The sequence below is a fragment of the Anomaloglossus baeobatrachus genome, chromosome 4, assembly GCF_048569485.1.
Source record: "Anomaloglossus baeobatrachus isolate aAnoBae1 chromosome 4, aAnoBae1.hap1, whole genome shotgun sequence".
Lineage (NCBI taxonomy): Eukaryota > Metazoa > Chordata > Amphibia > Anura > Aromobatidae > Anomaloglossus > Anomaloglossus baeobatrachus.
In genome coordinates, this window is record NC_134356.1 from 445,248,465 (window position 1) to 445,320,553 (window position 72,089).

The following is a 72,089-nucleotide window of genomic DNA, read 5'->3' on the forward strand; positions in this document are numbered from 1 at the left end:
AACAATAATGAAAACATAGGTCCACGTGTCTCCGTGCCGCCGGTACGTGAAAAAACTGCCAAACACGTACTGGCGGCACGGATGTGTGTCGCAGGCCTTAAGCTGTAAAGTGTTCCTCTGTTCTGATCTCAACTGCCAGACTTTACAGCCTGCCAGTAATAATAGAGATCTGAAATCTGCAATACATTAATTTCCATGCAGAATCCAAAATGGGTGACATTTGTTACTTTTCTGCTCCTCCTGCAGATTTTTTGTATGTGATTATTTGCATCCTATTCATCTGATAAGGCAGCATGCTTTACTGTGTGGGTTGTATTTTCCCAAGAATTCCATACCTCTCGAGAGTAACATTGTATGTGTCATGTGAATTTGTGCTCTAAATGTAATTTTTTTTTAACTTATGTTCCTTTTGCCTCACATAGATCTCCTGCTGTGGAGAAAGCTCTAATTATCTCAGTACGGGGTCCTGACATATCTTTGGGCGCAGTTCCTTCTTTATTCACTGCTGTGCGGCACAGATGGACCAGATTGAGAAGTTGTTTATGAGCAAAATAGACTGCCATGAGTCTGACCTCACGTTATATGGAATTATTTCTCTCAAATAGGTTGGTCTTTATTATTGAGAGACATCATAAGCAACTTCTGCCATATTAGGAGAAGTTTGCTAACATTTCTATACAGCGAGTCGCAACAACTTTGGAATTAAATCAATTACACTATGCTAAATGAATGTATCATGCATATTATATTTATAATTAAATCCAGACACATGCATATTTATTTTTATCATATATTTTTAATTTTCCTTTTGTGGATATTTTTTTTTATTTTACTTTCTGTACAATATTGTAGGGACAGCCATCTTGCCTGTGTTCTTGTACAGCATTCAGAGATCTGCTTTATAGCAGCCACATGGACCATAAAGCCTGTAGTATCCAGATGACTCATTGACTTTTATGGAAGAGTTTACTAGGCATGTTTTGTTGGCTGTATAGAGGCCATTGTGGAGGGAGAATAAAGAGGTGAGCTTTCACTATCCAAAATTATGCACAGTGTAATCCCATACCTCCCACCCGTCCCAGATCTGGGAAGCTGTCCTGATATCAACTGTCTGTATCCTTCTGTCTACTTACAAAAATTAACATGTATTAATTGTTAAATATCATTAAAAAAACCCCCAAAACAATGATGTATAACTTTACCCACACAAATATGCAGCTAAAGATGCGCTATAGAGATAGTGAAGACATGGCACATCTGCATAACATCACATCATGGACATCCCAGGTTATGAATATGTAGTGCCCCTGCGGTCATGCTACTAAAATCTGCAACCTGGTTCCTGGAGTCCGAGCTCTGGCTAAACCCTCATACACCTAAAACACTCACACGACCCTGAACCACAAGAGAGTTGGCTGTCCCATGGTGTAAAGCCTGTCCAGGAAGTGGAGGTTGCCTAGGAGGTGTAAATCCAACCCTCTTGTAGCTAGGTCCCTAGGGGGAAGGGGAGGGGTTGGTGAGTGAATTGGAGGAGAAAACTGAGGCAAGTACAGACAGAGACAGAGGAAAAAGAAGGAGGAGGATGCTCGGTTGGGTGTCAGGCTTGGGTGCAAGGCCTGAGGATCTAACACACGGTTCCCCGGGGAGAAGAAGCTGGCTGTGGGGTCTGCAAGGGACTCTGACAGAGCTGTGCAAGAGAAGTGCACAGAGGGTGCCATAGCCAGGCTACACAGACAGAGCCGGGGCAAACGGAACCAGGAATCTGTCCCAGCACCTGGAGAGTGTAACCTGTGAGTAAAAATCAGCAGTAAAGACTCCCTGTTTCACTCGGACTTTGCCTGTTTGGATTCCTTTCAGCCTGCACCTCATTCAGCACCACGGTAACCAGCAGTGTGTGTCCCTGTTTCCTGCATTCTGTACCTCATCCAACACCAAGAGGTCTCATAGCCTGTTCCTGCACTGTCCCCCTCATCCAGCACCTAGAGGACACTGGGGTTTACCCTACCTGCTGAGGGGGTTAACACACTTGCTGCTGATTCCATCAGCCCCAATCCAATCATAAGCATCAGCGACAGCACCTATTTCTTTGCCGCACTACCGCAGGTAGTGTTACAAACATTAATTTCATTATCCCTTGTAAATAGCCCCTGACATTTCATTAAGCATCCCCAGGGCACGGGATTTGGCAATGGCCACCAGAGTGACATTCCCTTTTGTTACTGCCTGGGACCGAGTACCCCCTTCCCTGGGCGACACAAATACAGATCACTAGATAAACCCTGGTAGTCCCTAGGTGTGGTACTACCTGGCCTGCAAAGTTAGCACTCTAAAGCTCAGCGTCTTCTGATCCTATCTCACCCTAGCAGAACTGAGAGTATGATTATTAAACAGGAAACACTGAAATATCACATGGTCATAAGTATTCAGACCCTTTTCTCAGTATTGAGTAGACGCACCCTTTTGAGCTAGTACAGCCATGAGTCTTCTTGGGAATGATGCAACAAGTTTTTAACACCTGGATTTGGTGATCCTCTGCCATTCTTTCATGCAAGATCCTCTTCAGTTCCGTCAGGTTGGATGGTGAGATATTTTCCGGTCTCTCCAGCGATGCTCAATTGGGTTTAGGTCAAGGCTCTGGCTGGGTGTTTTTAAGCCAGTCTTTTGTTATTTTAGCTGTGTGTTTAGGGTCATTGTCTTGTTGGGAGGTGAACCTACTGCCATGTCTGAGGTCCAGAGCACTCTGGAAGAGGCTTTCTTCCAGGATCTCTGTACTTGGCCGCATTCATCTTTCCTTCAATTGCAACCAGTCATCCTGTCCCTGCAGCTGAAAAACACCCCCATAGCATGATGCTGCCACCACCATGTTTCACTGTTGGCATTCCATTGGGCTGGTGATGAGCAGTGCTTGGTTTTCTCCACACATACCACTTAGAATTATCACCAACAAGTTCTCTCTTCATCTCATCAGACCAGAGAATATTTCTCATAGTCTGGGAGTCTTTCATGTGTTTTTTGCAAACTCTATGCAGGCTTTCATATGTCTTGTACTGAGGAAACTTCATAATACTAAATAGGATAACTCAAGTGAGCACTAATATATATTCTGAGTGCAAGCCAAAAAAATACATAGTACATAAGGATAAGGCTGCACATCATAGTTAGATAATAGTATAATGCTATAAGCATACCGAAAAACATTGAAGCATACAATGAAAAATGCCACTTGCTAACTTGAAAGTGTGAATAATGAAATGCATACCTGCCATGAATATTAGGAAAAAGGAGATATTTAGCAATCGCATTGATCAATGTAACTGAGCCCCAAAACCTCGTCAAGGTATATCTCTATATTGGGGTCCCTAGCTCTATGACTTTAACTGTGTGTCATCTCATTGCAATTAAAAACTGCTATGTGTGGAGAGGGGTAACCAAGGACTTTCTTACATAGGAAATGGGAAAACATGGCCGAAAGGGGCGGAGCTGTGTTCACATTCAGAAAAAAAACTTCATAATACTAAATAGGATAACTGAAGTGAGCACTAATATATATTCTGAGTGCAAGCCAAAAAAATACATAGTACATAAGGATAAGGCTGCACATCAAAGTTAGATAAGATTTAGATTGCTAAATATCTCCTTTTTCCTAATATTCATGGCAGGTATGCATTTCATTATTCACTCTTTCAAGTTAGCAAGTGGCATTTTTCATTGTATGCTTCAATGTTTTTCGGTATGCTTATAGTATTATACTATTATCTAACTTTGATGTGCAGCCTTATCTCTGTGACCGGCCTGCCTGGTTCAGGGCGTCCTTGCTGGCCGGTCAATGATGAGGGCAATCTGACCTGTTGTCCGGAGTTCCAGGCTCCGGGAGGCCCGTGGTCAGATTGCCCTCATCACACGCTGTGTGCCGAGAAGGGAGCGATCCTGCAGCTCCGCACAGTGTAGACAGCGGAATGCAGGAATCTGTCCTCTGTTCCCTGCCCGACACACGCGCGACCTTATGTCGTCAGTACGGCGCGCGTGTGTGTCATTTGAAAAGTTCCCGCCTGGCAGGAGAAGAAGCTGCAGCAGCCGGGGCCGGTATGGAGAGAAGCAGCGGTGGGGGTCCATAGAAGAGAAGAAGCATGTCAGCGGGGGCCCGCACGGAGGTGCCTGAGGAGGGAGAGGTGAGTGGTGACTAGTAACCAGAGGGGACAATGGGAGGAGGGGGGGTAACTGGTGACTAATATTTGGGTGTAGTGATGTAGTATATGGGAATGTAGTTTTACAGGTGTAGTATATAGGCGTCTAGTGATGTATATGGGGATGTAGTGATGTAGTATATGGGGATTGTTTGTGTATATATGTATATAGTGCGTGTGTGTGTGTATATGTGTGTATATGTGTGTGTGTATATATATATATATATATATATATATATATATGTACACAGTATATGTGTGAATTTGTGTGTGTATGTATTTATGTATGTGTGTATGTATATATATACTGTGTGTGTGTATTTATACTATATGCAGATTTGTCGACATAGATGGGGGGGGCCAGATACAATTTCTTGCACAGGGGCCCCAAGCTATCAGTGTCCGCCCCTGCTGCTGAGAGCAGAAACTTGATTGTGGTGCTCCTGGCATGGAGCTCAAACATAACTAGAGCGGGTCTGGTACCTAGAATCAGCGCAGAGAAAAGCCCGTAACTGCTAGTGGTACTGGTGTTACATCGAGTACCACACTCTACCTCCCCGCCCCCTGCAGCTGCGTGCCGCCATTACAGGGCCTGATTGCGTTTCTCCGGTACCTGTTTGCATACATGTGACAGGTACCGGAGAAAACACGAGTCTGTGAAATAAAAAGATTTGCCATATTTACCTGCTTTCTTCGGCTCTGCTGCCTCCCGCTCCTGACCCCCGCTCATTCATCGATTGTTCACCGCACTCAGGACCTGGAAGCCGGAGCATCGCGGTGACAGCGCCGGGCACAGCACCGTTGAGGACATCACCACAGGGACAGGTGAGTATTCTGCAAGCACAGTGACCTCCAGGAGGTCATTGGACACCCACGTTACAGCTTCACGGGTTCATCAGAGTTCATTGGGAACTGTGACGAGTTCCCAAGATGCTCCGGCTTCCAGATTCTCAGCACACACACACACACACACACACCTGTATACTCACCCAGCGATGCGGTCCCCAGCACTGTCCCTGCTTCCAGCTACTCACTGCAGTGAATATTCAGGGAGTATAATTACCGGCGATAAGGAGCGGGAGGCAGCAGAGCCAGAGACAGCAGCGCTGGAGAGAGGTAAATATAGAAAATCTTTTTATTAAAAAGACCCGTGTTTTCTCTGGTACTTGTCACAGTGATGTCACACAGATAACATCAGTGTGCGATCCGTGTGACACTCGTGCTGCCGCAGAAAAAACGGACATGTCTGCGTGTGTGCGTGCAGGGCCACGAGGGGTCACACAGTCCGTAACTGTTTGTTTATGAAGGGATAGTATATATACTATATACAGTATTGGGTAAACTGAGTTAATTATATTAGTCCGGCCCTCTAAAACCATCCCAATTTCTCATGCGGCCCCATGGGAAAATTAATTGCCCACCCCTGGTCTATACTATCTGTCTGTGTATACTGTCTGTCTCTGTTTACTGTCTGTCTGTCTGGGTATAATGTCTGTCTGTAAACAACAAGAAAAGGGGGAGCCAGCACTGCTTGAGAGTGGCATGCAAACAATTAGGGGTACTTTGCACGCTGCGACATCGCAAGCCGATGCTGCAATGCCGAGCGCGATAGTCCCCGCCCCCGTCGCAGCTGCGATATCCTTGTGATAGCTGCCGTAGCGAACATTATCGCTACGGCAGCTTCACATGGACTCACCTGTCCTGGGACGTCGCTCTGGCCGGCGACCCGCCTCCTTATTAAGGTGGCGGGTCGTATGGCGTCACTGCGACGTCACACGGCAAACGGCCAATAGGAGCGGAGGGGCGGAGATGAGCGGGATGTAAACATCCCGCCCACCTTCTCCCTTCCGCATATCCTACGGGAGCCGCGGTGACGCCGGTAGGAGATGTTCCTTGCTCCTGCGGCTTCACACACAGCTATGTGTACTGTTGCTGGAGCGAGGAACAACATCGACCCATCGCGTCAGCATAATTATGGATTACGCTGACGCTACACCGATGATACGATTACGACGCTTTTGCGCTCGTTAATCGTATCATCTAGGCTTTACACACTACGATGTCGCCTGCGATGCCGGTTGTGCGTCACTTTCAATTTGACCCCACCGACATCGCACCTGCGATGTCGTAGTGTGCAAAGTACCCCTTAAAGTGTAAATTCACAAATTATTCCAACTGTACTATAATGCAAAATGAGATTTTTAGCAAATAAGTGATCAATTTTTGAGCCACCCCTGCCACGTCACGGCAAATCTCAATATTCAATATTTCCATTGTGGCATGCAGCTTCCTAAATTCATTAAGAGCAGAACCATATTAAAGCAACACATATACCTGTAACATCATTTTGCATTATAGTACAGTTGGAATAATTTGTGAATTTTCACTTGTTTGCATGCCATTCTCAAGCAGTGCTGGCTCCCCCCCCTTTCTGTTGTTTACTGGTCCGGTGGCTGACTCCCACCATGCCGCGCACGCCTGGTTTGGTTTGAAAATTCCTTCTGTTTCTATCAAAATTATATATTGGTGGCTGTTCACATTCATTGACCTCCCCCTTGTCCACAGGCTTTGTTAATTAAGCACCTTATACTTGGACCTTTTCCGCCTTTATTCATGGACCCTGGTCTGGCACTGTGAGGGCCAGTTCTGACATTGTCCCGGCGTGTGTGGCATTCACTGCACATGCTGGGACCTGGATTGCCCTCATTCACAGTTGCCTTTCCTTGAAAACATGGAAGCGGTTTCTGAAATGTTACATGTATATGTGTTGCTTCAATATGGTTCTTCTTTTAATGAATTTAGGAGGCTGCATGGCACAATATAAATATTAAATATAGAGTAGGACCACCTTATTGAGATTTGCCGTGACGTGGCAGGGGTGGCTCAAAAAATGTATCAATTATTTGCTTAAAATCTCATTTTGCATTATAGTACAGTTGGAATAATATGTGAATTTTCACTTTTAATTGTTTTCATGCCATTCTCAAGCAGTGCTGGCTCCCCCCTTTTTGTTGTCTGTCTGTTTTTGTATACTGTCTGTCTGTGTATACTGTCTGTGCATATTGTCTGTCTGTCTGACAGTCTGTGTATACTGTCAGTATGCACAGACAGATAGTATAGACAGACAGTATACACAGACAGTCAGACAGACAGTATACACAGACAGTCAGACAGACAGATAGTATGCATAGACAGATAGTATAGACAGACAATCTGTGTATACTGTCTGTCTGTGTATACTGTCTGTCTGTACATCCTATCTATCCATCCATCCTGTCTGTACATCTATCTATACATCCATCCTATCTATCTATACAAAATTCCATATACCTCATTATAAAAATTACCCCTTGTACAATCATTTATTTTATTTTTTTACTGTGTGCGGCATGGTGGGGGGCTATATACCAGGATTAGTGGGCTATATAGCATGATGGGAGCTATATACCAAGATGAGGGGGCTATATACCAGGATGGGGGGCTATATACCACAATGGAGGGCTATATACCAGGATGGAGGCTATATACCAGAATGAGAGACTATATACCAGGATGGAGTGCTACATACCAGGATGGGGGCTATATACCAGGATGGAGCAATGATGGGGCCATATATACCAAGATGGGCCATGATGGGGCCATATATACCAGGATGAGCAATGATGGGGACATATATACCAGGACGAGCAATGATGGGGACATATATACCATGGTGGGGCCATATATACCAGGCTATATCCATGATTGGGGTCATACACCAGGATAAGGCCATATATACTAGGCTATATCCATGATCGGGGTCATACACCAGAATGGGACCATATATCCCAGGATATAGGCATGATGGAGGTCATACACCAGGATGGGTCCATGATGGGGAGATATACCATGATGGGGATATATATACCTGGATGGGGCCATGATAGTGGACATATATACCAGGATTGGACCATATATACCAGGATATAGCCATGATGGGGTCATACATCAGGATGGGGCCATGATGTGGACATATTTACCAGGATGGGGGACATATTTACCAGTATGTGGCCCAGGATGGGGGGATGAGGGGCCCAGGCTCAAACTCTGCATCGGGGCCCATCAGACTGTAGTTACACAACTGGTCACAATACACATTGTCAGCAAGCAGTTACATGTATAGCGGTCAGTAACAGACAATGCGCCTTCATCATGGTCTTAGTAGGACCATGATGTTTGTGTATGGGGGTGTATTGATGTATCAGAGCTGTGTGTGTATAGGCGATGCAGAGCCCTGTGTGTATGGATTTGTCAGAGTTATGTGTGTATATCTATGTATTGATGTAGTAAAGTTGTGTACATGCGGTTGTGTGTGTACGTTTGTATGTATGGGGGTGTACTGATGTAGCAGAGCTATGTTACTGTATATACACAGTGTGTGTATGTATGGGGAATGAGGGGTAAGACCATACCTCCCATCCTTTGAAAAACAGAAAGAGGGACAAATTATGTGGCGAGGGTAGGCCGCCGTTGCACATTTTGACTACACCTATTTACCATTTCTTGCTACTTTGGCAGGAGGAGATGTCAGAGGGGCAGCGGCAGTGCAGGACAGTCAACAGACTGTAGGGCATATACTCAAATCCAGGACTATCCCACTGTATCCAGGACAGTTGGGATTAGAGATCAGCAGGTCCATTCATGGGACACCGGTCTAGAGTCCAGATCAGTGGTATCTGGCGCCTGGACAGGAGGCCGCGAATCTCTTACCTTCTGGTGTACCCCGACGTGGCTTTTGATTAGCCAGAACTGGCATAATGTCATCTGTACATCATGCTCATCTCTAGTTGGGAGTTTTGTTCATTCATTCATAGTCATAGCAGCCAGAACTTTCCTATCTTGATGTAGCTTCACTATACAATATGTGCCTTTTTGGCTGTGTTCACAAATTGCATAAATCCTGTGTTTTTTGTTTTCTGCATTCTTCTGCACAAAACTACACAATAACTCTGATTATTGAAATCTTTTCCTCATTATTTGAAACAGAATAAAAAGCTTGGAATCTGCACTTAAAAAAGTACAAAAACTTCCCGCAAGGTCTTTAAACCATTTAATGAGGCTGTAGGTGACATTGAGGGCTTCTTCCAGGACTTCAAGCATCAATGCCAATTAATGGATGTCCCAGAAAGGGAGCGAATCAGACACCTGGTTGGGCTCTTAGAGGGTGGAGCTGCCGAAGCCTATAGAGCTATGGACCCTCGATGGAACTGTGAGTAGGGGAGATAAAAGAGACCATTCTAGAATATTTTGCCATGACCCCAGATACATACAGGGCTCAGTTCCCTACTTTAGCCTATAATGGGGAAGTATCTTTCAAGATGTATGCCCACAGGCTCAAACAGACATGTCATTGCTGGCTGGAGGGAGAGGGAGCCTTAACTTGGGAGACCTTCCTCCAGGTCATCCTGAAGGAACAGTTCTATGCAAAATTCCCCACCAGGATTCGGGAATGGGTGCGTGAGAGGAGACCAGCAACAGTGGAACAAGCTGTTGCTCTAGCTGATGAGGTTCTCACCATCAAGCTTCAGTGGAAAAAAATACTATTCAGTGACAAAACAAAACTATCAGCTCCCCAACACCAGTGGTCACTTCGGCCTCCAATGTTTACCGTTCCACTAGACTAGCAACTCATGGCGAACCCCATGTGAATACCTCCCATTAATACTGCCTCATCTTTGGGAATACGACATGGAGGACAAATCATAGAATGCAGATGTTATGGATGTGGTCAGCCTGGTTATCTACAAGCCCACTGTTCAGGTGTTCAGAGGCAGAACCGCTACAGACCACCTTTGCCTGTCCATAATCTACAGACACCCCCAACAGAAGAACAGCTGGATTCAATCCCTGATGACTTGCCAAGTGACTCTGATATGTTGACTTCCCTACCAGGAGTCTATGGGGTGCGAGCCATAGCGACCTGTTCTTCTGATCTTCAGCATAAACATCTACAGGAGGTCGTGCTGGATGGCCAACAAGTTTTTGACTTTTGTGACACTGGGGCTTTTCTCACCATATCCGACCCCCGGGTAATTCAACCAGAAGCAATTGAAAAGAGACCAGGAATTGCAATTGAATTGGCTAAAGGTACTCAGAGATATATTCCAAGAATGAGTGTGACCCTGGATTATGGCTTTGGGGCAAAACAATGCATGATCGGTGTGATGAGCGGCCTTCCTGTAGACGTTATCTAGGAATCTAGGAAACGATGTGGGGAATCTTCAATGCCACTTTGTCAGTGCGGTGACCCAAAGTCAAACCAAGAGAGCAGCAGATGTGGATGTGTTCAGCCCGTCAATGGAGATAAGGCCACCAGAACTCCCGTCACAATCGGTAAGTGATTCTTCTTGTGGGGATCATATGAATGTCACTTGGGATAAAGTTTAGTTTAGACAAGAGGTAGAGACTGACGCCACCCTAGCTTGTTTTAGAGCTCGGGCTGAAATACGGCAATTAGGGGAAAATGGGGAAAAAATTATTAGAGACAGGCTGCTTTCTCATCCCAAACAGGTCGAACCACAGTAACCCAACATCATATGGACACTCAGGACATCCGTTCCATACAGCAGGCTCCTTACTGGGCACCAGAATCAGTTAGAAACACCATGCAGCACGAAATTGAGGAGATGTTACAGGTGGGGTAATTCAGGCCTCCCATAGCCCTTGGGCCTCTCCTGTGGTGTTATTACCCAGGAAAGATGGGAGTACTCGATATTGTGTGAACTGCAGATGACTAAATGACCATACCATTAGTGACCTTTACCCAGTGCCCCGTATTGATGAACTTCTAGACCAGCTACCTGGGGCCCGATATGTCACTACCTTGGATCTCAGTAAGGGATAATGGCAAATCTCTCTAACGGAGGGAAGGAGAGAAAGGTCGGCATTTATAGCCCCCTTTGGCCTGTATGAATTTCTAAACATGCCTTTTGGAATGAAGAACACCCCTGCAACTTCTCAGAGAATGGTGGACCAGATCCTTCGGGGATGTGGGGACTTTGCTTGTGCCAACTTGGATGATATTGCCATCTTCATCCACATGTGGGAGGAACATCTGAATCAAGTAGCTGTTGTTCTTGACCGGATTCTTGCAGCTGGCCTAACCATTCCACCCGATAAATGCCAATTGGGGATGGGTGAAGTCCAGTACCTAGGGCATAGAGTAGGAGGAGGGAAGCTACGTCTTGAACCGGCCAAAATCCAGAGAGTATAGAAACTGGCCTGTACCCCAAACCAAGAAACCAGTTATGGCTTTTTTGGGCACTGCCAGTTATTATCGAAAATTCGTTTCTCACTTCGGCACTGTGGCCAAGCCTCTTACAGACCTCAGTAAGAAATGATGCCCCGAGTGGTGACCTGGACTCCAGCCTGTGATGAGGCTTTTAACTGGCTGAAGGATGCCTAGGTTTGCGACCCTGTTCTGGCTGTTCCAGACTACAAGAGGAGAATAATTCTGCAGACGGATGCCTCTTCTTATGGACTGGGAGTTGTACTCAGTCAGGTGAATACAGCTGGGGAGGAGCACCCCATTAGCTACCTGGACGGAGAAATGGCCTATGCAACTGTTGAAAAGGAATACCTGGCTGTAGTATGGGTCCTTAGGAAACTAAGGCTGTATCTGTATGGACGAGAATTCACTGTGGTTACTGATCACAATCCCTTCACCTGGCTGAACAGAGTCTCTGGGGACAATGGACGCTTACTACGATGGAGCCTGGCTCTTCAACCCTATAACTTTACCATGCAATATAGAAGAGGCATCCAACACCCAAATGCAGACTGATTGTCCAGGCAGGAAGACCCCTGAGTCATGTCAGCCATGTCTATATGTACTGGACAAGCCACCTGTGGAGGCCAGTAGTCCGTACACAAATTGAGGAGTTAAGGGGTTGTGGTGGTGTGTCCCTCCTCCCCCTGGCCTGTATTCATGTATTCTATGTCATGTAGGTCATGTAGGTTGCTTTGCTGTTTTTGTTCTTCTCAGCTGGGGGTGACTCCAATAGACAGGCCTTTGGGAGACAATGGAGCCATGAGCTTCTGGAGAATTCTCCATATATAGTCACATACTCAAAAGTGGGTGTGAACCCTTCCCCACCAGGGGTGGATCCACAGGCACTGGAGAACACTCTCTTGGTAGATCAAAATTATAACCAAAAACTCCTAAAATTGCCAATTTTTATTATTATCAAGTTTAAAAGGGAAAGAAGTCCCAACATCAATTTTAACAATACAAATATCAATCAAAAAACGTACAGGGGAGGGGGGGCCTGACCCTCAATAGACCCTAAAACTCGCCCCTTCCTTGCCGCGGAGGTCGGCACCCTAGAGGCCTGCGCAGTTGGCGCCCCCGCTCAACGAAGACTATCCCTCCGGGCCCTAAATGACCCTAGCAGATGAGGTGATAGTACTAAAGGAAAAATTTCCAATATAATGAACCAACAATAATCTCTCAATTATGCATAAAAATGGAAACACTGTCACCAGTATAATTAGACTAGAGACAGTGATAGGGTGCAGTGACCCAGGAAATAACCATTCAGAGATGAACTAATGGTTCAAAAACAACCGCCCGACGCGTTTCCCCTCATCCATATGAGGTTCTTCAGGGGTGGAAAAAATAGTCAGTTCAAAATTAGCTCAATAGAAAATCAGATGTTGGTAGTCCTGAGTCCCACTGAGAGCAATTTAACCCCAGAGTATATACAGTCCCAGTAAGCATAAGATAAAGCTAGATGATTCACACCCAACAGGTTAAATGATCAAAAGGGGTGTTCAAATTGCATAGATAATGCTGGGACAAGGGGTAAACAGCAAATTATTCAAATATACAGTATTAACTACTTAGCTTAAGCCTCAGTGTAAGACAGATAAGGACAGTTTCCACTGGACTCCCTAGATCATAGTATCATAGTATCATAGTATCATAGTTTTTAAGGTTGAAGGGAGACTCTAAGTCCATCTAGTTCAACCCGTAGCCTAACATGTTGATCCAGAGGAAGGCAAAAAAACCCCCAATGTGGAAAACAAGTTCCAATGGGGAAAAATTTCCTTCCTGACTCCACATCCGGCAATCAGACTAGTTCCCTGGATCAATACCCTGTCATAAAATCTAATATACATAACTGGTAATATTAAATTTTTCAAGAAAGGCATCCAGGCTCTGCTTAAATGTTAGTAGTGAATCACTCATTACAACATCATGCGGCAGAGAGTTCCATAGTCTCACTGCTCGTACAGTAAAGAATCCTCGTCTGTGATTATGATTAAACCTTCTTTCCTCAAGACGTAGCGGATGCCCCCGTGTTCCAGTCGCAGGCCTAGGTGTAAAAAGATCTTTGGAAAGGTCTCTGTACTGTCCCCTCATATATTTATACATTGTGATTAGATCCCCCCTAAGCCTTCGTTTTTCCAAACTAAATAACCCCAAGTTTAATAACCTGTCTTGGTATTGCAGCCCACCCATTCCTCTAATAATCTTGGTCGCTCTTCTCTGCACCCTCTCCAGTTCAGCTATGTCCTTCTTATATATCGGTGACCAGAATTGTACACAGTATTCTAAGTGCGGTCGCACTAGTGACTTGTACAGAGGTAGAACTATATTTTTTTCATGAACACTTATACCTCTTTTAATACATCCCATTATTTTATTAGCCCTGGCAGCAGCTGCCTGACACTGTCCACTAAAGTGAAGTTTACCATCCACCCATACACCCAAGTCTTTTTCTGTGTCTGTTTTACCCAGTGTTCTACAATTAAGTACATAATCATAAATGTTATTTCCTCTACCCAAGTGCATGACCTTACATTTATCTACATTAAACTTCAATTGCCACTTCTCAGCCCAATCCTCCAATTTACATAAATCTCCCTGTAATATAAAATTATCCTCCTCTGTATTGATTACCCTGCAGAGTTTAGTATCATCTGCAAATATTGAAATTCTACTCCGCATGCCCCCAACAAGGTCATTTATAAATATGTTGAAAAGAAGCGGGCCCAATACTGACCCCTGTGGTACCCCACTATGAACTGAGACCCAGTCCGAGTACGTACCATTAATAACCACCCTTTGTTTCCTATCACTGAGCCAGTTTTTAACCCAGTTACACATATTTTCCCCTATCCCCATTATTCTCATTTTATGTACCAACCTTTTGTGTGGCACCGTATCAAAAGCTTTTGAAAAGTCCATATACACAACATCCACTGCATTTCCCTGGTCCAGACTTGAACTTACCTCTTCATAGAAGCTGATCAAATTTGTTTGACAGGATCGATCCCTCATAAACCCATGTTGATACTCTGTCATAAGGTTATTTTTCTTGAGATACTCCAGTATAGCATCTCTCAAGAAACCCTCAAGGATTTTACCAACCGTAGAGGTTAAACTTACTGGCCTATAATTTCCCGGCTCAGTTTTTGTCCCCTTTTTGAATATTGGCACCACATTTGCTATGTGCCAGTCCTGCGGTACCGACCCTGTTATTAAGGAATCTGAGAAGATTAAAAATAATGGTCTATCTATCACAGAACTCAATTCCTGTAGTACTCTGGGGTGTATGCCATCCGGGCCCGGAGATTTGTCAACCTTAGTGATTTCGAGGCGGCGGCGTACTTCCTGCTGGGTTAAGCAGGTAATATTCAAGGGTGAATTTATGGTATCAATGGTCATGTCATCTGCCATGGCATTTTCTTGTATAAAAACCGTAGAAAAAAAGTCATTCAGCAGGTTGGCTTTACCCTCATCCCCTTCCACCATTTCACCAAGACTATTTTTAAGGGGGCCAATACTATCGCTTTTCAGTTTTTTACTGTTTATGTAGTTAAAGAATATTTTAGGATTATTTTTACTTTCTCTCGCAATGAGTCTCTCTGTCTCAAACTTAGCTAACTTAATTTGCTTTTTACATATTTTATTTAATTTTCTATAATTATATAATGCCTCATCACTACCTACCCTCTTTAATTCTTTTAAGGCTTTCTGTTTTTCTTTTATTGCTTCCCTTACAGCTCTATTTAGCCATAGGGGTTTCCTCCTATTTCTAGCATGTTTGTTCCCATAGGGTATATTTTCTGCACAAGCCCTATTCAGGATGCTCATAAAAGTCTCCCATTTGCTTTGTGTACTTTTATTACTTAGTACATCATCCCAGTTTATTGCACTAAGATCATCTCTCAACCGTTTAAAATTTGCTTTCCTGAAGTTTAGTGTCCTTGTAGCCCCTCTACTAGACAACTTACTAAAGAATACATGAAAACTTATTATTTTGTGATCACTATTCCCCAAGTAACCCCCAACTTGTATATTTGATAGATAATGATAGATAATGAGCGGGTCCATTATCCCCGTATCAGCAGCAGATACACTCCTCAATTTGCCATCCTCCGGTTTGGACGCAGTCAAAGTGCCATGGTGCAAATTCAATGGGGAAGAAAAGATGCCCGCACATTGCTCACCTATATATAACAACCCAAACACCTTCTCACCTGTGATACGGCCAATGATTAACCCTTTCTGGCTCACTCATGGACGCATATGCTAAGGCGGGTTGCACACATTCTGTACCCAGTACTTCCGCCCCTCCACGTGCCGCGGTCACGTGATCGGGAACCCCCGATGACGTCCGCCCGCGCACGCGCCATAACTCACGCCCACTGCCGAGCACCAGATTGAAAGGAAGGCTGCGGTCACGTGAGCGGAGAACCCGGTGACGCGCACCCGCGCATGCGCACCAATGCGTCCCACAGTGGAACGCTATTAGTGGAAGCCAAGAGGGACAACAGATAGAACTGCACCACCAATCACGCCCCCTCTCCTCTCAGACCAGCAGAGAGAGGAGAGAAGGAAAATAGTTATTAGAATCTCTATATGAAAAGGTGGTGTTTGAGACAAAATAAAGATAACTCAGATCAGCCATTATGGAGGGGATACAGTGATTAAGGTGAGACAATAGAAAAGGATTTTTTCTGTTGTATACATTAGAGTCCCTATCCCATTGAAGTAACTGTGATAGAAAAATATAGATGTCATGAATATGAACCTAATATTAGGTAAATAATAAAACGCCACATCCTTTGCGGAATAATAGGCATAGCAGAAAGCAGGGGCTAAAAAGAATAGGGCAAGTTTATGGGCAAAGGCAGCAAGGAGAAAACCCACCAAAGGCTCTGGAACTGATGGGCATGCAAAAAGTGAGGTGCTATAAAAAACAAAATGTAACTGTTCATTCAGTCCAGATGGACTCACAGTACATAGTCTGTGAATCCATCGGGCCTCCTTCTGCAAGATGAGTCTGTCCCAATTCCCGCCCCTAACCGGCGGTGGGACCACCTCGATGGCATTAAAGGTAAAACCGTCCAGTCCACCTCCATGTTCCATCCTAACATGCCTTGATATTGGAGTATCCCTGGCATTCCTTATATCTCCAATATGATCACCTATCCGTTTCTTGAATTCACGCTTAGTTTTCCCTACATATTCCTTCCCACAATCACATCTAAACCGGTAGATCACACCAACCGTGGTGCAGTTGGCAAATTGTCTATTGAAGTATGTTCTCCCTGTTACTTCACTAAGGAACCGATCTCCCCGTTTGACAAATCTACAAAATATACATCTCCCGCACCTGAACGTGCCCACTTTCCTGGTGTCCAGCCAGGTTGATCCAGACGGCGAATCATAATTGCTATGGACCAACCTGTCTCTGATGGTTCTACCTCGTCTGAATGTGATAGAGGGGGAGGGAGATATAAAGTCTACAAGAACCGGATCTGCCTTCAGGATATCCCAATATTTTCCAAGAATCCTACGAACATCCTCCGACCGGTCATCAAAATCCCCGATAATTCTCATCACTTGTGTGGTATCCCTGACCCTTGTCTGCAAGGTGGTACTCCTCGGTGTCATGACTGCATTTCTATATGCTGCACTTAATACCTGTTCAGGATACCCCCTGTGAAGGAACCTCCTCTTGAGATCGCTTGCTTGATGGTAAAAATCAGTAGTGGAGGAACAGTTCCTTCTCATCCGAAGGTATTGCCCCCTCGGTATTCCTCTCCTAAGACTCAGGGGGTGGTGGCTCTGCCAATGGAGAAAGCTATTAGTTGACGTGGGTTTGCGAAAGGTCCTAGACTAGGGATAGTCTTCGTTGAGCGGGGGCGCCAACTGCGCAGGCCTCTAGGGTGCCGACCTCCGCGGCAAGGAAGGGGCGAGTTTTAGGGTCTATTGAGGGTCAGGCCCCCCCTCCCCTGTACGTTTTTTGATTGATATTTGTATTGTTAAAATTGATGTTGGGACTTCTTTCCCTTTTAAACTTGATAATAATAAAAATTGGCAATTTTAGGAGTTTTTGGTTATAATTTTCTCACGTTGTACTTCTAAACTATCTTTCTTGAAAGAAATTGTTACTCTTGATGGCAGGATTTCTGTCAGGGCCTGTGAATCGGGAGCAATGGGCATTGGAGGCAAGGGATGCCTTTTCTGACTGTGTGACCGGTAGTGACACGCCAAGAACCTCAAATATTAGGAATATCTTCCAAGAACTCACAGGCTGTTATAAGGATAATTTAAAATCCTGGTGGGAGATACAGTCCCTGGAGAACTACATTAAGAACAAAATTGTTCCCAGGGGTCTAAGAATTAACCTTACTCCTTCCAAACGGTCTAGATCCCCGGAACTGGTGTTAGCCTGGGAAAGGGAACTGACGGAGAGTTCTCTACGTCTGATGGGAGTGCTCTTAAAGGAGGAGAGGAATATTTTTGATTATACGTCTAGGAGGTTAACTACACTAACTGAGGAGGCTCTTAAATTTAAAAACGATTTAGACTTCCCAAGAAAGGAAGCTGCTTTGCAGTTTGCAATAGAAAAATTTCAGAATTCCATCAAGGACCGCAAACAAAAGCAGTTCAGCAGGGATTTACTGGAGTTTAGGGAAGGTAGGGTCTACCCTGTGCTTCAGGGGGATCCTGTTGAGACTCCAAGAGATAGTTCCGCATCGGATACAGACACATCCGATACTGAGAAGTCTGATACGGCATCGGCGGATATAGAGAGGGGAGCCAGACTCAAATCTAGTTATCAAACTAGTGGTACTTCGAAAAAGGGGAGATGGGGAAAGTTCACAAGAAAGAACACAGGGCAAAGAGTGGACTCTTCACCTTTCCCTCATACCTCCTCCGCTACATCCTTGGCCTCGGGTGCGCCCTCGTCCTCTTTTTTAGAGCAGAGAACCCATCAGAATTTTTACAATCTGAGGAACAACTCTACAAGAGCAAACCACAGGTGAACCATAGAGATGACGATTGCATCATTAATCTGACTCCTCGCTGCCTTACCCCTTTTGAGCGCCAGGTTCTCTCTAGGGGTCTTTCATTTGTTCCTACGAACTCATTTGATGAGTTTGGTTGGATAAAGGACATTAACCTCTTCTCACGGAAACTTAAGTGGAGGCGTTTCTTTAAATGTCATGATAAACAGGAATGCCTGAGATTGGGAATATCAGAGGAGGATCTCCCGGACTTTAGGATTCTAAGTGATCTTTGGAGTGAGAGTCTTGCAGTCCCGGGACATGGTCCCTTCACAGACTTAAGACCTAAAAGTCAAAAAATGCCACCAAGTTCCGAGGTGACTAGTATTGATATATTCACTAAATTGGTGACGGACGAACTTAGTCAACTTAGGAAAAGGGGTTGGACCCCTAGAGGCAATCTGAGGAGAGAGGAGAGGGAGGCATTGGAAACACTAATGAAGGATGATTCAATCGTCATAAAGCCATCCGACAAGGGTGGAAACCTGGTTGTTTTGACTCATAGCCAGTATAGGAGGATGTGCTGTGACATCTTGGATAATAAGGATACTTATGGAGTCATTAGGAGAGATCCGACTGTAGGGTTTAATCAGAAACTCCATTCATTACTTGAGGAAGCTCAGTCTCGTAGACTTATTTCAAAAAACGAGATGGACTTTATGTATTCTAAATTTCCGGTTTTACCGGTTTTTTACTCCCTACCCAAAGTGCATAAGGGGGTCGACCCCCTACGTGGACGCCCCATAGTTTTGGGGGTCGACTCCTTTACACAAAATAGCAGCATATATGTGGATAGGGTTTTGAGGGGTTTTGTCACAGCGCTACCTTCATATTTACGTGACACTTCGGATCTGCTCTTGAAATTGGAGGATGTAGCTGTAGAGGATAATATCTCTTTTGCCTCAATTGATGTAGAGACCCTCTACAGCTGCATCCCGCATGATCTGGGTGTCATTGCGGTGGAATATTTCCTCAGTACAAGAGGCACACAATTTTCTGCACATAATCAGTTCATCATAGCCACCTTGGACTTTATCCTTAAACATAATGTATTCAGATTCGATGGGAAATTTTTCCACCAGCTCAGGGGTACAGCGATGGGGAGCCCATGTGCTCCCACTTACGCTAACCTCTACCTGGGCTGGTGGGAGGATACCATCGTGTTTGGTGAGGAAACGTCCTGGTGGAGCCCCCATATAACATTCTGGGGGCGTTATATCGATGATGTGCTGGTATTGTGGTCGGGTGGAGAAGCACAGTTTAGGAGATTTGTGGAAGATCTAAATAAGAACAACTTGGGCTTGAGGTTTACATCAGACTTTCAAAAGGATAAGATTGACTTTTTGGATTTATCAATCTTTAGGGATGCCCAGGGTAAGATCCAAACTAGGACCTTTCGCAAACCCACGTCAACTAATAGCTTTCTCCATTGGCAGAGCCACCACCCCCTGAGTCTTAGGAGAGGAATACCGAGGGGGCAATACCTTCGGATGAAAAGGAACTGTTCCTCCACTACTGATTTTTACCATCAAGCAAGCGATCTCAAGAGGAGGTTCCTTCACAGGGGGTATCCTGAACAGGTATTAAGTGCAGCATATAGAAATGCAGTCATGACACCGAGGAGTACCACCTTGCAGACAAGGGTCAGGGATACCACACAAGTGATGAGAATTATCGGGGATTTTGATGACCGGTCGGAGGATGTTCGTAGGATTCTTGGAAAATATTGGGATATCCTGAAGGCAGATCCGGTTCTTGTAGACTTTATATCTCCCTCCCCCTCTATCACATTCAGACGAGGTAGAACCATCAGAGACAGGTTGGTCCATAGCAATTATGATTCGCCGTCTGGATCAACCTGGCTGGACACCAGGAAAGTGGGCACGTTCAGGTGCGGGAGATGTATATTTTGTAGATTTGTCAAACGGGGAGATCGGTTCCTTAGTGAAGTAACAGGGAGAACATACTTCAATAGACAATTTGCCAACTGCACCACGGTTGGTGTGATCTACCGGTTTAGATGTGATTGTGGGAAGGAATATGTAGGGAAAACTAAGCGTGAATTCAAGAAACGGATAGGTGATCATATTGGAGATATAAGGAATGCCAGGGATACTCCAATATCAAGGCATGTTAGGATGGAACATGGAGGTGGACTGGACGGTTTTACCTTTAATGCCATCGAGGTGGTCCCACCGCCGGTTAGGGGCGGGAATTGGGACAGACTCATCTTGCAGAAGGAGGCCCGATGGATTCACAGACTATGTACTGTGAGTCCATCTGGACTGAATGAACAGTTACATTTTGGATGTTTTTTATAGCACCTCACTTTTTGCATGCCCATCAGTTCCAGAGCCTTTGGTGGGTTTTCTCCTTGCTGCCTTTGCCCATAAACTTGCCCTATTCTTTTTAGCCCCTGCTTTCTGCTATGCCTATTATTCCGCAAAGGATGTGGCGTTTTATTATTTACCTAATATTAGGTTCATATTCATGACATCTATATTTTTCTATCACAGTTACTTCAATGGGATAGGGACTCTAATGTATACAACAGAAAAAATCCTTTTCTATTGTCTCACCTTAATCACTGTATCCCCTCCATAATGGCTGATCTGAGTTATCTTTATTTTGTCTCAAACACCACCTTTTCATATAGAGATTCTAATAACTATTTTCCTTCTCTCCTCTCTCTGCTGGTCTGAGAGGAGAGGGGGCGTGATTGGTGGTGCAGTTCTATCTGTTGTCCCTCTTGGCTTCCACTAATAGCGTTCCACTGTGGGACGCATTGGTGCGCATGCGCGGGTGCGCGTCACCGGGTTCTCCGCTCACGTGACCGCAGCCTTCCTTTCAATCTGGTGCTCGGCAGTGGGCGTGAGTTATGGCGCGTGCGCGGGCGGACGTCATCGGGGGTTCCCGATCACGTGACCGCGGCACGTGGAGGGGCGGAAGTACTGGGTACAGAATGTGTGCAACCCGCCTTAGCATATGCGTCCATGAGTGAGCCAGAAAGGGTTAATCATTGGCCGTATCACAGGTGAGAAGGTGTTTGGGTTGTTATATATAGGTGAGCAATGTGCGGGCATCTTTTCTTCCCCATTGAATTTGCACCATGGCACTTTGACTGCGTCCAAACCGGAGGATGGCAAATTGAGGAGTGTATCTGCTGCTGATACGGGGATAATGGACCCGCTCATTATCTAGGGAGTCCAGTGGAAACTGTCCTTATCTGTCTTACACTGAGGCTTAAGCTAAGTAGTTAATACTGTATATTTGAATAATTTGCTGTTTACCCCTTGTCCCAGCATTATCTATGCAATTTGAACACCCCTTTTGATCATTTAACCTGTTGGGTGTGAATCATCTGGCTTTATCTTATGCTTACTGGGACTGTATATACTCTGGGGTTAAATTGCTCTCAGTGGGACTCAGGACTACCAACATCTGATTTTCTATTGAGCTAATTTTGAACTGACTATTTTTTCCACCCCTGAAGAACCTCATATGGATGAGGGGAAACGCGTCGGGCGGTTGTTTTTGAACCATTAGTTCATCTCTGAATGGTTATTTCCTGGGTCACTGCACCCTATCACTGTCTCTAGTCTAATTATACTGGTGACAGTGTTTCCATTTTTATGCATAATTGAGAGATTATTGTTGGTTCATTATATTGGAAATTATTCCTTTAGTACTATCACCTCATCTGCTAGGGTCATTTAGGGCCCGGAGGGATAGTCTTCGTTGAGCGGGGGCGCCAACTGCACAGGCCTCTAGGGTGCCGACCTCCGCGGCAAGGAAGGGGCGAGTTTTAGGGTCTATTGAGGGTCAGGCCCCCCCTCCCCTGTACGTTTTTTGATTGATATTTGTATTGTTAAAATTGATGTTGGGACTTCTTTCCCTTTTAAACTTGATAATAATAAAAATTGGCAATTTTAGGAGTTTTTGGTTATAATTTTCTCACGTTGTACTTCTAAACTATCTTTCTTGAAAGAAATTGTTTCTCTTGGTGGATCAGTCAGTTGAGTTGTGTGTGTGCTGAGATTCAAGCAGCTGGGATCTTTGCTGAGGCAAGACCCTGGCGCCTGTGTGTGGATTTATGGAAGCTGTCACGTGGGATTGGGTTGTGTCCTTCATCTGTTGGATCCATTGACTTCTTCCAAGGACTACATCTACGTATTCTCTGGCATCGTATTGCCGAGTGGAGCCCCCGGCTCTTTGAGGACTCATTGTGGACTCTAAAGAACAATATCGATATTGGATGTTCTATGCTAACTGCCTCAATAAAACTTGTTGGATTGTTCATCGGCCTGGTGTCCCTGATTGCTCTGTCACATACCCCGTCACACCCACGTCATTTTTTTACTCACCAAATATTGCAAAAAACAGCTGGCCAACCTAGTTATCCCATTATCAAGCTATTCTGTTATTTCTTTCTATCTTTTCTTTATCTCTATCTATTCTTTCTATTTTTTTCTATGTATCCATCTATTTTAGCTATCTATGAATTATCCTATCCTATCATATTTTGTTTCTCCTTTAAAAACGCATGAACAAAAACACAGCAAAATCTTGGTAAAAATGTACCATCATGACAAGCATTATTTTTTACATTTCCAGGCTCTCTAAGGGGTACTTTGCACGTTGCGACATCGCTAGCATCGGCTAGCGATGCCGAGTGCGATAGCACTCGCCCCCGTCGCACATGCGATATCTTGTGATAGCTGCCGTAGTGAACATTATCGCTACGGCAGCTTCACACGCACTTACCTGCCCTGTGACGTCACTCTGGCCGGCAACCCGCCTCCTTCCTAAGGGGGTGGGTCATGCGGCATCACAGTGACGTCACACGGCAGGCATCCAATAGAAGCGGAGGGACGGGGACGTAAATATCCTGCCCACCTCCTTCCTTCCGCATTGCCGGTGGAGGCAGGTAAGGAGATGTTCCTCACTCCTGCGGCTTCACACACAGCGATGTGTGCTGCCGCAGAAACGAGGAACAACATCGTATCTCCTCTTGGTGTGACATTATGAAAATGACCGACGCTACACAGATCACCGATTTTCAATGCTTTTGCGATCGTTTATCGGCGCATCTAGGCTTTACACGTTGCGACATCGTTACCGGCGCCAGATGTGCGTCACTTTCGATTTGACCCCGACAATATCGCAGTAGCGATGTCGCAACGTGCAAAGTACCCCTAAGACAAGGTGCAGTTTTGGTTGTAGTTTGGTGCAGTTAAAACTGCAGCGTGCGCATATAGCCTAGACTTCAGCAGCATCTATAGATGTACTGTACTTTGGCTGCAGTTATCATTAAATCACATCCATTTTGCTTGGACAGTTAAGTGCAACGGAATACAAAAAAAAAGCAGCAGAAAAAAAGCAGCATTTACAGTACGGGTGAACACAGCTTTAAGGGCACTTTACACGCTGCGATCTCGCTAGCGAGCTTACCCACCCCCGTCGGTTGTGCGTCACTGGCAAATCGCTGCCTGTGGCGCACAACATCGCTAACACCCGTCACGCGGACTTACCTTCCCTGTGACGTCGCTGTTGCCGGCGAACCGCCTCCTTTCCAAGGAGGCGGTTTGTGCGGCGTCACAGCAACGTCACACGGCAGCCGTCCAATTGAAACGGAGATGAGCGGGCGGAATATCCCACCCACCTCCTTCCTTCCTCATTGCGGGCGGCCACAGGTACGATGTACTTCCTCGTTCCTGTGGTGTGACACATAGCAATGTGTGCTGCCGCAGGAACGACGAACAACCTGCGTCCAGCACCAGCAACGATATTTGGGAAATGGACAGCGTGTCAACGATAAGGAAAGTAAATTTGATCGTTAACGGTCGTTCCTGCGTTTCACACGCAACGACGTCGTTAATGAGGCCAAATGTGCTTCACGAATTCCTTGACCCCAACGACATCTCATTAGCGATGTTGTTGCATGCAAAGCGGCCTCTAATGTCTAAGCAAAGTGGATGTGATTTCATAAAATCTTCACCCGCCTTGCATCTAAAGACACTGCTGAACTGTGCGGTTTTGGTGCATTTTTCCCCTCTATAAGCTTTGCAGAGGCTGAAAAAAGTGCAGGTTTAAAAAAAAATAATAAAAAAACCCCATTGTTTAGCACAGAATCAAAGCTTTCCTGTATTACTAGAACAGAGATTCACATCTCCACTAAAATGCATCAAATAAGGGGGAAAACGCATAGAAGAATTGCAACAAACATGCAATAATCAGAGAAGATTGTTATTATGTTGTTTGGTATGGACACCCGCAGAAAGTGTGCAGAAAATAAAGCAGTAGAAAACATAGCATTTAGGCTATGTGCGCACGTGTGCGCTCTGCACCGCACCTAAAAGGTGCGCTTCAGAGCGCAGCTGAAAAGCTCCGTTTTGAAGCACATGGTGCCGGCAGAGACCGTGCGCTCTGCATGCTGCCTCTCCCTATAGACAGCATGCAAACCGCACGGAAGAAGTGACATGTCACTTCTTAGAACGCAGCGATTCGGGCAGCAGCCGAATCGCTGCATTCTAATATGCCACGTGCGCACGGCTCCTGCACAATCTCCATAGACTGTGCAGGGGACGCAGGACGCATGCAGTTACGCTGCGGTGCAGAACGCAGCATATCTGCATGCAATACGCACACGTGCGCACGTAGCCTTAAGCGGGCTTTACACACTGCGATATCGGTCTCGATATCGCTAGTGTGGGTACCCGCCCCCATCTGTTGCGCGACACGGGCAAATCGCTGCCCGTGCCGCACAACATCGCCCAGACCCGTCACACGTACTTACCTGCCCGGCAACGTCGCTGTGACCGGCGAACTGCCTCCTTTCTAAGGGGGCGGTCCTTGCGGCGTCACAGCGACGTCACTGAGCGGCCACCCAATAGCAGCGGAGGGGCGGAACTGAGCGGGACGTAACATCCCGCCCACCTCCTTCCTTCCGCATAGCGGCCGGGAGGCAGGTAAGGAGAGCTTCCTCGTTCCTGTGGTGTCACACGGAGCGATGTGTGCTGCCGCAGGAACGAGGAACAACCTCGTTACTGCTGCAGTAACGATTTTTGAGAATGGACCCCCATGTCACCTATGAGCGATTTTGCACGTTTTTGCAACGATGCAAAATCGCTCATTGGTGTCACATGCAACGGCATCGCTAATGCGGCCGGATGTGCGTCATCAATTCCGTGACCCCAACGAGTTCGCATTAGCGATGTCGTAGCGTGTAAAGCCCCCTTTACTCTACATGTGAACATGGCCTCAGCATTTAATTTTTCTATGGATTTAATGGAGAAAAACAATCAATCCAACCATTATTTTCTTTTTTACACCATTTACCGATCATGATCGCGGTGTTGTTTTTGTTTTTACAATTATAGGGATACCAAATAATACGTCCATGTTATTTGCTGATTTGTGATGTTAATTATTCTTATTTTTTTTTAAGTGCATTAAAAATGTAATTATTGTATTTGTTTTTAATTATTTTAGCTACCAAGATTACAACATTCTCCCAGTGACATCAGCAGAGCATGTGGCTCATGGCTTTCGCTCCTCTTTGCAATTATAGAGATTGTGGGTTTAAGTCTCAGTGAGACTCACAAAAAAATATAAAATTATTATAATTTTTTTAGTAATTTTATAGGAACAAAAAAAATCTGACTTTATCTTCACCTCTAGAATAGAGGGACATAAAAATACACTGCTATGTAGAGCTGTATCTCTATGTACCTGTATAATCTGCTTCTACATTAGGTGCACTGTCTGCGGTTATGTAGGGCAGGCCTATGTGATGACAGTTCATACACTATGCCCACTGGTTCGTGTGGACACACAGACACCAAGGCAGCAGCCAGGTGGAGAAGATGGAACATGCAGTACAAAAATAATAAATTTAATAAAGTCCAGGACATATCGACAAAAACTGACAGGTAGCAGGGATACTAAACAAACACAGACAAATTACATGAACAGCCTGGTCACGGATACAGGTGACTGTAAACCATGTTGCTGGAGGCCACTTGTAGACAAGTAGCACAGTTATTGATGAGTGCAGGCAGATAACAACATTCTTGGAGACTACTAGCAGACAGGTAGCAGAGCTGCTGATGAGTGTAGAGCAGTACCAAGAAGACTGGGGACCACTGACAGGCAGGTAATAGAGAAGAAGGTAGATGTCTCTCAGGAGTAGTAGGAAAGTCTGACAACCTCAGAAACCACACAACTCCAAAGGCAGACACAATGTAGAAAGTCCATAGACCCAAGGCAGGTCACAGACAGGACTCTAGAGTTCACAGAAGCCACAGTGTAACACAACAAAGTCTCACTCAGTCCCACAGCACTCATAAAAACCAGTTCAGTCTCCATCAATACCAGTGCACAGGTGTGAGTCCTACAAGCCCTTAAATAGGCCAAGGTAGTTCATGAAAGCCTACTTGCAAGCCTGATGACTAGTGTAATACAAACGAGTAGCATCTGCAATACAGCTGAAATATACCAAATTTGCCTATCTTCCTCAATGTAGATTGTGTATCATAGTTAGAGTGAACATGAAGTAACAAGGAGGTTGTGAGTTCAACTTTTGGGGAGACCAGAGAAGAAAGGAAGTGGTTGTTCAGTACTGGCCACTCCAGGAGGAGGCTTTATTTTTTTACCTCGGGGAAAATGCTGGAGTCAGAAGGGGTTATCCTAGTAGTATACAACCCCATTACTTTATTCACACATGCAGAGAGATGCCAGCCTCACCCCCCCCCCTCCTTCCGAGGAAGAGAAACTACAGAGCCGGTGAAGAGAGTGAGAGGAAATCGGGACAAATCCCTGATGTGACAGGACAGCAGGAAAGAGTCCTCAAATTGGGACAGACCCGCTAAATCCAGGACTGTTGGGAGCTATGGTGATACTGTGGAGGCATGTTAAATTTTCTGCTGTATGTGTCTCTCTTTGTTATTTTTAAAAGTTGGGAGGTATCTGAACCTTTGTAATTTTCTGTGATGATAATGCTGAATGTGATTTCTATGATTAAAAAAAAAAAATAAGATTTAATTTTTATAAATAATAGAATGAAAATTAAAAAAACGGAAAAATTGTTTACTATGTTTGACCTAAAAACTCGGTTTAAAATAGTGGGGTATTTTCTAACACATTACATGTAATAGCTATTCTGCTCAATAGAAAACACAATAGAAATGAGCGTCATGATAGAAAAGACATTGGGGAAGATTTACTAAGATATGTCTCAATTTGTTAACCAAAACCTGACATCCTTTATGTTTCTTAGGAGTTTTATACACCACCTGCTATTCTCTAGAAAAGTGCTAGAAAAAGAACTGTGGCTCAGTGGAGTCCTAAAATGCACCTAAGTGTTGGTGAAAAATACTGGTCTAATGGAAGTTAACCAAACAGTGATATTAGTAAAACTGTCTGTCTAGTAACAAGCGCCAAATCTATCACAGCATGAGCCTCTGTGCTAAGTCTGGCACATGATCTGCCTGGTCTAGTTTTACGTCTCCTAAATTTAGGACAGTAATAATACATTTCCCTCACTGTATGAAAGAACATGCAGCTTGGAAAGGTTCTGACAGGTTAGGTTGATGCAAAGAGTTAACATTAGTTATAATTATGTATTTTCATAACTCCTTAAAGGGAATCTGTCACCAAAAAAGGGAAAAAATCCATCTCCAAATTCTCGGTAAAATTCAAATGGCAAATTGAAAAAGGTAAAAAGTCACCCCAAGTGGGCAGATGATCAAAAAAACACAGCAATGCGTTTCAGACACTCCTTGTCCCTTGTTGGATTTTACCATTTCTGTAATAAATCCTTGAATGTTACCAAGAATGGATTTTTTCCCTTTTTTGCTTACTATTTACACCAGATAGAATGTTTTCCGTGCTTCGTGGAGGGGAAGTCCAGGCACAAGTGAGCTGGCTTTTTCAACATTTGTAATCTGTCACAAGGTTTTTGCTCCCTCATCTGAGAACAGCATAATGTAGCGAAAGACCCCGATGCCGACCATCTGTCACTTAACTGAGCTGTTTGCTCTCATTTTGATAAAATCAATATTTTCTCTGCTGCAGATCTAGCAGTTAGGCTGGAGTCATACTATCGTATGGCATGTGCCATGCTCCCGATGCCTCAGCACCGCTCCTTACCCACTGAGCCGGTCTCACCATCCAGGCACTGCTCCTTACACATTGATCCAGTCTCACCATCGTACCACCGCTCCTTGCTTACTGATCCAGTCCACGTGTCCGCCGGTCATGGCTGCCGCTCCCGCTCATGCTCCCCTGCATCCTGTTCCTGGTCTCAGGAGTCTGACTCTGAGGCCTAAGCCACACGGCGAGAAAAACAGTGCGAGTGGAGTGCGATAAAACATCGCATTCCCCTCGGACCAATTCTAGCCTATGTGTTAGCGCACATGAGCGATTATTTTCTCAGCCCTAATCGGACTGAGAAAACAATCGCAGCATGCTGCGATTGTAAGCCGAGACTCTTTCTCTCACACCCATTCAAGTGAATGGGGAGATAGAAAAATCGCACTGCACTCGCGGTACACTGGTGTACTGCCAGTGCAGTGCGAGAATGGCAATAGGCGGCTACGCAGGAGAGAGGGAGAGAAATCCCTCCCTCCCCTCCTGAGTGCTGGCCCGCCCCCCGCAGCTGAGGTCTGCTCGCACGAACGGACCTCAGTTGCAAGGATACACGCATGACACTCGGCTCTGCTGTACTGCCAGCACGAGCCGAGTGTCATGCAAGTGGATCGCAGTAGTCCCCGTGTGGCCCCAGCCTGAGTCTTAGACACATGTTTCTGTATAGGATCGGGCCGCGCCCACTTTCCTGGTCTTATAGGCCCAGCACACCTGAAGCAGGATATTGCATAGGGCTGTGCTGGGTATATAAGACTGGCCTTTCCATGTTGGCGGGGCCTGATCAACGTGTCTTGTAAAGTAGTGTCTTGGAAGGACGTGTCCTAAAGCCTTGTCTTTTGAGCTAGGTGCTCAGGTCCCCTTGTGCCCTGTCCTGTTTTACTGCTTGTCCTTGCTACCTGGTACCTGTGCCTGTATCCTGTACTGACTAAGGAACCCCGAGACCCTGGTGACCTGGTTTTACCCGTCCCTGCCACGCTAGTGCTCCGGCTACCGAGTACCCTGCCCTCCGGTAGGGTGCTCGGCCTAGTGGATCCACCACCTGGGCCTACCAGTCCTCCTGGCCCTCACAGCATGTGATACGAGAGCATCGGATGCGATATGTTAATGACCCTCGGATTCCACTCTGCTGCGAGCGTGATCCAAGTGTCATTATACTGTGATCTGATCTTGCGATCGGATCAGAGCTGCGGAGGAGAGGGAGAGAGTAATCTCTCGCTCTCCTCCATTGTCAGCCTGTGCGTATATCGCACTGCACTTGGATGTCATCTGAGTGCAGTCCGATGTTTTACTTGCACCCATAAGGGGGCTTTACACGCTGCGATATCGCTAAGGAAATATCGTCGGAGTTACGGTGGTTGTGACGCACATCCGGCCTCGTTAGCGAGATCGCAGCATGTGACTCCTCTGAGCGACCGTAAACGATCGCAAAAGAGGGAAAAATCGGTGGTCATGGAGAGGTCGTTCTAAATCAAAGTATCGTTTTCTGCCCAGTAGCGATGTGGTTTGTCGCTTCTGCGGTACCACACATCGCTGTGTGTGACACCACAGGAGCAACAACCATCACCTTACCTCCGTCCACCGGAAAAGGAGGAAGGAAGGAGGTGGGCGGCATGTTCCGGCCGCTCATCTCCGCCCCTCCTTTTCTATTGGGCGGCGGTGCAATATCCTGAACGAACCGCCCCCTTAGAAAGGAGGCGGTTCGCCCGTCACAGCGACGTCGCAGAGCAGGTATGTGCGTGTGACGCTGCCGTAGCGATAATGTTCGATCACCACATATCAGCCGTACGACGGGGGCGGGTGCTATCGTGCTCGACATCGCTAGCAATTGCTAGCGATGTTGCAGCGTGTAAAGCACGCTATAGACTTGTATGCCAATGCAAGCCACTGCAAGTGGCTCGCACAGGGCTAAGCACAGCGCGGCTTGCACAAGTGAAGTTCACACGTAAAGTATCCGAACTCCGAACCCAAACTTTTTTTAAGTCGGTATTCTGTTTGAAAACCAAACTTCGGGTTCGCTCATCTCTACTGCTATGGACTCATGCTAGTTTTCCCAAAGTCTCTGATTTTTTTTTATCCCAATAGAGTCAGTCAAATGCTGTAATAAAGGGCTATTTATGGAGGCACCATATCTGGAATGCATATTCTAGGGAATGACCTACTTTGGCTTTGTGTATATGGATTAAGGCTATGTGCCCACAGGGAAAGTGCCATTCCGCAGGAGCTCCCAGAAATGATGCATTGCGGAATGTCCGGCAGATATGCTGCTGTCATTCTGCATTGATGATACAGTACCATGGCTTCGGCACTGCATCCAGAACAAGTGCTGGAGTGATCGGGGAGTTCCTACTTACCTCCATCACGCAGCACTTCACTTTCCGGCCGTGTCTGTCTGCACTTTGCAGGAGACGGTGGGCGGGCCTGAACTAGCTCCGGCTGTCACATGACCAGAGCTTGTGCAGGCCCCGCCCACCTCCAAGCTCCACCTCTGCACCCAAGGAAGTGACTCCGGTGTCTTCAATCAAGGCAGGTAAGTATAGGATCGTGCGGAAAAATCCGCAGGAATAATTGACATGCTGCAGATTTTTCCGCAGGGAAATCCGCACTATTTCAGCTGCGGAAAAAAAAACGCAGCATGGGCACAGCACTTCCAAAATGCAATAGAAATGGCTGGGGACTCACTGTACTGCGGATTTTTGAGAAATCCGCGGAATTTCCGAGAAAAAATTGCTGCAAATTCTGCAAATTTTCCGCAGCATGGGCACATAGCTTAAGGGTGTTGTCCAGGCTTGGGGTGCCATTGTACAGTCACTATGTGACTGTAGACTTGTGAATACTGACAGTGCGTAGTATGCATACTGTTAGGATTCTTCATTGCCAGCGCTGGTAGGAGGTGGGTGCATAAATGCAAGTATGCGTTTGGCATACGTGCGGTCACTTGCCGATTAGAAGTGCGCAGATTCACTCAATAAAAGTGAATTGAGTGAAGCCGGAGCTGTCTGGTCGGAATTTGGCCAGAAGTATACAAATTGCATGCTTCCAGTCACCCACTCGCCTGCTCCCATTGCCGGCAGCAGAGAATCCTGACAGCATTCACACTGTGAGATTTCACAAGTCTGTAGTCTGGCATCCCAATCATGGACCACCTCTTTAATACTGGGCTGGTTTGCTAATTAGGGAATTTATGTATATATAGGGTTTTTCTGATTATTTGTATCATCTGTCTTGGCTCTTTTTGGTGAGTTTTTTTTATTTGTACTTGCAGCCCTGTATAACAAGTTAGGACTTTGTCAATGCTGTACTCCACATTACAGCATTTTGTGGAAGTATTGTAAATCATGTTAGTGCCTAGACCTAAAAATGGAAATCTATGACTGTCTCCAGATGTTATAGTATGTGTGAGTAGTATGTTTTACTGGTCAAGTGACAGGAAATTAGATATTACTGTACCAGCCCCATCTGCTGAGCTAGCAACATCTGACTCCGGTATGAATCACATCCTGTAAAGGATTGTGATTCCCGACTGCAAAAGAACTGGTGCTTGTGAAGTGGATAAACCATTTGAAAAACCATGTGTCACTGAAATGCCTTGGTTTGATAATTCCATGTCTGTATGAGTATATTAAGATTTTTGCCATCTACGTCTGCCGTTAAGTTGTTTTCTTTTTTGCTAAAATGTGGCATTTTTCAATTATGCCTCTATCGTGCTTACAACGTATTCATATCCTGTGAACTTTTACATATTTTTTAAAATAACAAACTTAAATGTATTTTCTTAAGATTTTATGTGATATACTGTACCAACCCAAACAAGCAAGCATTTGCGAAGTGTAAAGAAAATGATACATGGTTTTCTGAATATTTTAAAAATATAAATCTGAGTCTACCTATTTGTAATTTATTCTCAGTATAACTACAGTTCTTCTGTGAAGGTCTAAGATGTTAGTTTGAGAACAACGAGGATCAAACAGCACCCTGAAAACAAAGGAACACACCAGTCAGGTCAGTGATAAAGTTGGAACGAACAGAAAAGGTTACAAAATTAACCCAATCTCTGAATATCTCAGGGAGCACTGTTTAATTTATCATCCAAAAATAGCAGTATGGCTGCAAACCTACCAAGGCATGGCATAGCTGTCCACCTAAACTGGAGAGAACTAATGATAGAAGCAGGCAAGAGGCCCATAGTCACTCTGTAGGAGTTGCACAGATCCACAGCTGAGATGAGAAAATCTGTCTACAGAACAGCTATTAGTCGTATACTCCACAAATCTGTCCTTTATGGAAGATTTGCAAGAAGAAAGTCATTTTTGAAAGCAAGCCATTAGAAGTCCCTTTTGCCATTTGTAAAAAGCTATGTAGGGGATACAACTGGCATGTGGAAGAAAGTGTTCTGGTCAGATGAGACCAAAGTGAAACTTTTTGGGCTAAACGCTATATGCTGTGTGTGGTGAAAAACTAACACTGCACATCACCCTGAAAACACCATCCCCATCATCAAACTTGGAGGTGGTAGCATCATGCTGCTGAGACAAGAAAGCTATCCAGATTTGATGGGAAAATGGATGGAGCTAAATATTGCACAATCCTGGAGGAAAACCTGTTAGAGGCTGCAAAAGTCTTGAGACTGGGGCATAGGTTCACCATAGAGCATTACAATGACACTAAATATACTGCCTAAGCTACAATCAGTAATTAAAAAAAGAAGGGGTTAATGCCGCGCTGCCGCCAAAGAGTCAAGTTGTTGATTGAAAATAATTCTTTATTCAGGTCTACGCGTTTCAGAGAGCTCTGTCTCCTTCATCAGGACAATCAACATTATTGTTAATATTGATTGTTCCTGTCCTGATGAAGGAGACAAAGCACTCTTAAATGTGAACAGTACACCTCAATAAAGAATTATTTTCTGCTTTATCTGCACTGGGTATCAAAATATGGGGGGATCCAACACCATTTTTGCCAATTATTTATTTATTTTTAAACTCTACTTCTGGGACCTAGACAACTAGTGTGAGGGCAACCAATCTCAGACAGGCGGGTTAAGCAGTGAATATTCATGAGATTTATTGAGTGGACCCGGAAGCAGTGTGACAGCAGCACGGAGACTTGGTAAGTATAACTGTCTAGTTTTTGCCCATCTCTAGTACATAAAGACATATCTCAAACACTTTGCTGAAGTAATTGAAGCAAAAGATGGTCATGTTAAGTATTTACTCAGAGAAACTGAATACAAATGCATGTCACAAGTTTTAGATTTTTAGATTTTTAAAATGCTTGAGAAGGGTAAAGAAAATGTATACATGGTTTTCTAAACTCTTGCTACTCAGTGTAGGTATATCACATAAACTACACTTACGTTTGTGGGTGTAACATGAAAACATGGGGAAAAGTTAATTGTATATGAATACTTTTTCAAGACAATATATATACAGTGGTACCTCGGTTTACGAGTAACTTGGTGTGTGAATATTTCACTATACGAGCAAAGCTTGCTGTAAATTTGTAACTCTGTTTACAAGCAATGCTTTTCCATATGAGCAAATACTCACCGCACACACTTCCGGTTCCGTACTTTCACCGCACTCTGACCTGCTCTTGGAGTCCGCACAAACACGCACAAAGACACACAAACACACACACACTAATATGCTCACCTTACCCTCCATTCCCTCGTCGGCCTCCTGGTTCTTGTAGTCCGCAGGTATGTGTATCCGGTAAGCATCGCGACGATGCAGGAGATTCCGCTGTCAGCGCTTCTCAAAGGCAGCACGCTGGCCAATGAGAGGCAAGCGTCTCCTGCGTATGACGTCTGCTGCTGATTAGAAGAAAAAAGGATGGCACAAATTCATTTGGGATCACCATATTAGATACAAAAATCCTTTATTGTACAATAAAGGATTTTTGTATTTAATATGGTGATCCCAAATGAAGTCGTGACATCCTTTTTTCTTCTAATCAGTCACATGTTTCTTGGCATGTTTTTTGGTTGATCTCACCTTATTTAGTGGTGCCCTCCGCTAGCTTTTGCATGACGTCTGCTGCTGAAGCGCTGACAGCGGAAGCTCTTGCATCGGTCGCGATGGTTACCGGATACACATACCTGCGGACTACAAGAACCAGGAGGCCGCCGAGGGAACGGAGCGTAGGTGAGCATAATATGTGTGTGTGTTTGTGTTTATGCGTATGTGGAATGGCACAATAGGGGACCAGGATTGGACATTGCACAAATTGTGGAACGAATTGTCTGAGTTTCAATTATTTCCTATGGGAAATTTTGCTTTGCTAGACGAGTAACTTGGTTTACGAGCACACTCCCAGAACAGATTGTTCTTGTAAATCAATTTATAATCTAAAGTATGTCTGCCATGGTTCTCGTGAAAGATCATTTAATGTGTTTTGCTCGGCATAAACTCAGCTAAACATATGAACTGTTTCTTGGAAAGCTATGAACTAACATAAATATAGAAAGTTAAACAGCTTCTGGTAGTCCTTGTAGAACTATATAAACCAGCCAGAGCAAGCGAGTTGCTGAGCGTGCGAGGTACTGAAGTAAAGTGTGCGGGGATTGAAGATAAGTGTGGCATAGTTTAAACACAATTTCATAGTTTGACACAAGAACATAGTTTGAATTTATCCTTATACGTTTCCCATTGTTTTTTGTTTTTTTTTTCTTGTTTTTCTACTTTAACGTTTATCCCTATTTAATAGGTGCTCCATGGACAATGCTACCAAGTGTGTATCTTGTCAGATGTATGCATGCCTTGAGCAGCCGTTCGAGGGTGAATATGTCTGCACTCGATGCAAGCATGTTGCGTATTTGGAAGCCAAGGTAACTGATCTAAATAAGCAGCTTGCAACACTCAGGGGCATTGGAAACCTGGAGAGGAGTTTAGAGCTCACTGAGCTTTCTCTGGCTGGGGCCAGTGATATGGAGGAGGGTGGAGGTGGGGAAGATCAGGACCCAGAGGTAGGTAGTTTGGTAACAGTTAGAAGAAGAGGTAGGGGGAAAAGTGTCAGGGAGCCTAGTCCTGACCTGGCACAACCTAGTAAATATGCCTGTTTGGCTGATATTAGGAATGAAGGGCCAGGACTAGGGTCACTACAGCAGGACACTGCTCCTAGCAACCAGGAAAACAACTGCTGTAGGAAGGAGGGAAATAGGAGTGCAGCAAAGCCCAGACAGATGTTGGTGGTAGGGGACTCTATAATTAGGCGGACAGACAGGGTCATATGTCACCGAGACCGTGAATGCCGAACAGTGTGTTGTCTGCCGAGTGCTCGGGTTCGGCATATTGTGGATCGGATAGACAGATTGCTGGGTGGGGCTGGGGAAAACCCAGCGGTCATGGTGCACATTGGTACTAATGACAAAGTTAGAGGCAGGTGGAAGGTCCTTAAAAATGATTACAGGGAACTAGGAGAGAAGCTGAAGTCCAGGACCTCCAAGGTGGTGTTTTCAGAAATACTACCGGTGCCACGAGCATCACTAGAAAGACAGCGGGAGGTTAGGGAGATAAATACGTGGCTTAGAAATTGGTACAGGAAGGAAGGGTTCGGGTTCATGGAGAACTGGGCTGACTTCTCAGTCGGCTACAGGCTCTACGGTAGGGAGGGGCTGCACCTCAACGGGGAAGGTGAAGCTGTGCTGGGGGAGAAAATGGTCAGACGGATGGAGGAGCTTTTAAACTAGGATCTGGGGGGTGGGAGGGTAGTGGAGCAAAAAAGGGGATAGATAGAGCAGATAGAGGCAGTGAGACGGTAGGGGTCAATGAAGGATTGGGGGGGATTGGGACATGCAAGGAAGGTAGGGAGGCTAGGAGTTATGAAGGTGTTAATAGGATTAAATGTCTACTGGCAAATGCAAGAAGTCTTGCAAACAAAATGAATGAATTGGAGACTCTTATGTCAACCATGGATTATGATGTGCTGGGCATTACGGAAACCTGGCTGGATGAAAGCCATGACTGGGTGACAAACATATAGGGTTATAGTACATTTAGGAAGGACAGGAAAGACAAAAAAGGTGGTGGGGTGTGTATATTTATCAAATCTAACCTAAAACCTGTGTTGAATGATGACATTCTGGGGAACTGCAACAATGTAGAGTCAGTATGGGTAAATGTACATGGGGAGGGGAATAATGGAAAAATGCTAATTGCAGTTTGCTATAAGCCTCCTAACATACCTGAACAAATAGAGGGTGAAATGCTGGAACAAATTGAAAAGGCAGCTAATAATAATAATAATCGGGTTCTTATTATGGGGGATTTCAACTATCCAGACATTCAGTGGGACATAGAATCTCCTGGTTGTGCTAAAGGCTGTAAATTCTTATCTACCATTCAAGACCATTTCCTCTCTCAGATGGTAGATGAACCGACCAGGGGAGTTAATTTGCTAGATCTGGTCCTGTCAAATAGACCGGATACAATTTCAGATCTACAGGTCCGGGAGCACTTGGGCACCAGCGATCATAACATGGTAAGCTTCAACGTAATATTCAATAGAACATTTCAAAGGGGAAATGCTAAAACCTGAAATTTTAGGAAAGCTGATTTAAACAAATTAAGGGAAGAGCTTAAATGTGTAGATTGGGACAAAGTCATAGTAACTGGGGATACTGAACATAAATGGGGAAAGTTTAAGGATATACTACTAGAGTCCTGTAAAAAATGTATACCCTCTGGTAATAAAATGTCCTGGAATAAAAAGAAACCACTATGGATAAATAAGACACTACAAAGTATAATAAAACAAAAACAAAGGGCGTTTAAAATCTTGAAGGCTGAGAATACAGAAATAGCATTTCAGGAGTATAAAGATATCAATAGGAAATGCAAAAAAAGAAATCAAACAAGCAAAATTAGCTACTGAAACAAAAATCGCCAATGACATTAAAATAAATCCCAACATCTTTTATAAATATATTAATGCCAAAAGGAAAACAAAGGATAGTATTGGCCCCTTAAAATATAATAACAAGTTAGTTATAGAGGACAAACAAAAGACTGAGATATTAAATAGGCATTTCTCATCTGTGTTCTCCAAGGAACTGACTGTACCAGGGATCATTCAACAAGTGAAAAATCAAAGTTCACCACCCAATATAATTAATTTAACACAAGAAGAAGTACGCCTACGTCTGAGTAAATTAAACATTGACAAATCCCCAGGGCCAGATGGCATTCATCCACGAATATTGAGGGAATTGCGCTCCGTAATTGACAGACTGCTGTATCTCATCTTTTTAGACTCGCTTGTAACAGGGTTGGTGCCTCAGGATTGGAGGATTGCTGATGTGGTACCGATATTTAAGAAAGGTAAGAGGATAGATCCAAGCAACTACCATCCAGTAAGCCTGACATCAGTAGTATGCAAAGTTTTTGAGGGCATTTTAAGGGATGACATGCAAAAATATGTTGCAGAAAATAATATAATAACTGACAGACAGCATGGATTCATGAAAGATAAGTCGTGTCTAACCAACCTGTTGGGGTTCTATGAGGGGGTAAGTGCAAACCTGGATATTGGTAATGCAGCTGATGTGATTTATTTGGACTTTGCAAAGGCATTTGATACTGTACCACATAATAGCCTTATGCTAAAGCTCCAGAAGCAAGGACTAGGGGAAACTATATGCAACTGGGTAAGGAATTGGCTAAAAGATAGGAAACAAAGAGTAGTCATAAATGGAACATTCTCTAAATGGGCTATAGTCAGCAGTGGGGTGCCGCAGGGATCTGTGCTAGGACCAATTCTTTTTACTCTCTTTATTAATGACCTTGTGGATGGGATTGATAGTAAAGTGTCAGTCTTTGCTGATGACACCAAACTATGTTTTATGAAAACTGACCTTGCTAGTACAATATTACAAAACGATCTGGATAAGACGCCAGAATGGGCAGATACTTGGCAAATGAGATTTAATGTTGATAAATGTAAAGTAATGCACCTAGGACGGAGTAATCCTATAACTGCGTATACATTAAATGAAAGTAAACTCGGGACTACAGAACAGGAGAAGGACTTGGGTATTCTCATTACAAATAAGCTGAGCAGCAGCACTCAATGTCAAGCAGCAGCTGCAAAAGCAAACAAGATGCTAGGGTGTATAAAAAGAGAGACAAGATCCCGTGATCCCAACGTATTGTTACCCCTCTATAAATCACTTGTAAGGCCACATCTGGAATATGGGATCCAGTTTTGGGCTCCACACTTTAAAAAGGACATTCAGAAGTTAGAGTCAGTTCAAAGGCGGTCAACTAGACTACTACAAGGAATGGAAGGCCTCACATATGATGACAGGTTGAAAAAGTTAGATATGTTTAGCTTAGAAAAAAGACGTTTCAGAGGAGATCTCATTTATATGTATAAATACATGTGTGGTCAATATAAAGGACTGGCACATGACTTATTTCTTCCAAAGACAATACTAAGGACCAGGGGGCACTCACTGCGAGTGGAAGAAAAGCGATTCCGACACCTAAATAGGAAAGGATTCTTTACAGTTAGAGCACTCAGACTGTGGAATACACTACTACAAGAGGTAGTAATGGCAGATACTATAACAGCTTTTAAAAAAGGGCTGCATGATTTCCTCAGTACACAACATTGTTGGTTATAAATGACTAAGTGACCAAATGTAGAACTTGTGGAGGAAGGTTGAACTAGATGGACTTTTTTCAACCTTTGTAACTATGTAACTATGTAACTATATTCTCTAGGATTATATACCTTTTCAGGTTATTGTGTTGAAGCCAATAACAGTATATCCTGAAGGATATGGTTGTTCATTAGATGTCTGAGTTCTCTGTCTTTGTGACTACCATATATACATTTGGCATCAAAACGTCTATCAACAATACAATCCATATGGTAAGTTATAGTAAAATGGAGACATTGGGTAGCAAATGTTGATAACTTTTTATACATTTAGCTATGGTAACCTTCCATATTACAATGAACCTGTCAAGTGGACCTGCAGATATGGGGTTAATCTGCAGGTTAATATATTTTTAAGCCTGCACATTGAACCCCGCTGTCAGGAGTAAATGATCTTCCATTTTCGGCAGCATTTGGGTTTCAGTCATGGGGAGGCGCCAGCATAGGTTTAGTCACCGCTCTGTGTATCGACAGTGGCGGCTGTAACAGCGCCCCCCCCGCACTGACAGTCTTCCCTATTGCTGAGCAGCTGTCAGTTGTGCTGGGAGCGTAGTTACAGCCGCCACTCTCCATACACATAGCAGTGATTGAGCCCGTGATGGCGCCGCCCCCGTGACTGAAACCGGGACACTGCCAGGGCGATTAAAGTTCATTTTCTTATAGCAACTGGGGTTCAATGAACAGGCAGGTTTCAAATGCCATTATCCTGCCGATTAACCCCAGCTGCAGGATAATAGTGATTTTCATGTGACAGACTCCGTTTAGTCTTTTTTGGATGTGTTAGAGAATCAGCTAAACCTACAATGTAAGTTGGATTCAGTTATTTTAGGACTCTTACCGTCTACAGCTGCCCACACATAACCACATCCTGGCAAAAAAAAGTGTTTGGACATTGGCAGATACTACACATTTATTTTTTTGTTTCTGATGATCTTTTATTATTTCTACAGATAAGAGGCACTAGAGGTCTCTACTGTCACTTTTGGCAGAGCTAAATGTTCAACTTATCGTGGTCATCTGGGCTTATACTGGCTGTGTTATGTGAATTGAAGCCCTAAATCATCAAGCAGAATTCTCAGTTTTGATAACCTTTGTTTTCAGAACATGGTCAAAATAATCTGGAATTATTGTCATGGTTCTGGTTTACTTCCTTATTGTCAAAAAATGTCATTTTGTTATCTAGGATTTTAATAAGGGAAATAAATATGTAAATAAATATTTCTCTAAGTTGTTGTGAACTGGTTTATTCATTTAAGAATCAAATTGGTCTATGTTTGTTTTTTAAGGGGTTACGTCACTAGAAAGAGTTATGGTATAATGCGAAGATGTGTGATCAATAAATGTAGAGGTACGGCCGCTGTGATTACTAGAATTAAATAGGAGACCACGGGGGAAGACTATTCTCCTTATGGAGACCTGACAAACCAGTCTGGCTGTCAGTGGTAAGGGGACTTATAGCTGCAATGCCCCTCTGGGAATTATTGAAATTGTCTCTCCAGGAAAGGAGACAAACTCTAGCGCCACCTATTGGAAGTAGCAATCCTTCCAATAGGTGGCGTTAGAGTTTGTCTCCTTTCCTGGAGAGACAATTAGAATTAAATAATATTTTTTCTCTTTTCATTGATGCCGTGCCTAAAGGGGGTTATCTAACTTTAAAGCACCGCTCCAGCGTTTTTTTTTTATATAGTGCTGGAGTGCTGCTTTAAATGTAAGCCCCCTGCTCCCTGTCATATATTCACGTTCCAGCGACTTCACCTTTTACCAATGTCGCTCCAGTCCCACAGTAACTACTGACTGGCCAAAAGTCAGGTTACGTCACAAGCTCCCAATGCAGCTCTATGAGAGCCAGAGCAATGCCAGAATGAAGCTCCCATAGAGATGCATCGATTTGAGACGTCCAGCCTGCTCCATGAAAAACTGGTGGGCATTGACAGGTCACAAATCACTGTGACCGGCTGGATAAAAGGTGAAGCCGCTGGAAGGTGATAATAGGACAGGGGGAAGGGGACTTATATTTAAAGGGAACTTGTCACCAGATTTGGTGACAATAAGCTGCAGCCACTACCAGTGAGCCCTTATATACAGCATTCCAGAATACTGTATATAAGAGCCCAGGCTGCTCAGAAGAATGTAAAAAACACTTCTATTATACTCACCTAGGAGGTGGTCTGGCCCAATGGATGTCATTGCTCTCTGGTCCAGTTCCTCCTCTCTGCTGCGATGGCTGTCCTCCTTCTTCCCAGGCCCGTGTGGATGACGTGTTCTACGTCATCCACCCAGGCCAGCATTGCAGTCCTGCACAAGTGCTCTTTGATTTGCCCTTCTGATCAAATAATAATTATTGCTATTTTTATTATTTTTCACCTTTCCACCGCGCCTGCGCAGGACCACAATGCTGGCCTGTGTTTATGATGTAGGATGTGTCATGCACTCTGGGCTGCCTAGAAGAAGGATAGCAATCGCCTCGGAGAGCAGTGACACCCATCAGACTGGACCGCCCCCTAGGTGAGTATAATAAAAATATTACACCGAGCAGCCTGCGCACTTATATATAGTATTCTAGAATACTATATATAAGAGCTCAGTGGTGGTGGCCGCAGCTTATAGTCGCCAAATCTGGGGACAGGTTCCCTTTAAAGCACCACTCAGTGGTGCAATACAAAAAAATAACTCTGGAGGGGTACTTTAAAAAATGTCGAACTAAAACATGTATGGAAAAGATACATAATCATAGTACATTGGTTATTTTAATTTTTTTTTTCTTCGAAATCCCTGCTCCCTTGTAACACTGGTAATAGTGTCCCTTTGCTGCTTTAAAGCTAAAAATTGCACTTCTGATGTTTGTTTTCTTTCAATCCCAGTACAGAAACTATCCCAGTCCCAATTCAGCAACGCTCCTGCTGGATGCATGTTATCTTTTCTTTTGGCTATTGGTCACTTCCCTTGTGACAATGCATTTATTGGTGGTTGACTAACATGTAGGGAAGTTACGTGACATAATACTAGTTGTTGGTGTCAAGTAAACATCACATCATTATAAATATACTAGAAGGTGGCCCGATTCTACGAATCGAGTATTCTAGAATTTACGTATTGTGTAGTTCATGTATGATTTTTGTTATATATATATATATATATATATATATAGATGTTGTTGTGTGTAGTTACCAAGTGTTTGTGTAGGGCGCTGTACATGTTCTGGGTGTTGTCTGGGTGTGATGGGGGGTGAGAGCGGTGTTGTTTGTGTGTTGCGTTGTTTGTGGAGCGCTGTTTGTCTGTAGCGTTGTGTGTGTGTTGCGCGGTTTGTGTGTGTGTGGTGTGTTTTGGGGGGAGGTATGTTTTGTGCAATGTGTGTGTTGTGCGGTATGTGCGTATATTTGTGTGTGCAGCGTTGTCTGTGTGTGGGTGTCTGTGTAGGGCAGTTGTTTGTGGTTCCCAGTGTGTGTGTGTGGTGTGTTGTGCAGTGCGTGCGCGTGTGTGTGTTGGGGGGAGTTGTGCACTTCCCATCGTGCTCCATCCCCTATGCTGCGCACCCCCCATCGTGCTCCATCTCCCATCCTGCGCACTCCCAAACGTGCTCCATCCGCCATGCAGCGCACTCCCCATCGTGCTCCATCCCCTATGCTGCGCACCCCCCATCGTGCTCCATCTCCCATGCTGCGCACTCCCAAACGTGCTCCATCCGCCATGCTGCGCCAGCATCAGCCTCTCTACCCGCAGCATCAGCCTCTCTGCCCGCAGCATCAGCCTCTCTCTCCGCAGCATCAGCCTCTCTGTCCCCAGCATCAGCCTCTCTGTCCCCAGTATCAGCCTCTCTGTCCCCAGCATCAGCCTCTCTGTCCCCAGCATCAGCCTCTTTGTCCCCAGCATCAGCCTCTCTGTCCCCAGCATCAGCCTCTCTGTCCCCAGCATCAGCCTCTCTGTCCCCAGTATCAGCCTCTCTGTCCCCAGCATCAGCCTCTGTCCCCAGCATCAGCCTCTCTGTCCCCAGCATCAGCCTCTCTGTCCCCAGCATCAGCCTCTCTCATCCCAGCATCAGCCTCTCTGTCCCCAGCATCAGCCTCCCCATCCCAGCCTTCCCCAGGATCAGCCTCTCTCCTCCCAGCCTCCTCCAGCACGCCATGCTCCTCTGCCGACACTCACAGATCCGATCGCATACACTCACACACACCGACACACACCCGATCGCATACACTCACACACACCCGATCGCATACACTCACGTACACACACATTGACGATATTGCACATACGCGCTCATACTCGCAACATCCGGAGATACCACATGCTTCTGGCCATGTGATCCTCCGGCAGGTCCTGGAAGGTCACAACAGCACAGTATCGAGGCCGAGAAGCAAGCGATATCGCCGGATGCTGTGAGTGTGTGGATGCGATGTGTGATTGAGGTGTTTGTGAGAGTGAGTGTGATCTGATGTGTGTGTATGTGTGTGTGTGTGCTGTTATGTGTGTGCGTGTGGATCTTCCGCCGCTGCAGGACCTTGATGTGCTGGTAACTATGCTAGCATGGTTACCAGCTGGTAACTATGCTAGCATGGTTACCAACGTATCTCGTCCCCCGCTCGCACGGGAGCCCACACCAGCATACGGCGGCAAGGCCAGCAATGCGAGGGTAAGTGTCGGCTGGGTTGGCGGCGTACGCTGATGTGGGCTCCCGTTGGGGGGGGGAGTACAGTACTCACCGTGTCAGTTCAGGGAATGCGCGGGGGGGGGGTTGGGGCCAGAGCTAGCGTGCATTGCGTGAGGGGGGCGGGGCGTGGCGTGGCCGAGTAGCCAATGCCTGCAGGGTGCCGGGGCGAGAGGCCAATCTGTGGGGGGGCGGAGCCTGGGCGAGCGGCTGGCCAATCCGTGTGGGGGCGCAGCCTGGGCGAGCAGCCAATCTGTGTGGGGGGGCGGGGCCATGGCGAGCCCAGCGGCCAATCAGCTTTGTGTCACCGTAAGGACACAATGTCACCGTAAGGACACAATTTTGGAGCATGACAGACAGACAGACAGACAGACAGAATAAGGCAATTATATATATAGATTTTCATTCTATACACTAAGGGGTACTTTGCACGTTGCGACATCGCTACTGCGATATCGTCGGGGTCGAATCGAAAGTGACGCACATCCGGCGCCGGTAACGACGTCACAACGTGTAAAGCCTAGGAGAGAAGATGAACGAGCATGAAACAGTCAAAAACCGCTGATCTGTGTCACGTCGTTCATTTTCATAATGTCGGTGCGTCCGCAGGTACAATGTTGTTTGTCGTTCCTGCAGCACCACACATCGCTGTGTGTGAAGCCGCAGGACCGACAAACATCTCCTTACCTTCGCCCGCCGTCCACCGGCAATGCGGAAGGGAGAAGGGGGGCGGGATGTTTACATCCCGCTCATCTCTGCCCCTCCGCTTCTATTGGCTGACTGTCGTGGGACGTCACTGTGACGCCGCACGACCCGCCCCCCTTAGGAAGGGGGTGGGTCGCCGGCCAGAGCGACATCGCAGGGCAGGTAAGTGCGTGTGAAGCTGCCATAGCGATAATGTTCGCTACGGCAGCTATCACAGGATATCGCATGTGTGACGGGGGCGGGTACTATCACGCTCGGCATCGCTATCATCGGCTAGCGATGTTGCAGCGTGCAAAGTACCCCTAAGAGTGATAGGAAATTGACACTGCACTAGGATACAAAATGTCACGTATCATGGGGATTTTGGTATTTGTATGAATAACCTTGAATTATTGAATACAATAGATTTTTTAAACACTGAAAAAATTCTTTATCAAGTCCTGCAATGGGGTTGTCAAGAATGAAGGGCATTGAATCCACAAACTGTATAGCCACCTGGCATTTAAATGAAAGGGCGGACTATTTAAAATGTATGTACGCTGACCTCAAAGCCAGTCATGGGGTTGATGTTCTATTATTGGTTTGAGTGTTACTTCTTCAGGCATTGTATGTGACCCCGATAAACAACATTTTTCCTGGCACCACTCTAGATTTTACTGCAGAAAAAATGCTGCGCATATGCATTGTGTTGCAATGTAACGAGGCGAGCAGTTCTGACTGTTTTGTGATTGAAAAGGACATGGAGACTGACATTACAGGATGGTGCTGCCACCTGGTGGACAAGTGCTGAAATTGCTAGAGAGGCGAACGCTGTAAAATCTGATCCCCTCCCACAGGGAGTGGTTGTACAGAAAAAATGCTGGAAAGAAGGTCTCTGAGCTTCTGGAGTTGGACCTGAACAGATCTGCCTCGGACTGCCCTCATCGCTGAAGTGTGAGGGGTTGCCAGAACTGCTGCAGATGTGATACTGGACTCAAGGGACCTCCAGACCGTCTCCTTCCTCCATACCAAGAGACTGTAAGCTAGTCCTCTGTTGAGAGGGCTGAAGATCTTCCCATCTCTCTCCCTTGGAGTCGCCGCAGTTTACCCAGAGTCCAGGCCTGCTACGTGGGAGTCCTCCCTCCTTGTGTTTTGGACTGGTGATGTAACCCATAGGGCAAGTCAGGGACAGAATTCTTGTTTATCATTGCTGTTTTTTTTGTGTTCTGTGCCGTGTGTCCGAAGTTAGAGACCCGGATAGCAAACTCTGGTTATGTGTGCTGCTAAGCCAGCTGCGTGTGTCATTGAGATGTTTACCAGTAAAGAAATGTACCCTTGCATAAAATCTGAGCGTGGGGATTTTGTTGGCGCAGATTATGGGAACTCAGCCACGGTCCTACCCGCGGCCACTTCAGCAATATACATGCTGCATAGAGAGCCCTGCTATGCTACTTTAAGTGACCTTTGTTTCATCTGATTACCACTGCTGATTTACTGCTGGACAGCTCTACTTGACTACTATCTTAAAGGGAACCTGTCAGGTGCAATATGCACCCAGAACCACGAGCAGTGCTGGGTACATATTGCTAATCCCTGCCTAACCATCCCTGTATACACTAGCATAGATAAAGGGATCTTTAGAAAAGTATTTCAAAAGATCTTTTATAGTATTCTAATAAGCGAGGGGACTAGCCCCCTGGGCGTTGCTTCCCTGGCTAGTTGCCCCCATTAGTATGTTACTACACCCCTGTGTGTATGCTATCATGCTAATAAATGCGCAGCGTCAGAGAATGATCTCACTCACCTCTCCGGCTGCTATCGTCGCCCCACACTGGATTTTGGCTCTGAGCACATAACCCCGGAGTTTGGGTCATGCGCACTATGAAGCCAAGTGTACGTGTCCTGGCTTCAAACTGAAGTAGTGCGCATGACTGAAACCCCGTGGTCATGCGCACTGAGCCGAAATCCAGCATCGGGCAGTGATGGCAGCGGAGAGGTGTGTAAGATCATCCTCTGACGCTGCACATTCAATAACATGTTAGCACACCCACAGGGGCACACACGGGAGTACTAACATGCTAATGGAGCCGACTGGCAAGGGGAACTAACATGCAGGGGACTAGTCCCCTCGCTCATTCGCATATGATAAAAGATCTTTAGAAATACTTTTCTAAAGTTCTCTTTATCTATGCTAGTGTGACGCCCCTGGACTATCGAGTCATCACAGGGTATTGCACAATCTGCCCTCCCATGCAGTATCCACCTCCTTCTTGGTTATGGGTCTCTAACTACATGGTGTTGCCTACATCAGCTAATCAAATTCTAGATACACTCTGCACCTCACCCACCAAACACACCAGTGGCTTGAGTGGAATAGAGTCACCCACCTGGGGGGGTTGGAGAGGGGAGGCCAGGAGTGTCAAGAGGAGTGAGTCGGGTCTGAGAAGTCCTGGGAAGCAATCTAGGTGGCAGACGGTGGTCTGGGCCTAGAGGAGCTGAACCCCTCGTTGCAGGGGATCGTGGCAAGGTGCACGGAACTGTCGAGGAGGACAGCCGTCGGCCTTGCACCATCACCAGGCTGGGACCAAGGCACGACGACGAGGTACGTGGACCCTTGGTCGGGGAGTAGCTTCAGGCAACCCGATAATTTACCCGAGGAGAACGGAGTCTTCAAGAGCCCTTCCCACCTGCTCCAAAATCGGGGCATTAGCGCAACAAGGGGAATAGGACTTTCCAATCCAAAACGGTCCAGAAAATCTAAAGTGTGAGCCCTGAGAGCAAGCTCCCACACTTAGCCATAGTGGGGAGTGGAACCCGGCAAGTTTTATACTACCGGGGCACCAAAGAAGTAAACTTAGTGCCAGGAGGCAGGTCACGGATCACCAGGCAGCAACACTGGGGACGGGACCCGAACTAAGCTCCCCTCAACGGCAGCGGTGTCCAGAGACTTGTTTTACCAGTTGTCGGTGTCAGCTTAATGGACTGAGTGAGTACCACAGTGACCCCCTTGCATCCAACGGCACTCCCCCACCATCACCGAGCCCCGGGGTATTCTCCCCCCTACCCGTGGAGGGTCACAACACCTGGCTGCCCATTCCATCATCCTCGGGTATTCCCAACTGCAGCGGTGGTACTCCTAATTACCACATACCATGGGTGGCATCACGAACTCTCTAAATTCCCCTGTAAATAACCCCCTTCATTTGAGTGGCTACACGACCCCCGGGTCTGGAGACCATTCAGCCACTGAGAACCCGGATCCAAGCAGCTCGGCTACTGGCATGGGGGCGGCACACCTCAAATTCCTGGCGTCACGAACAGGATACGAGCAGGACCCACTTACCTTGGTGACGTACGCCTTAGAAGTCGAAACCGGGAGTCAAAATTCCCATTTCCCGCCATTTCCACCATCTTCCGCCATCTTTTGGGGCCAAAACGCCATCTTTTCCATCGAAAGTGCGCAAAGCCGAAGCCCCATCCTTCGTCCTGAGAATCAGCCCAGAACCGGAAGTTTCCAGAGGGCCAGAGCACCAGAGTAAGTGGTGGGCAAAAACCGAGGGGGCGTGACGGCATGTAGCAGTGGAAGAGAAGCAGGGATGCGAGAACTCTGCCCCATAACATTCCTGGACGGCGCAGAGTCAAGATGGCAGAGAGGCGCGGCTGTTCAGCAGAGGGTACAGCTCCCAGAGCAGCTACATGAACCGAGACACAGAGGACGGCCGCGGCGGTGCAAACTCGTGAGATTGGAGTCCCACGAGAGGAGCGGGTAAGCGGTTATCCAGTCCCAGTTGATTTCACTAATCCGGCCAATGCGGCTGTGGGATCTGAGCCGCCCCAGCTCACGGCAAGCACTCAGCCGCCGTCGCCTCCACCCTCCCCCACGGCTGACCCCGAGGCACTGCCCGCAACACCAGCAGCGGATCCCTCGACCCCTGATGGAGATGACCAGTCCGAGCTTCTGACCAGATTGACCCGGTTACCGTGGACTCGGAACCGGAGGAGATGGAGGAAGGTGATTCAGGTTCCAGTACACCGGAGGCTGCATGGGTGCCACGTTTTGGAGGAAACGGCTGTCGGATGTCTCTGTCATCACAAGCACTCCAGGCGTTAGAGATAGTGGAGATGGAATCAGAGTCCACTTCGGATGAAGAGATCTCGATACCATGGATGGTGTCCATATGTCATCGTTGTGGTTTACCAGGGCACTTTGCAAGAGTGTGTCCAGGAGGTGCCTAACGTTAAAGGGACCGGAACCTGTGAGTTTTAAAAGTTTTTTGTGGACTGTCACCTTTGTTGAACGTTCTCCAGTGTTTGGTTCAAATGGAGGAGGCTGTCAGGGACCGGCTGAAGGGTTCCTGATGGAAGGTGACAGGAAAGTTCTGCTATAATTAGATTGCACCCTCCTTGTTGAACCTTTTTCCACCCTTTGTTCCAGGGAAAAGACCATCAGGGCTTTGGACGGTGCAGTGCTGGTAGACAGCACCAGGAGACCCCGGTGGGGGTGGGCGCAATGGGCAATGGTTACCAGGTTGCTCAGGACTTCCACCAGAGTCGTCTTTTGCAACACCCGGGACCTTAACCTGGTCACAGACTCACGAATAGGTATGCAGCGGGTCAGGTTGTTTGGGTGGCGGGTTAATGGGATCCAGGACACTGGGACTGGACTGTCGCAGGAAGAGGCTGCAACGGAGCAGGTTGAGCCTCCGCTACTAACCTAACCAGTAGCGTTCCACTCTTGACTTGATGAAGTAAAAAATACCGTAACGTTTAAGTGCAACGCCTCCCTAATGTGGGATGAAGCCTGTAAATAAAAATGTTCTTCTTTTCTATTTTGCAGTTTTGAAAAAATAAAATAAAAATAAACCTCTGATGTCGTGTAGCTCGAGGACGAGCTACGTTTAACCAAGGGGGAATGTGACGTGTCGTCACAGGGTATTGCACATCTGTTTTTTAAGCCAAAAAGGGAAATAGAACTCCATTGCTAGCTAGACATAAATATAGCAACACTTACCATATCAAAACTATTAACTGATAAATAGTCTGCATAAAGATGAATACATATCAAAAACTTGCATGGTTAAAAATGTATAATTTTTATTTCATCATATAAATATTACAAAAAATTACAAAAATGTATTGGTGCTGGTTCCCACAGATAAAAAGAACCCTACCCCATAAAATCATGCAAAAAAAACAAACTGGTGCAGTATGGTTAATATGAATATTGAAAACAGATTATTGCCAAAATGTGGACTCCTGGATTGAAAAAAGTATATAGAATTCTATCCAAAGAAATAATTGATAAATCTCACTAACTGGCCATAAGTAGAGTTTATAAAGTGCAGATGCAACATAAACAGGGAGCTAACATGTATGAAAAACCCTAATCAAAAAATTACCAGTGTAAAACTGTATGCATGCATATGGGATAATAGCTCAAAAACCATAGTGTAATAGGCATATAAATCAAGTTACATATCAGATGACAACGTATATGGTATATGTAAGTAACCCACAGCACTCAATATATTCAATAGAATCAATATGCAAGCATCCAGTATGTCAGGGCAAACAGTTATGGTAGCCCCCGTGAGGCCAGGAGAAGAACCAGGAGATACAAACCAGGAGTCAGACCACACTGCTCAGCACCTCGACGCGCGTTTCGCACTCGCTTCGTCAGGAGGTGCTGGGGCAGTCACAGGGTCACCCATTTATACCATAAAGCCCACCTGAGGTCATCCACAGCGCACACCGTGCGTCGAAAGCCGCATCATGTACTGCAACCGGCGTCCCAGAAGACGCTGTGCGCATGCACAACAAGCGTCTCTCAATTGGGCGCCGGCTGGAGAGGGGAGACAGCCTCCGACATGCAGGACATGCTCTGACGTCAGTGTAACCTGTGGCCATATTAGAACGGGGCTATGGTAATGGCAAAATAAACCTCTATTCAGAAAGGCAGATTCCTGAATCAAAGTAACACAGATCATTATAACGGACATATATGCATACAAAAATCAACAAGTGTGGTAATTATGTTGGTTATGAAACAAAACTTGGATCACACATACCAACATGTGAGCGCCCCTAAGTGTTAAAAACTGGCATATGGAGAAAATTCATATCATCATCCCAATAGATGTATATTCCCAATGTATGCCAATATAAAAAAATACATATTTTGTCTAAAAGATAACAACACGAGACCCCCTGTATCACCTTAAATACATAATTAACATTTCTATACAGAAAGAGTCAGGCAAATCTTCATCAACAGGGAAGTTTCTCTGAAGGACATATATCCATGATCCTCCATGTGATCCATATGTTAGTAGAAAATTTGTCCCGTCCATAATGATTTATTGAGATATTATACAATCAGAGAATTCTGCATATAATAAAATTGAGAAAATGAAAAAAGTGACCTAAAATCACATAAAAAGTGAAAGAATTGGTGACAGCTTATATCAAAAACAGGGGAAAATTTTAATATTTTAATATCAGCCAACCCGAGTAGGACAAGGATCTATAGGAAATCGCAGAAAGAGGACACAGTGGAAGGCCAAAAAAAGAGACAAAACCCCCCACTATTAATAATTCAGAAAAATGCTTTAAAGGAAATCAAATCATTCAAACCTTTTAGGTTTTTCTGTCTCCAGCATGGTGATCCACTTGACTTCCCTTTGTGCCAAAATTTTCTTGGGATCACCACCTCTTGGGCCCAGATAAACCCTATCAATGCCTCTAAATTTAAGAAAGCGCCAGTTGCAGTTGTGTTTCTCCTTGAAATGCTTTGGAATATTTTTCAAGATTTCAAACTCCTCCAGTTTCACAATTCTAGCCGCCTACTTAATGTCCCTGATGTGCTCGAGATTCCTCACCCTAAACTCCCGAGAAGTAAGGCCCACGTAAATGAGCCCACAGGGGCATTTGGCCTAGTAAATCACATACGTTGTTCTACAATTGATGTTATGTACAATTTTAAATTCCTTACTGTTATGCCCGCTTTACACGCTTCAATAAATCTTTCAATCCGTCGTCGGGGTCAAGTTGTAAGTGACGCACATCCGGCATCGTTTGTGATGTATTTGCGTGTGACACCTACGTGCGATCAAGATTGAACGCAAATACGATGATCGCATACACGTCTTTATTCCTCATACATTGGACGTTTTGTTGTACGAACCTAGTCAATTGAAACGTGTGACATCCCTCATACGATTGTGATGTCTGAGGCTATGTGCGCAGGTGGGCGCTCTGCACCGCAGCTTAAAAAGGTCCGCTTCAGAGCGCAGCTGAAAAGCTGCGTTCTGAAGCGCCTCACAATGTCTGTCATTCACTAATCTCTGTCAGTCGGTCACTATCTCTGTCCCTCTCTCTCTGTCCATGTAAGTCTATCCCTCTTACCCCCTCTCTCATACTCACCGATCCCCGATCCCCGGCGCGGCGCTGCACGGCATTCACACTGCTCCGGCGGCTTTTACTATTTTGAAAAAGCCGGCCGCTCATTAAACAATCTCGTATTCCCTGCTTTCCTTGCCCACCGGCGCCTATGATTGGTTGCAGTGAGACACGCCCCCACGCTGAGTGACAGGTGTCTCACTGCACCCAATCACAGCAGCCGGTGGGCGTGTCTATACTGTGCAGTGAAATAAATAATTAAATAATTAAAAAAAACGGCGTGCGGTCCCCCCATGTTAAAACCAGCCAGATAAAGCCATATGGCTGAAGGCTGGTATTCTCAGGATGGGGAGCTCCACGTTATGGGGAGCCCCCCAGCCTAACAATATCAGCCAGCAGCCGCCCAGAATTGCCGCATACATTAAATGCGACAGTTCTGGGACTGTACCCGGCTCTTCCCGATTTGCCCTGGTGCTTTGGCAAATCGGGGTAATAAGGAGTTATTGGCAGCCCATAGCTGCCACTAAATCCTAGATTAATCATGTCAGGCGTCTCCCCGAGATACCTTCCATGATTAATCTGTAAGTAACAGTAAATAAACACACACACCCGAAAAAATCCTTTATTAGAAATAAAAAACACAAACATATACCCTCGTTCACCACTTTAATAAGCTCGAAAAAGCCCTCCATGTCCGGCGTAATCCAGGATGCTCCAGCGTCGCTTCCAGCTCTGCTGCATGGACTTGACGTGAGTTGCAGAAGACACCGCCGCTCCTGTCACCTCCATGGAGCAACTGAAGACAGCCGCGCGATCAGCTGAGCTGTCACTGAGGTTACCCGCGGCCACCGCTGTATCCAGTGACAGCGGGTAACCTCAGTGACAGCTCAGCTGATCGCGATACTCACCTCAGATGCTGCATGGAGGTGACAGGAGCGGCGGTGTCTTCTGCAGCTCTGGTCACCTCCATGCAGCAGAGCTGGAAGCGACGCTGGAGCATCCTGGATTACGCCGGACATGGAGGGCTTTTTCGAGCTTATTAAAGTGGTGAACGAGGGTATATGTTTGTGTTTTTTATTTCTAATAAAGGATTTTTTCAGGTGTGTGTGTTTATTTACTGTCACTTACAGATTAATCATGGAAGGTATCTCGGGGAGACGCCTGACATGATTAATCTAGGATTTAGTGGCAGCTATGGGCTGCCAATAACTCCTTATTACCCCGATTTGCCAACGCACCAGAGCAAATCGGGAAGAGCCGGGTACAGTCCCAGAACTGTCGCATTTAATGTATGCGGCAATTCTGGGCGGCTGCTGGCTGATATTGTTAGGCTGGGGGGCTCCCCATAACGTGGAGCTCCCCATCCTGAGAATGCCAGCCTTCAGCCGTATGGCTTTATCTGTCTGGTTTTAAAATGAGGGGGGACCGCACGCCGGTTTTTTAAATTATTTAATTATTTATTTCACTGCACAGTATAGACACGCCCACCGGCTGCTGTGATTGGGTGCAGTGAGACACCTGTCACTCAGTGTGGGGGCGTGTCTCACTGCAACCAATCATAGGCGCCGGTGGGCAGGGAAAGCAGGGAATACGAGATTGTTTAATGAGTGGCCGGCTTGTTCAAAATAGTAAAAGCCGCCGGAGCAGTGTGAATGCTGTGCAGCGCCCCGCCGGGGATCGGGGATCGGTAAGCATATGAGAGGGCTGCTCAATTCAGTTACTCAGGAGTTTAGCGGTCACCGGTGAGTCCTTCACAGGTGACCGCTAATCAGGACGCGACACAGACAGAGCCGCAGCATGACAATGAAGTCGGGTGAAGTTAACCCGAGTTCATTCTGATCGTGCGGCTCTGTCTGTGTCTGCTGTCATCTGCCATTCAGCTCTGCTACATGGCTGTCTGTGTCTGCTGTTAGTGGCCATGTAGCAGAGCTGAATGGCAGATGACATAGTAAAAACGCATCCCTAGACATTACACACGCTTGGCAAGTCAATAAATAAAAAAAAAAAGGGTGCCCAATGCATACGTCACAGAACACATGATCTAAAGGATCGCACACAAAATTGATCAATTTAACATAGACTACTAACGCACGTGTGACAGCAAATGAACGACCTACGTGCAATCTCATTCAATCGCATATGCGACCTGGGCGTGTCACATCGCATACGAGATCGCACACCTAATTGTAAGGTGTAAAGCTGGCTTTAGAGGAATCATGGAAATTAAATGATCTATCTGTGAACAGGCCCCACAATCCCCACAGCAAAAGGAGCCCCATCTTGGTCCCCTAGATCTCTCCAAAAAATTTCGAGGGAGGTGGTGTGTAGTGGCATTATCATGTCCTTTAAGGTTTTTGATCTCCGAGGTGTTACGGATGGTCTATCTGAAAGGACAGATTTTAAGTCATTATCAGATAGTAATATAGGCCAATATCGCCCAATCACTTCCCTCATTTCGTGCCATTGGGAATGGTAGGCCGTAATAAGCATTACTTGATTGTCAGATGTTTCGACTACAAGTCTCAATAAATCATATATTTTTCTATATTGGCATACATTGGGAATATACATCTGTTTGGATGATGATATGAATTTTCTCCATATGCGAGTATTTAACACTTAGGGGCGCTCACATGTTGGTACGTGTGATCCAAGTTTTGTTTTATAACCAACACAATTACCACACTTGTTAATTTTTGTATACATATATGTCCGTTATAATGATCTGTGTTCCTTTGATTCAGGAATCTGGCTTTCTGAATAGAGGTTTATTTTGCCATTACCATACCCCCGTTCCAATATGGCCTCAGGTTACACTGACGTCAGAGTGCGCCCTGCGTGTCGGAGGCTTACTGCCCTCTCCAGCCAGAGCCCAATTGAGAGACGCTTGTTGTGCATGCGCACAGCGTCTTCCGGGACGCCGGCTGCAGTGGATGACACGGCTTCTGCCGCACGGTGTGCGCCGTGGATGACCTCAGGTGGGGTTTATGGTATAAATGGGTGACCCTGTGACTGCCCCAGCACCTCCTGACGAAGCAAGTGCGAAACGCGCGTCGAGGTGCTGAGCAATGTGGTCTGACTCCTGGTTTGTATGTCCTGGTTCTTCTCCTGGCCTCACAGGGTCTGCCATAACTGTTTGCCCTGTCATACTGGATGCTTGCATATTGATTCTATTGAATATATTAAGTGCTGTGGGTTACATATATATGCCATATATGTTGCCATCTAATATGTAACTTGATTTATATGCCTACTACACTATGGTTTTTGAGCTATTATCCCATATGCATATATACGGTTTTACACTGGTAATTTTTTGATTAGGGTTTTTGATATATGTTAGCTCCCTGTTTATGTTGCACTCACACATTATAAACTCTACTTATGGCCAGTTAGTGAGATTTATCAATTATTTATTTGGATAGAATTCTATATACTTTTTTCAATACAGGAGTCCACATTTTGGCAATAATCTGTTTTCAATATTCATGTTGACCATACTGCACCAGTTTGTTTTTTGCATGGTTTTATGGGATAGGGTTCTTTTTATCTGTGGGTTCCAGCACCAATACATTTTTGTAATTTTTTGTAATATTTATATATTGCACAATTTGCCCTCCCATGCATTATCCACCTCCTTCTTGGTTATGGGTCCCTAACTACATGGTGTTGCCTACATCAGCTAATCAAATCCTAGATACACTCTGCACCACACCCACCACACCCACCAGTGGACGGCTTGAGTAGAATAGAGTCACCCACCTGGGGGGGTTGGAGAGGGAAGGTCAGGAGTGTCAAGAGGAAAGAGTCGGGTCTGAGAAGTGAAAGAGAGAGGAGGTCAGGAGCAGGGCTCCTGGGAAGCAATCTAGGTGGCAGACGGTGGTCTGGGCCTGGAGGAGCTGGACCCCCGGTCGCAGGGGATCATGGCAAGGGGCACGGAACTGTCAAGGAGGACAGCCGGCTGCCTTGCACTATCACCGGGCTGGGACCAAGGCATAACGGGGTACGTGGACCCTAGGTTGGGGAGTAGCTTCAGGCAACCCGATAATTTACCCGAGGAGAACGGAGTCTTCAAGAGCCATTCCCACCCGCTCCAAAATCGGGCATTAGCGCAACAAGGGGGATAGGACTTTCCAATCCAAAACGGTCCAGATAATCCCAAGCGTGAGCCCTGAGAGCAAGCTCCCACACTTAGCCATAGTGGGGAGCGGGACCCGGCAAGTTTCATAGTACCGGGACCACCAAAGAAGTAAACTTAGTGCCAGGAGGCAGGTCACGGATCACCAGGCAGCACCATTGGGGATGGGACCCGAACTAAGCTCCCCTCAGGTGGTGTCCAGAGACTTGTTTAACCAGTTGTCGGTGTCAGCTTAATGGACTGAGTGAGTACCACAGTAACCCCCTTGCATCCAACGGCACTCCCCCACCATCACCAAGCCCCGGGGTATTCTCCCCCCTACCCGTGGAGGGTCACAACACCTGGCTGCCCATTCCATCATCCCCGGGTACTCCCAACTGCAGTGGTGGTACTCCTAATTACCACATACCACGGGTGGCGTCACGAACTCTCTAAATTCCCTTGTAAATAACCCTCTTCATTTGAGTGGCTGCACGACCCCCGGGTCCGGAGACCCTCGAGCCACTGAGAACCCAGATCAGAGCAATGCGACTGCTGGCACGGGGGCGGCACACCTCTGTATATGTGGCGCCCCTGAGGCTCCAGTAGCCACAGGCTACTGCGCCTAAATTAAGGTGCTGTATCCATCTCAGGTGAAGAGGGGGTTAACCATGGGTGTTTTCACATTTCATCTTACATACAGTTAGGTGCCTTCTCACGGGGAGTTCGCTTGAGGCAAACGGGGGAGTGGCCATTACGAGACATGGGACTTTCCAGTCACCAGGACAACCACCTGGGTGGCGGGTGCCACTTGGGGTAGAGGTAGGCGCAACCACCACTCAAACTTCAGTCTAGTCGGGACCACAGTTCTGGGAACACAAACCACTTGGGACTCTTCTTCTTCTTCACGGGGCCTGAGGCTTGGAGTGGGAGCTCAGCCTGGGTTCCTCACTTCTAATGGGGACACCCTGCAGAAAGGACATTCTCTCTCAAACACCGGTGGTGGCTTTCCGATTCGCCTGGGATTGACCGTAGGCCATGACGGCAAAGACCAGTACCTAGGGTGCAGTATCCAATCAGTGAGTAAAGGAACCTGGAACTGCAGCTGCTGACTGAGGCTCTGAATATTGACGCCATTACCCCGCGCTTCAGCTCTCCCAGTGACTGCCATCCCCATCGTCCCCTTGGGGCCCGCTCCGCCTGTGGGGAACAACAACACCTCAGCTGCATTAACACCGGCCCCAGCGAGGCGGCTAAATACCTGGCTGCGTACCACAGGTAGTGTCACGACAAACCATCCCCATCACCCAACTTTCCCCTCCATTTGTGTACACCTTGGGGCAACGGAACCGGGCAACACCACCCGTGATATCCCAGACCTGACATTCGACGGCCCGGCTACGAGTAGGCTAACCCCCTGCCCCGTGGAGGGCTACATATACAGGGATGGTTAGGCAGGGATTAGCAATATGCATCCTGAACTGCTCATGGTTCTGGGTACATATTGGACCTGACTGGTTCCCTTTAAGTCTTTTTTACAAGGGCTGGCAGAACATAGTCCCTCTTTACTTTGGGTAATAATGTGAAACCTTTCCATTATGTATGAAATTGTATTTCTGCTTCTTATGTGTGGAGATGTTGTTCCCATTAGAGTGTGTGGCGCCCCTGAGGCTTCCGTCGCCACAGGTCATTGCACCCCATCCAGCGGTGTGATGCCCCATTCTGAGAGAGGAAGAGAGTGAACTCCGGTCCCCTGGTAAATCCACACTACACCCATTGCTAGGAACACACTGGGACCAGGGAAAGTGGCAGACAACCCTCCCATGCTGCATGCTGGGAGGGGTCATAAGACCCATCCCTGCTCCTATAGGGTAGAACAGGGCAACTGGGGAGGTGGGAGGAGCCATCTGAGAGCAGACACAGAGAGGAAGGTCAAGTTTAGTTAGTCTACCTCAGGGAGTGAGAGAGTGAGGAGCCAGCATGTAGCTGTGAAAGAGAAAGGAGGGAGGAGGAGGCCTGCTGGAGGCAGGCAAGGAGGAGAAAAGAAAGAAAGAAAGAAAGAAAGAAAGAAAGAAAGAAAGAAAGAAAGAAAGCTCCAAGTCAGATAGGAGCAGAGAAACAGAGGGAGACGCTTCCTGGTGAAGATCCTGGGACTTGGAGGGTCCAGGTGACACCACGAAGAAGACAGAAGGAGTCGCAGGGCCACGGGTAGTCTGTATAGCTGTCGGGGCAGTTTAGAGCTACGGTGGCCTGTTCCACAAGAACATCGGTGGAGGGATCAAGCTGCAACAGGGGACGGTCCCTAGAGACTGGAGGAGTGCAAAGATCATCTCCAAACAGTAAAAACCGAGGCCCAGGGAATGTTGTAGACTCCCCGGGCCAGAACCCATAGCAGAACTTCCAGAAAAGGGGTAATCAGCCGACAGGTGACCCCCCAGCCTGGAGGCTGTAGTGGAGGCCAAGCCAGGTTTATCGTATCAAAGGCAAGGCTAAGGAAGACAGCAGAAGAAAGAGACACTAAGAGAAGGGTACCGGCTTTCACACTCAGAATCACCCAGAAACGACGGAGGTCCCTGACAGTGGTCCCAGCAGTCCAAGGGTCCCTGCAGCGCTGTGACAAGAATTGTGAGTAAAGAACTTGAACTGCACCCTTGAAGTGGTCTCTGTTATTTCAGCTGCATAGACATTCACAAGCACCAACTGTGCCCCGGGCATTGCTCCACCTGTGGGGAGCAGTACCACCATTGCTGCCATAACATCCTCCCGGAGGCCTCACATAGCAGCGGCGGCTTAATAGCCGCATACCACAGGTGGCGTCATGAACACAAACTTTATTCATCAAGCCACATATTCTACTCACACCCACCAGGGCCACGGAGCCGGGCCCAGCCACCACTGACTACCACCGGACTAGTCCGGCCCGGCACCGGGTGTCCCATAGGCCTGGGGTGGGCGAGTCAACTTTGGCGTCACGAACAGGATTTCGTGCCCGGTCACACCGGGTACTGTGCGCCTGAAGAATCGTGAAATAGCCTGTGTTTACTGTGAGAAACTGCCGCCATTGAAGTCACTGAGCGCGGGAAGAAGGGGGGCGTGAAAGAAGAAAGGGCGCGAAGAGAAGCCCCGCCCCTTGTCCAAGAAAAGAGCGCGAAGCAGTGCCCGCGATTGAGAGCGGAGGAAGAAAAGATGGCGCGTGAAGAAGCTAAAAGGATGGACGCCGAGCAACGAGCGGCCAGAGGAGGAGTGGCCGAGCCGGGACACGCACCTCAGAACCGGGTTGTGTCCTGCGTCCTGGAGAGCAGAGAAGATCCAGCAGCCGCTGCAGAGCCGGGTAAAGAGAGTGTCACCCCCAGCCGGCGGAGCCCGGATTGCCAGGTGGGGTTCCTGCCCGGTCCTCCTGCAGGCGCGCGTGCCACCACCGCAGCTCCGATACCAGCACCCTGCAGCAGGCCAGCGACCACCAGAACACCGGAGATGCTACTGAGGGGTGAGTCATTTAATGCCCCTACCGGCGCGAGAGCCCCAACCCCCGCTGCCATGCCCGCGGTCCCTGGAGAGATGCCCGGCACGGCGACGCCGATCCGGGCCGCAGCTACGCCAGGTGCGGCCCGCCAAGATTTCGCCGCCGGAGCGGCGCCCATCCACACCGCAGCAGCGACGCCAAGCCCGGCCCGTCCAGCTCGGGCCCCAGCAGCGATGCCCCGCTCGGACAAGCAAGATTCCGCCGCAGCGGCGACGTTAATCCACGCCGCAGATGCGGCCCGCCAAGCCCAGGCCGCAGCCACGCCAGGTGCGGCCCGTCAAGAATCAGTCACAGCAGCGACTCCAATACAGGCCGCCGCCATGCCAGGCGCGGCCCGCCAAGACCAGCAGACGCAGACTGTGCTGACCGCTGTCTACCTGCTGCCAGGTGGGGAGCCGGAGAAGAATCCCTACATGTAAAGAAGTAAGAAGATGCTGAACTGTATATAGCCCCTGTCTGCCCCTCATTCTTTGTGAAGATGTCCCTTTTGTGCTGCCCTAATGTTCTTTTCGAAGATGACACCCTTTCCTGCTGTACTGCCCCTCATGCTTTTTGAAGATGTCACCCCCCATGTTTATATGTACCGGGCCACGGAACTGGACTGTGGTCCCCGGTGAATGTTTTTGTGTCATGTCTTACCAGGCCACTGGACTTAGTGGTTGGTATGTTGTTTATGTGTCTTACGTTTAAAATGAAGCTGAACGAACTGCCAGGCTATTGGACTTGTTGTAGCCAAGAAATGTATATAGTTGCACCTGTTGTGCCCCCTACCAGAATTATGGGGGAAGTGCCCAAACTGTGCAATGAACTGAAAGTGCACACTTAGATGTTTCTTTATAAGAAGTTTGCAACGTTTAAGTACCTATGCCTCCCATAAAGGGACGAAATGTTTTATTGTTTTATGTTGTTCATAACAAAAATGTTTTGCAGTTCTTCCACATGTTTTTGTTGTTTTTTTTCAGCCCGAGGACGTGCTGGGATTTGCTGTGGGGGAGTGTGGCGCCCCTGAGGCTTCCGTCGCCACAGGTCATTGCACCCCATACAGCGGTGTGATGCCCCATTCTGAGAGAGGAAGAGAGTGAACTCCGGTCCCCTGGTAAATCCACACTACACCCATTGCTAGGAACACACTGGGACCAGGGAAAGTGGCAGACAACCCTCCCATGCTGCATGCTGGGAGGGGTCATAAGACCCATCCCTGCTCCTATAGGGTAGAACAGGGCAACTGGGGAGGTGGGAGGAGCCATCTGAGAGCAGACACAGAGAGGAAGGTCAAGTTTAGTTAGTCTACCTCAGGGAGTGAGAGAGTGAGGAGCCAGCATGTAGCTGTGAAAGAGAAAGGAGGGAGGAGGAGGCCTGCTGGAGGCAGGCAAGGAGGAGAAAAGAAAGAAAGAAAGAAAGAAAGCTCCAAGTCAGATAGGAGCAGAGAAACAGAGGGAGACGCTTCCTGGTGAAGATCCTGGGACTCGGAGGGTCCAGGTGACACCACGTAGAAGACAGAAGGAGTCGCAGGGCCACGGGTAGTCTGTATAGCTGTCGGGGCAGTTTAGAGCTACGGTGGCCTGTTCCACAAGAACATCGGTGGAGGGATCAAGCTGCAACAGGAGACGGTCCCTAGAGACTGGAGGAGTGCAAAGATCATCTCCAAACAGTAAAAACCGAGGCCCAGGGAATGTTGTAGACTCCCCGGGCCAGAACCCATAGCAGAACTTCCAGAAAAGGGGTAATCAGCCGCAGGTGACCCCCCAGCCTGGAGGCTGTAGTGGAGGCCAAGCCAGGTTTATCCTATCAAAGGCAAGGCTAAGGAAGACAGCAGAAGAAAGAGACACTAAGAGAAGGGTACCGGCTTTCACACTCAGAATCACCCAGAAACGGCGGAGGTCCCTGACAGTGGTCCCAGCAGTCCAAGGGTCCCTGCAGCGCTGTGACAAGAATTGTGAGTAAAGAACTTGAACTGCACCCTTGAAGTGGTCTCTGTTATTTCAGCTGCATAGACATTCACAAGCACCAACTGTGCCCCGGGCATTGCTCCACCTGTGGGGAGCAGTACCACCATTGCTGCCATAACATCCTCCCGGAGGCCTCACACAGCAGCGGCGGCTTAATAGCCGCATACCACAGGTGGCGTCACGAACACAAACTTTATTCATCAAGCCACATATTCTACTGACACCCACCAGGGCCACGGAGCCGGGCCCAGCCACCACTGACTACCACCGGACTAGTCCGGCCCGGCACCGGGTGTCCCATAGCCCTGGGGTGGGCGAGTCAAATGTCCCTTTCTCTGAGTCTTAAGGCTGGGAGGAGCTTTAACACTTCAAGGGTTTTTTGGGACTTTGATTGTTTTTTGCTATGTGGATAAGAAATCCGTGACCACTCTGAGCCAGCAGAGATTGACGCTCTGCATAACAGGCAGATAGCTAGCAACTATAAGATCCTCGCCCCATAGCAACAAAATAAGCAAAGTCCCAGGTAACGCCTTTAAAATCTTGTAATATTGATTGAAATTATTTTGCTTTACCAGCTACTGCCAGCAGAGGGCAGCATCACTCTCTTGCGCATGAAGAGTTACAGAACTCAGAACTGTAATGATGGCTGTTCTGTGATGTGGGACTTTTAGGACTACATTGTATGTGGACACTATAATAAACTCTTATTTATGCTGTGTAGACACTCAGAACACTTTGTGGTGCTATCTGAGTACTAGTTGGCACATTGTGAGCATAAGAAACCATTGTGTGGTAATAGTAATTGGATTTATGAGAATACAACTTTGTCAAGTTGAGATGGACAGCCATGCCTAGGTAGATTTGCAGTTGTACCATACTCCTTTCACTTTTGGATGATGGATTGAACAGTGCTCCACGAGATGTTCAGAGCTTGGGCTATTTTCTTTTATTACCTAAGCCTGTTTTTGTCTTCTCCATTACTTTATAACTGAACGGTCTGATGTGTTCCTTGGTTTTCATGATGCTGTTTGATCAGACAAGCCTCTGAGGCTTTCACAGAACAGCTGTAGTTATACTGAGAAGAAATCACACACAGGTTGACTCCACTTACTAATTATGTGACTTCTGGAGGCAGTTGGTCACTCAGGATTTTATTTTGTGGTATCAGACTATAGTGGGCGGAATATAAATGCACATCACTATATTCAGACTTTTGTTTTTAAATATTTAGAAAACCATTTATTTCCTTTACACTTCACAAACTCTCCCTTTATTGTGTTGGTATAGCCCAGTTAATGCCAATAAAATATATTTACGTTTGTGGGTGTAATGTGAAAAAAATGTGGAAAAGTTCACAGGGAATGAATACTCTTTCAAGGCGCTGTAAAGGGGTGTTCTCTATTTGTCTCGTGAGCAGCCTATAGCTGTGCTGTCTTTTTATACTTCCTGGTTTCTGGCAGGGTAGGCACTTGTTAAACCGCCGTCACACGTACTTACCTGCTGAGCGACGTCGCTGTGGGCTGCGAACATCCTCTTTCTGAAGGGGGAGGGACGTTCGGCGTCACAGCGACGTCACACAGCGGCCGGCCACTAGAAGCGGAGGGGCGGAGATGAGTGGGACGTAAACATCCCGCCCACCTCCTTCCATCCGCATGGACGGCGGGAGCTGCGGGACGCAGGTAAGCTGTGTTCATCGTTCCCGGGATGTCACACAGAGCGATGTGTGCTGCCGCGGGTACGATGAACAACCGGCGCAAAGAAAAATAAACGACTTTTTAAAAATGAGCGACGTGTCAATGATACACGATTTGTGAACCTTCTGCGTCGCTCGTAGGTGTTACACGGGACGACGTCATAAACAATGCCGGATGTGCGTCACGAAAACCGAGACCCCGACGAAATATCCTACGATAGATCGTCTCGTGTGACGCCCGCATAAGTCCAGGTCAATAGCGAGAAGTGCGTGTTCTTTATCGTATCAACTGGTTGTTGTGCGTGCAGACTCTTCCCTGTAGCTAGCTCTTCCATCATGATATTGGTGGAATTGCGGTAAATCCCGGATTTTTTTCTTCATTTTTATTACTTTTTATTACATTTTTATTACTTTCCTGCATTTCTTTTTCCCTGAAGAAGGAGACTGTCCTTGTCTCTGAAATGCGTTGGATTACTGAAATAAAAGAAATTCCATTACATTCCTTGTACCAGTGTTTTTTTAGCGCGGCATAGACCCGTTTTCCCGTTTGGCATTTTTATTACGTTTTATACGGGGCCGCTGCTTGGACCACGCGGACACTCACATGCTTACTCAGGAGTTGTGACTGGCACAACCTGACCAGGTGAGTGTACCTCTCTATACTTCTATACGGTAAATACTGGGTAAGACCCTATTGCGCCTTCTGTCTCCCCATCTTTAGCAGCCATATTGTTTAAAGGCATAGTACTCTTAGGGTATGTGCGCATGTTGTGTTCTGTACAGTGCAGAAAAGAATGCACCCTCTTAAACTGTAAACACTGCGTTTGTAAAAAAAAATGCATCCAAAACGCATGCATTTTGGATGCATTTTGCATGTGTTTTGCATACATTTTGCATGTGTTTTGGATGCTTTTTTTTGCAATGTGGTCCCACGGCAATTGAGCTGTGCTACATGCCCGCTGACAGCAGACAGAGTCGCACGATAAGAATAAACTCGGATGAACTTCACCCGACTTCATTGTCATACCGCGGCTCTGTCTGTGTGTCGCGTCCTAATTAGCGTCACCCGTGAAGGACTCACCGGTGACCACTAATCCCCTGAGTGACTGAACTGAGCAGCGCGATCAGCGATGCCGTCACTCAGGTTACCCGCTGATCGTGCGGTTCACTTCAGTTGCTGGGTGGAGCTGACAGCGAGCGGTTTGGTCTCTGACCGCTCCTGTCAGCTTCATGTAGCAGAGCTGAGAGCGTCTTGGGATGTCGTGTGCATTACACCGTACCTGGATGGGAATTTGAAGGTTAATAAAGTGGTGAAAGAGAGTTTTTTTTGTCTTTTATTCCAAATACAGGATTTTTTCTGGTGTATGTGTTTATTTTCTTTAACTTACAGGTTAATCATGGAAGGTATCTCGGGGAGACGCCTGCCATTATTAACCTAGGACTGAGTGGCAGCTATGGGCTTCCGCCAATAACTCCTTATTACCCCGATGACCACTGCATCAGGGCAATTCGGGATGAGCCGAGTAGAGTCCCAGGACTATCGCATCTAATGGATGCGGCAATTCCGGGCGGCTGCTGGCTGATATTGTTAGGCTGGGGGGCTCCCCATAACGTGGAGCTCCTCATCCTGAGAATACCAGCCTTCAGCCATGTGGCTTTATCTTGGCTGGTATCAAAATTGGGGGGGACCGCATGTTGTTTTTTTAAATTATTTAGTTATTTATTTTACTGCACGATATAGACTTGCCCACCGGCTGCTGTGATTGCTTGCAGAGAGACAGCTCTAACTCAGCGTTGGGGCGTGTTTGACTGCAACCAATCATAGACACCAGTGGGCGGGAAAGCAGGGAATATGAGATGGAATAATGAGTGGCCGACATTTTCAAAAGAGTAAAAGCCGCCGGAGCTTTGTGACAGCCGTGCAGCGCCGTGCCAGTGATCCGTGAGTATGAGAGAGAGGGAGAGACCGACCGACGGACAGAGAGGGAGACAGAGCGACCAACTGACAGAGAAAGAGACCGACCGGCAGACAGAGAGGGATTGACTGACATGGATAGACAGAGAGATTGACCGACATTGACAGAGACTGAAAGACCTGCGTTTTGCTTGTCAAAACAGCATGCGGAATGCAACAAAAATGCAGACCAAGTGCATTTTGGTTGCGTTTTGACCCACATCATTGATTTCAATGGGTGGAGAACGCAGCTACAATGCACAAAAGAAGTGACATGCTGCTTTTTTTGCTTTTTTTTCCGCAGCGATTTTTGGCATTTTCGGACTTCTCATAGACTTTGCTGGGGAAGCAGAACGCATGCAGTTTGGTACAGAAACGCTGCAGTTCAAAACGCAGCGTTAACGCATGAAAAATGCAACGTGCGCACATAGCCTTTGGGTATGTAAACTTTTGTCTTTCCAGAAATGAATAAAAATGCCTTAAACATTCTCACTCTCATTATTCTGGCATTTGGTAATTAAGTTTGTTTACATATTTTTTATTTTAAAATTTTGGTTGAAACAAAACAAATTGTTCACACAGTAAAACTTAACAACAATTAGTCAAATTACAATCTAAAGTTAAATTAACATTCAATTTTTGAAATAGAAAAAGTGGAGCACGGGAAAGGGGGAAAACAAAAAAAAAAAAAGAGAAGGGGGGGAGAGGGAAAGGTTATATGATTAAAGAAAAAGGTAAACTAGAGTTATAGTAGAGTTTTGGCTGAAAATTTAAACTAAATCTCTTAACACATAAATTGCTAAACGTAACTATTAGAATAAAAAAGACGGAGAATATAATTAAATCATTTTTACAGCTAGTAGCTACACTAACTCGAGGATTTAATATAATAAGATTGGGATTGAACTTCTTTGACCAAAGATTCCATCTCACCGAGTACTTATCATATAATCTATCTTTCAAAGCAAACTTAAATTCGTAAAGATTGTGAGAGGAAATTCTTTCTATTACTTCATGTATAGATGGAATATTAGTATTTCTCCAGTTGGCAGCGAGGAGATTTTTAATCACTTGTATGATATGACAGGTAATATGTCTATAATTTAAGTTAAGTTCATCTATCCCAATTGATAGCAGAACTAATTCCGCAGAGAGACTAATTTCAGATGAGGTTACATTATGGAGGAGAATTTCTGTATCTCTCCACAATTCCTTTAGTTTTGGACCACTCCAAAAAATATGACTGGTAGTACCTCTCTCTCCACATTCTCTCCAACACAAATCAGAATTTTGAGAAGAGAATCTATGTAGTTTTTGTGGGGTATAATACCACTCAACCAGAATCTTATAATAAGATTCTTGTATGGATATACAGGTAGACATCGAGTATGTATAGGTTAATGCAGATTTCCATTTGTTAGATTGAAATGTCGTATTCAATTGTTTTTCCCAAGATTCCATATATTTCAATTTCTTAAATGTATAGTCATCATTAAAAATTGAATATATGTTTCTGGTATTCCATAAACCTATGTTTAATGGGTTGTTTAGTAAGTCTATGAGGAAAGGTGGGTAATTTTTTTGATAAAAGATGTGTTTCTTGCAGACCCTTCAAACTGACCCTTTATGCGGATGATATTACTTTATCAATCACAGATCCGTTAGAATCTCTAAGAAATATTGACAAGGCCTTACAGGAATTTAATAATATCTCCTACTACAAAATTAATAAACTTAAGTCACAAATTCTTAGTTTCAATTTAGATGACAGCCTAAAAGAAGCTATATATAAAGAATTTAACTATTCCTGGGGGGAAGGTAATGTACCTTATTTAGGTATATTGCTTTCTAATAATTTAAATAAAATTATACCCTCTAACATGAAACACCTTCTTGCTGCTCTGGACAATGTCCTGAAAGCTTTAAAAATAGAAAAGACCTCATGGTTTGGGAAAATATCATCATACAAAAGTATTATTTTGCCAAAAATTCTATATACCTTTAGATGTTTACTCCTTAATATCCCCAATAAGTGGTTAGGAAAAATTCAATCTCAATTACAAAAGTTTGTCTGGCAAAACAAAAAGCCTAGAACCTCTAAAACCATACTATTTAAACACAAACTGAAAGGTGGCCTGGGTGTGCCTAATATACAATCCTATTACCTAAGCAACCTAGTAAAACAAACTCAGTTTACACTATTAGAGAACCTTGATAACAGTTGGATGTCTCTTGAAAAATTCACCACCTGGAATAAAAATAAAAAAGACTTACTCTTAGCTTATCTGCTTAGAACAAATAAAAAATTGCCAAGAAACCCAACTAATAATGCAGAGATAAAAGCTTGGAGAACTCTGCTAAACTGTTTATTAGCACAAAAGGTCTCGATGACAAGTTTAAAAAACATCTCGATAGATACTGTGGAACTGATGATACCAAGAATTAAATTATTAAATTGGAAAATATGTGGTATACTTTTCCTTGACGATATTGTAAGTAATAAAGATATTATTCCTTTTGACATATTACTTATAAAATACAATCTACCAATATCAGAGAAATATAAATGGACTCGTATTGGTAATTAAGTTTGGTTCCTAATCGACCTAAAATGGGAAAGGTTTATTCTGATTTCAAGTTAGATAGTGAGATAAACATGCAAATGTGTATTTTTAGATATTGTATGTAAACTTCTGGTTTCAACTGTACATGACTCATGTTTGTGATAAATTTACTGTAGTAAAATGGTAACATCACTACTTGCATCATGTAGCTGAAGTGCAGCACAGATACATATAGATTCAGCCTAGAGTCTTTGATCAGGAATAGAACAGACAGTTATAGGAAATTTCATGTGTCTTTTTAGATAGTGTATGTAAACATCTGGTTTCAGCTGTATATAAAACAGCAGAATCTAAAATTTAACTTTTAATAGTGGTTTCTCTAAAAAAAGGAAAGGAGAACCTTGCCTTTAATAAAAATATTAATAATGCCACGTGAAGAGTGAGATGCTGTATAGCCCTATAAACTACAGGAGGGCCTATACACCCTATCACATGGCATAAACAAACAGACACAAAGGCTGATTAGATATGACAGCTGAACCAGGAGTAAATGACTGAATTGGTATAGGCAAAACTCCAGACCTCAGGGTCGTTTCACCCTAGTGCTGCCTATAATATTGTACCAAACCACATCCTCATATACCTAGTGAAGAGGATAGGTACACCACCACCTGTAAAGGTGTTGGAACAATCACTTAATGCCCAATGGTTCAAATCAATTCGACAAAGCTTCAGGGTTAATAGTATACTCAAATCCCCACTGTGTCTTTGTCTGATTAGTAAAAAATGGAGCGATCTCACCCGTGTTGGTGTATCTTATTTCCATACAGACAATTTGCCACCATCAACGGCGTATCCACGGACCCTTCCACTCTGGATCCGGGATCCCTTCCAAAGTGACAAAAACTGTCCTTATCCCCAATCCTCCTTCTCCCGACGCGTTTCCTAGATGCTATTCTTCAGGGGAGTTTATATAAGGAGATGCAGGTTTTAATGAAAAAACCTCTAGTGGGTTCACTATAAAAAGAGAAGAACGGGATAAAAAGTGGGAGTCATAATTACAGAACCCCTATACACATCCAGTCTTTAGAGAAAACAAAGAGAAAGCAGGCGACTTACCAGATGGTGACAGCTAGAGTCCTCTCTGCTGTACACCTCTGTACATAACAACCAGGTTTAAATGGTCGCCGCTTACCCGCCGGCGTCTGACGCCACGTCCGCAGATGCGTCCACCGCTTCCGCTCCACACACTGGAACGCAGCGGTGGAACGCAAATCTCACAGGAAGTCACGTCATAACCGCCCGGCGCACCCATGACACCTTCAAGGTAGGAAGTATGAGTGGGACGCAGATGCGCCCATCTGGCCCGCCATTTCGCCGCATCTAGACAGCGCGCTATATACAAGATTCGTCGCGCATGCGCTAAGTCCATTTAAACGGACATTTTTTGCTTATTGCTCATCTGCTCTTACCAACATATAGCAGACAGCGGGGCTAGGGTCCAAAATTACCAGATAATATGCACAAGTTTTTAAACTCAGGAAATCGCCTAAAAAATACAAAACTAGATCTCAAAGAGAAGTTAATTCCCAAAAAGAAATTAATGAAACATGATGGGGATAATTTCTTAAAGAGGACTAAAATGCCAATTAGAAAAAAATGTCAATTAGAAACAAGAGTGTATAGCCCTGAGAGAGACTGAAGAGGCAAAGAATGGCCGATGATGAACCAGATAAGGAGGGAATTAATATTAGCTCAAGGTTTAAAAAGAGGGAAGAAGGAAAGGAAAGACTGCCTGATACTCCACCACCAGCTATAGCTGACTCACACGGCTCGACCTACCTACTTGCGGAGGTCGGCACCCTAAAAAGACGGTGGTTGGCGCCCCCGCTCGTCCGATGACTCTCCCTCCTAACTAACAATAATCCTTCCATCTACAAAACGGGTGCATAAGATAAAGACTCATTTAGACCATGAGGATAGACCGTATTGAGCCGAAAGATCCATCTACATTCTTTCTGGAGGATCTTTTTGTCCCAATCACCTCCTCGCTTGAGTGGTGGGACAACGTCAATACCCTGGAAGGTGATATGGCCAGTATCTCCCCCATGAAGCATGTTCACATGCTTCGCCAGAGGGGTATCATTTCCTAACCTAATGTCCCTAAGATGTTCTCCTACATGCCTTCTGAATTCTCTCTTGGTTTTGCCTATGTACTCTTGTCCACAGGAACAGGTGACTTTATATATAACCCCTTTCGTCCGACAATTGACAAAACACCGTATCTCATATTCCTTCCCTGTATTCTTACTCCAGAAATTCTTTCCTAATCGCACCACATTGCAGGCCACACATCCATTGCAACGGAAACACCCCTTTAGACCGCTCCAAAGCCAGTCACAGCCCGTGCCTCTGTTATCAAAAAAATGGCTGTGCGTCAACCTATCCTGCAAAGATCTAGCCTTTCTGTAGGTTATCTGCGGTTTTTCAGGGACAAATTTGCCAATGTCTGAATCCATTTTAAGGATCGACCAATGCCTCTCCAGTACCTCTCTCATAGCCTTTGAACCGTTATTGAATGTGGTAATGAAGCTTACCAGCTCAGCTGTATCCCCCATTTTTGGCGGAGGGTGCAGGAGAGCAGGCCTTCCAACTCCATTGATCTCTTCTCGTGCTTGTTTAACAATCCTGCCAGGGTACCCCCTTTCACGGAATCTACCCTCCAGGTCGTCGAACTGTAGCATACATTTTTCTTCATTAGAGCAATTTCTCTTGATTCTGGAAAACTGACCCTTAGGGATGCCCTTTTTCAAAGCAAATGGATGAGCACTCTCCCATCTTAATAGAGAGTCAATAGGTGTCATGGAGCGGAAGCGGTGGACGCATCTGCGGAAGTGGCGTCAGACGCCGGCGGGTAAGTGGCGACCATTTAAACCTGGTTGTTATGGACAGAGGTGTACAGCAGAGAGGACTCTAGCTGTCACCATCTGGTAAGTCGCCTGCTTTCTCTTTGTTTTCTCTAAAGATTGGATGTGTATAGGGGTTCTGTAATTATGACTCCCACTTATTATCCCATTCTTCTCTTTTTATAGTGAACCCACTAGAGGTTTTTTCATTAAAACCTGCATCTTCTTATATAAACTCCCCTGAAGAATAGCATCTAGGAAACGCGTCGGGAGAAGGAGGATTGGGGATAAGGACAGTTTTTGTCACTTTGGAAGGGATCCCGGATCCAGAGTGGAAGGGTCCGTGGATACGCCGTTGATGGTGGCAAATTGTCTGTATGGAAATAAGATACACCAACACGGGTGAGATCGCTCCATTTTTTACTAATCAGACAAAGACACAGTGGGGATTTGAATATACTATTAACCCTGAAGCTTTGTCGAATTGATTTGAACCATTGGGCATTAAGTGATTGTTCCAACACCTTTACAGGTGGTGGTGTACCTATCCTCTTTACTAGGTATATGAGGATGTGGTTTGGTACAATATTATAGGCAGCACTAGGGTGAAACAACCCTGAGGTCTGGAGTTTTGCCTATACCAATTCAGTCATTTACTCCTGGTTCAGCTGTCATATCTAATCAGCCTTTGTGTCTGTTTGTTTATGCCATGTGATAGGGTGTATAGGCCCTCCTGTAGTTTATAGGGCTATACAGCATCTCACTCTTCACGTGGCATTATTAATATTTTTTATTAAAGGCAAGGTTCTCCTTTCCTTTTTTTAGAGAAACCACTATTAAAAGTTACATTTTAGATTCTGCTGTTTTTTGGTAATTGATTATTTTCACCAGTGGCTGTATTATACATATTTCAACTGTATATACCCACATATACAAACACCTTTTGACTTTCCCATGATGCTAAACAAAGAAGCTTCCAAAGATATGACACGGTTTTTGTCCCTCACAGCAGATACAGTAAGGCTGCTTTCACGCATCTGGTTTGTGCTGAGCGGCACAATCCGGCTCAAAAACATATGCAACAGATGCGTCGAAAAAAACGGATCCGTTGCATACGTTTTTCCATGCGGGCCGTCTGGTTTTTGACGGATGTGGCTTGATACTGAGCATGCACAGTGCAAAAAACCACATCCGGCAGCCGGCTTGCATTGTGAATCGCGCCACATCGCGCTGGATCCGGCGCGATGCGTTTTTTTTCACCACACAAAAAAACGTGCCAGGCAACGTTCCATCCGGCCACCGCATGGGCTAAATATGCCGC